The sequence below is a fragment of the Erithacus rubecula genome (assembly GCF_903797595.1).
Source record: "Erithacus rubecula genome assembly, chromosome: 1".
Taxonomy (NCBI): domain Eukaryota; kingdom Metazoa; phylum Chordata; class Aves; order Passeriformes; family Muscicapidae; genus Erithacus; species Erithacus rubecula.
In genome coordinates, this window is record NC_136658.1 from 10896235 (window position 1) to 10968323 (window position 72089).

The 72089-nt window shown below is 40.7% G+C and overlaps 1 protein-coding gene across 2 annotated transcripts; it reads left to right on the forward strand.

Moving 5' to 3' along the window:
• The first annotated feature begins 14745 nt into the window (after positions 1-14745).
• On the forward strand, positions 14746-46717 carry CXADR (CXADR cell adhesion molecule). Of its 2 annotated transcripts, XM_079304784.1 has the most exons (8): positions 14746-14908; positions 30210-30379; positions 31019-31223; positions 31582-31737; positions 32727-32849; positions 33119-33257; positions 33611-33797; positions 46133-46717. In XM_079304784.1, the coding sequence occupies exons 1-8, from the start codon at positions 14854-14856 to the stop codon at positions 46172-46174; spliced, it is 1077 nt and encodes a 358-aa protein (XP_079160910.1). In that variant the 5' UTR covers positions 14746-14853; the 3' UTR covers positions 46175-46717. The 2 variants fall into 2 exon arrangements, with proteins under 2 accessions (XP_079160910.1, XP_079160909.1); XM_079304783.1 differs by lacking the exon at positions 46133-46717 and having other exon boundaries at positions 33611-38028.
• The last annotated feature ends 25372 nt before the right edge of the window (positions 46718-72089 follow it).

Sequence of the window (72089 nt, forward strand, 5' to 3'; positions counted from 1 at the left end):
AGACTACTTCCTAATTTTTTTTTTTGACACAGAAATATGTTTCAGTGCAGCAGTTTTCCACTGAGAGATAAGGGTGCACGTAGGCAATGCACTAAATTTTTCTAGAGAAACACTTCATACAATAAATGATATGAAGTGCAAAATTTTTCATAATTTTAATTCTTTTTGGCACCTCGGCCTTTGTCTCTTACTTCTTTTGTTACTTGGTGTACGTTTTGATCGCCGACCTCTCTCTACTTTTTCACGTTTTGATTCTCTCTTCTCCTGATGTTCTGGGCAGTACCACTTGAAAGAAAACGAGGAGGGGAAAAAAAAAAAAAAAAAAAAAAGGGAGGGGCGTGAAAAGACCAAAAAAAACAACCCAACCCTGTCTCTGCTCCTGTTATCTGGTGCTAATGATGCTGTAAAGAGCGAATGCCTGGAGTTCCTGTTGTTGTGAACAGCCCAGCTGCGTGGGAAAGGCTGATAGGAGCAGCCCCTCTTGTGATGATGCTTATTTTAGCTGGATCGCGGGAGCGGGTACCTGAGTGGAAAAGCCAATGCCAATGACGGCGAGGGGCTCAGGGGTGTGTTACTAGAGACAAACCTTGAGCGACAGTCTGAAAGCACGGTGATCCCCGTTAATTCATGGAGAATTATGCGTTTTCCATGCGCTGCAGGTACTCGTGTGGTTTTTTTCCTCCACCGCAGACCGAGGCAGCATCTTTAACCCTCCCATCAGGGCGCTGACCTCCTTCTGCTCGGTGTCGGGAGGAGGGACAGAGCTGGAGGATGGTGATGAGGTGCTGGGTTACCCCAATGTCCTTATTCTGATCCATTTTACTGAGACACAGCATTCTTTACTGAGACACGCGGTGCGGGAACCGCCCCGTGCGTTTTTAGCAGATTATTTTTAGCTCACGTAGATTTATAAAAGCACAGCAGAGACGGTTCTTTGTGTCAGAGATTTTCGATCAGCTAGCTCGTTAATGAATCGCTGAGGTGGGAACATCATTGTTTACCCCGGTCGGAAATCAGAATTCCCAGAAAGGCTCACATCTCATTATCAGCCCCAGAGGCAAATAGCGGCATTGTTATTCCATGGATTGCACCTTTTCAAAGGCTGAGCTGCCAGCCCGAGGCTGTGTCTGGGTGTGCAGGGGCGGGGAAAGGGGCTGGGGGGAGGATTTGCCTCAAGCCCTCTGGTTTCAGGCTGTTCCATTTGTTTTCCTAGAGGATGACAGTGCTTTAGCAGCCTGGTGAAGTTTTTTTGTCTGGCCAGCTCTCTCTGCATATTGAGCCTCGTGTAGGCACTGCCCATTCAGCTCCCAACGAGCCGGTTTTGTTTATGTGGAAAAGGAAAAAAAAAAAAATAGACGAAAATAATGGAAAAATTAATTCAAATGTTCAACATGGATATTTTCTCTTCATTCTATTCTTCTTCTCCACCAAGCTGTTAGTTACCAACCCTCGTGGTGGGTTTTCTTTCTCTTTCTCTCTCTCTCTCTCTCTCTCTTTTTTTTTTTTTCTTTTTTTTTTTTTTCTTTTTTTGTCCCGTCCCGAACCCTGCACAATGAAATGTGATTCAGAGTTCGTTTTGCTAATCAGCCCTCCTTTGACCAAAAAGCTCTTTACGGAGGCTTCACCCAGCTTGGTGGTATCAGATTTCAGTGTGAAAGTGTTACATTCCTGACTGCCCTGCACTCTCTTTGTGCTTGATTCTGCCTGGTAAAATAAATGGAATATTTAGAAAGACTAATCCCATTCAGAAAAGAATAGAAACAAAAGAGGAAAAAAAAAAGAAAAAATAAATAAGAATTTCATTTTTTTTTTTTACCTTTTATTTACTTCAGGTTTGATTATACTTCCTGACTTCTGGTTTTAGCTGCAAAAAGCCCTTCTCTACGTCTCTGAAAAAAATCACAAAACCTTTTTATTTATTTTTCTTTTCAGTATATATAAAAACGTTACTCTGGAAGACATCTGTAACTTTCACCTTTCACTTCTTCCTGTAGTTCATGACAGGAGTAGCTCATGCTGAAAGCGCTGCTTGAATCATTTGAGAATCATAAAAGCACTCCGGATTTTCAGATGTATTTATTTATTTATCTATCTATCTTTCATGGTATATAGCTAAAGCCTGCATTTTTACATATATCTTTTATTTTAAATGATGGTTTTTCCCCCTGCCTTTAGTCTTGTCTATAATTGTCTTTTTTGAAGGCACTCGAGGGGGAGGAAGATCATTTGCATCACTGTAGCTTTTTGTCTGAATGCAGTTACACTGGCACAAGACAGTATAATTAGGGTGTCGCTATAAAGTGAGAAAAATGTTGACTAATTCTTAGAAGAAAAAGGTTTTTAAAACAGTATTTGCTGTGAACTCCTGACATACATTTGAAAATCTGAAGGAGTCTTTTTTGTAGACAGACAATTTTTAATGTAAAAAAAAACATACACATTTTTAACAAAAAAATAAAACAACCCTCTGCCCATGTCAGTGGTGACAATAACAACAAAAAAATCCCAAAATATTAGACCATCCTTCTGTTTTGAAAGTTACACTTTCAAAATAAGTAGAACTAGATTCTGATTCCTGTCTCAGAGAATCTGTCTATTTTGCATACAATATAACATTTGCGTTAGCTGTTGGTTTGTTTTGGGGTTTTTTTATTGGAAGAATGGGTTTCTTTCACATTTTTAAAGGCTGCATTTTTATTATCTTCTGTTTCTCTGCTTTTGCCTCTTAATTTTTCCTTAAACAGCCTCACTTGCTTTAGAGATCTTCAGAAAAATGAGCATTTTAAATGAATTATTCTGAATATTTTAATGTACATTAAAAAAAATGTTTGCATTTCTAAGCATCCTTCCTAGTCTTTCAAAACTGAAGCTGGCATCTGTGTTGGCTTGAATTTAAATGGTCCCTGCAGGCTCTTTAACTCAAAGGGTTATTTTATTCATTTGCTTGTTTCTTATTTCTTCCCGGAGGGTAACTACAAACCCAGCTCTCGTGTTTGTTTACTTGCATCACTTTGTTAAAAGATTATGTCTTCACCAGCTCTTACGAATTTATTAGTGCTTAAAATGCACTCAAATTGTCGAACAGTTTGCCTTTATCACCGTATTTTACCTGGAGCGTTTTGTGCAGTGATTGTTCCCCGTGTATCCCTAACAATAAGCTCTCGGAATGAGGAAATGCACCGAGTGAGCTGAGCAGAGGATGCAGGGAAGTGTCAAACATTATTTGTCTGCCTTTATTTGCTCCTATTAGTATAGCCTTGTTTGCACTGCCTGCGGTCAGCATTTCCAATTCCAAGGGATTCTAACCGGGTACCTGACCTCCACATCTACTAAAATATGTTAATGACACTGTTTGGTGGGGACAAACCCATCTCCCAGGCTGTGTTTCCTGCCCTGTTCTCCCTGGTTCTCCCCATGTCCTGTCCAATGTGCTCCTCCAGTGCAATGGGAGGACACACAACATTCCCCAGCCCCAGAACATCCTCTTTCCATCTGCCCCCTTCCCTCTGGTTCATTGCTGCTCTCAGTGCCCAGAACTGTCCCCATGGTGTGCCAGCAGGTTTTTGAGGGGCTGTGTGGGAACAGAATTCCCTGAGAAGTCCTGAACTAAAGAAGAGGGAGATGTGGTACAGAGTAAGACCAGGGGGGCCCTGAGTATTTGTTCAGCATCACTGAACTGCACCTTCTCCTGTCACCCCCAAAGATAACTCCCTCCAGACAGCAAAGTCAAGTCTGCCTCTTCTAAAATATCTTCCTGAATTCTACACCTGCAGTTACAGTGGCCAGAGAGGGAGAATGGCTGAGAAAACCATCACTGTGGATGTTGGAAATCCCAGGACGAGCTTTGCTCTGGTTCTTCAGTCTCTCTTCTCCCAGGGTTGTTCACAGCAGCCACAGGAGCAGCTTTCTCCATCCAGGAAGTTTCACAGGGTCACAGTGCATTTCTAAAGCATATAAAACACGTGTCATAATCTCCTAGTCTGTGTTTCCAGCCTGAGCAGCCTTTGATGTTTGTAAGCTGTGTTCTGCTCAGCGTTAAAGTATTTGATAGCCTCATGTTATGTTCTACTCAGCATTAATTATTTGATAGTTTTATAAGCATTAGCAAATAGAAGAGATAGCAAATATGAGAGACAAGCAGTGGAAACATAAGAGTCAGCATCTGGCTCAACCTTTACCCTATCTGGCAAGAAAGAAGAGCATGTCAGAGCTTTCTTTTGGTTTTTTTTTTTTTTTTTTTTTTTTTTTAGTATATGTGTATCTCACCTGTGATCTTAAAGAAACAAAACAAAAAAAAAAAAACAAAACCCAAAAAAAACCAACCAACCAAACAAAAAAAAGTGGATTATATTTGTGCCAGTGCAGGCATGTTTGAAGTATTTCTGGGATGAGTCTTGAACTAGTTACTGAGGAAAATTATCTTTCTTTTTCTTAAAGGCAACAACACTCCCTGTGGCAGCAACAGATTGTTACTGGGTCAGAGGAGGAACTGAAGGTTGGTGAGAGGAAATGCTGTGCTTGGGACATGCATAAATACTGTAATATTCAAAATAGGCCACCCAGTTCCCATCTGTATGAGAGCAAAGAGACAGTGGAACCTGATAGGTGCAGAGATACCTGAGCATGAATCGGTGAGGGGAAGATTTTGTGGTCTTCACTTTAAATCCATGATGCAAAACATAAGTCCGTCAAAACATCAGGATTGTTTTGACTATCTGAAGAGACACTAACCATTTCTAATTTGCTCTGAGAAACTTACATCTACAGAGAAAGGCAACTGCTTTTATTAGACTTATTATTGTATTTTTTATTTTATTTTAAATAATTGCTGTGGAACTTCATGGTAAGGTTTTTAATTGTGAAGTGTTTGCTTCTTATGTTACGGAAAAATCTTGGATATAAGCTACTTCCATCAGCAGATACAATTTTGTTCTCTAAATCCAAGTATTAAACATCTTACTTCCAGCTTCATCAGTTTGACCACAGCACATTTCCTTTTGTGTCTTTCCATTACTTCCTTTTCCCAGCATGTCATAAATACTGCTTGTTTTGGTTCTGTATTGGTCAAGACTTTATCTATACTTTCTTACATCTTTGCAGTTTGTTCACCTTCTTGATCTGTGCCTTTTCAGATGGCCCCATCTCTTATTGTGCATAACACCTTTCTACTTTCTCCTTCGACTAACAAAAGGACATTATTTGGTTATCAAAGTAGCATCAAAGGACACCTACCATTATCCCCTCCAAAAAAAAAGTAAGGCCACTAAGTTAATTTATTCTACAGCCTTGCTTAAAGGCTGTCTCTCCCAGGAAACATGTCAGTTTGCAAGTAAGTAGCAGTTATATGTTATTTTTAATATCATAATAATCTCCTTCTATCTGCTTCATACCCACCTTAGAAGAATCTACTGGACATTGTTTAATTCTTTGCATGCATTGTGTAAATGACAAATCTGTGCCATACCTTTGGCTGTTTTGGTTGGTTGTTTTTTCCCCAAAAAATGGTATTCCCTATTTGCAGGGAGAAGTAAAGTCTCTATATTTCTGGTCAAGATATATAAATGCTTTGGTTTAGTTCTAGTTTGTCTGTGCTGCTAAACAATAAATAATATAAACTTAGCTTCAGGCTAACTATAGCAAATTATAAATATTTGCTTACAAAAAAGGGGGTAGTTTATAGAGCACCCTGCTCTGCTCAGCCCACTGAGATACCCCTGCCCCAGCCTTCAGCTATGAAAAGTTACAACACACAGAAAAAGCAGGAATAAAAAGAAGGGCTGTTTTCTTTCCTTCCCTTTTTTGGTCATTTCTGCTCACCCGAAGCTGCTAAGATGAGAGCACTTTGATATTGCAGATTTCAAGGTGTAAATTAGACAAGCTGAACTGTGGGTACACTTCCTGCTTTGCTTTTTCTGTTGTTGTAGCAGTAACCTTCAACAGAGAGACAAGGAAGGTATTCAGAATAATACCATCTTAAATGACAGACCAAAAACATACCAGGAGGCTACACCCTTTAGAAGGGGCTATTATGAAATAAAGTCACACTTCAAATGAATTGTGTTTGACCTGCTATGAGGTTGCAATGCCAGGTCAATTATAATTGGAGTAATGCTACCTTTGTGGTAAAATGAAAATGCTGTATCTTCACCAAGATAATTTATCTTGAATAGTTAACTTTTATCTAGCTGGGTTCATGATGATAGATTAATTGCACACCTTTTAGAGTGCTAAAAGGAAACCCTTGCTTTGGAGAACAGAGGGGATTTTACTTAGGACATAGATCAATATGCACGTGTACTGGATGGAACAGAGCCATAACTGGAACCTTTTAGACTGCACTGTAGCACAAACAGACAATGGTATCCATAATTTTGACAGTCTTTTAGTAACAGGTTTAACTAAAATAATATAATTGTTGAGGAAAAGACCTCTAAGACCAAGTTCAGCTGCCAACCTAGTACCACCACCACCACTCAATCATCAAGGGTCATCAAGGGTCATAACCACATTTTTTGAATACTTTCAGGAGTGGTGACTCCACCACTTCCCTGGCCACCATGTTCCAATGCTTTGTGAAGAAATTTTTCCTAATGTCCGATCTAAACCACCCCTGGTGCAATATAAGGCCAGTTCCTCTTGTCCTGTCTCTTGTTTTACCTGGGAGAAGAGGCTGATCCCCACCTGGTGCACCCTCCTGTGAGAGAGTTGTAGAGAGTGATAGTATCTCCCCTGGGACTCCTTTTCTCCAGGCTGAGCACCCCCAGCTCCCTCAGCTGCTCCTCATCAGGATTGTGCTCCAGATCCTTCCCCTGCTCTGTTCCCTTCCCTGGACAAGTTCAGGACCTCAATGTCCTTCCTGCGATGAGGGGCCCAAAACTGAACACAGGATTTGAGGTGTGGCCTCACCAGTGCCCAGCACAGGCAGATGATGATGTTCACTTTACCTGAAATAATAATCACAACCACACTGCCTGCCTGGAGCTGTGTCACAGCTTCCTGAGCCACCACAAGTTGCTGTCTGGGGGATGTCAGGAAGCTAAACCTTGCAAGGGGACCCTCTGATCTATCTGAGCCCTGTGGGAGCTTAGCCCTTCATTCCAGAGGTGCCAGGACTTCTGCAGCCTGTGCTTAGGTGAAATATCAAGAGCTATCATCGAAACTGATGATATAAAATTTGCTCACATGCCTGAGAGGGGAAGATCCCAACCCTCATCTGTCCCAATGATTCTTTTTTTCTTGCTAAATTGTGGGATTTGCCCAATCCCATCTCCCCAGTGGTTGCAAGGCACTGAACACTGCCCAAGAACAAAGGAGTAGCAGGCAGCAGTGAGAGCACAGGGGAAGGGAAGGGCCAGGACTGCTGCTTTTCATGTCCCTGCAGACACAGCATCAGCCTTTGCTACCCTGCACTGTAAATAGATCTCTGAACTTCCAGGCAGATGTCATAAAATGCATTAAATTATCCTATGAAATGGACCTTACAAGCTCCTGTAACTTTTTTTCACTCCAAGGTTTCCTGTATGATGGGGGTAAAACAAAGAGTTTTGGCAACTACAAACCACTGATTTTAGTTTTTCATACTGTCCCTTTCAGACAAGCAAATGTTTAATCATACAATTATTCAGATGAAGCAAATTGAGAACACAGAGATGAATCAAATTTTACAGAGATTTCAACATCAGCAAAACTAAGACTCTGGCTGTCCTGCCTCTCCACTCTCCTCTCCATGTCAGGCTATTTAGCTTTGAACTCCTGAATACATTTTGCTCATCCTTCTGGAGCATTTCACTAATTGATGAAACATAAAAATATAATTCAGGATGACATTCATCACTGAAATCTGACTTAACGAGAGGCAATAAGCTGAAAGGATGGAAAAATAGGAAAAATGCTTTCAGAAAAAAAACCCCTAAAGTATATAATTTGAAAAGCAGTTTTATTTTTTGGTAGAGAACGACTCACAGAATGTCCCCAGATACACCAGAATTCTGCAGTAAGTGCCACACACAACAAGCAGTGACTCTGTTCTAGTTTGCCATTAGGTTAACAGTTCTAAACTTCCAGCTAGGTGCTTCTTCCCCTTGGGCAAACACTTTGCACAGGCTCTCTGGAGAGCCATGTTAAACAGGTTTCACTGTAAACAGTTACACAAGACTTCACAAAGGTTGTTAGCCATAAAAATGCGTATTCTGTACACCGTCAGCATTTTTTTTTTTTTCCTGGGCTAATGTAATTACAAAGCACTATTGAAACCAACCCAACCTGTTTATACAGTAGGAAGGGAAATTACATAACCCTACCTATAAAAACCGAAACAAACCACAAAAACCAACCAGCTAACTAAAAAAAAAAACAAGAAACCAAGTGAGATTTTCACAATGACGTGATGCTAAAAGATTCAGCAACTAAAAATTCATCCAAGACGACTTAAACACAAACTAGAACTCACTCTTATAACAGGACACTGTTTAAATGCACTGGACAGGGAAACAAAATCTCCACAGAGGACATTTGCATGTATAAGAGGGGAGAGCTTCTCTTTGAGCCAGTGAGCAACACCTACTGCTGTCTCAAGCAGCCACATCATGCACTCCCTTCCAAAAACTGGTGAATTCTGCACTGGAAGTTGTTCATTCCACCTTTACTTTTATCTCCATGGGGGAAGGCTCCTTCAGAACACACAACTCAAACAACCAGAAACATCACCCTGAAATAAATGTGTGGGTTCCCTGTGCCAAGGTCTCTGCCGTGCCCAGCGAGGTGTGGCTGCAAGGAGGGAAGCAATGAAGGGCAAAGGGTGGTTTCTGTCACAGTTTGTCAGTGCAGCAGTAAAGGGGACCTGTCTGTGGGTACATGTACCCAGGGTACAGGAAACGGTGGAGGAAGTGGCATTAACCTCAGAACGGACTAGGAAAATTATGTAGTACAGCCAACCAAAAACTTATGAGTAAAATCCTTCTCTACATACCCCCAAATACTTAGGCTGAATTAAAACAAGCAAAAAAATCTTTGTGAAACAAATGAAGTTAAGAATATTTTTATTTGGGTAATTTTTGTGATTTCTGCAGGTCCTCTTCACAGTCTATCAGTTGCAAACAGGTTCTGACATTTGTTTTTCATTTTTAATAAAAGATCTGCTTTTCATGACAGTAGAAGCTGATACTTTAGAAGATTGAGCAGCACAAAGCTTCAATCAAGTTCGAGAAAATTATCATTCTGCAACAACCTCATATGTAGTGACAACAGGTATTCAGTGGAAGTACTGTCAGAATCTCTGTAATCTGTGGTCCTCAACACACAGATTCTCCCTGTTATTCAACCATTTTGTTGGAAACAACAGCAGTTAACTCTGAGCTACATTTAAGAAGTTTGGCTGTAAGAACTATTGCATTTACCCTAAAACACCTATGCTCCTATGAGCAGTAGATTTTACAGCCCTGAGCTATTTCATATAGGCTTTCCCAGGAAAGGGGAGTGGCAGACACCTACACAAAAATCATGTCAGAAAGCAGCCAGCTGAGCACAGTGTGTCTCACAGTGGTCAAGAGTGAGAGGTGAAGTGTGAGACAGGGAGTGAAGGCAGCTCAGCTACTGACTCCAGAGGAGAGCTGTCAGACCTGAAATGGCACCTTCCTGCCTGTTCTTGATCTCCACACTTCAGGCTACAAGCTTCATGCTTTGCAAGAAGGGGTAGTTTCCACAGATTACAGAGAGTCTTGCCCCAGGGGTTCTGGGATGAAATCCCAGAAAGGGCTTTGAGTAGCTTGCTAGTGGCCAGGCAATGTCAGCAGTGCCAACCAGGAGAAACTCGGCTGCTTATCAGGATTATGGCAGCAGAGTAGCAGCTCAGGAAATGTCAACGGGAGTCTTAAGTGGTAGGTACAGACACCAAAGAGACTGGTGAGTGCTAAAGCACACCATTTATTAGTGCCTTGCATAAATAACCTGGAAGTTCATAATGCAGTCCAAGCCAACATCAGCTACTAGTTCTGCACGACTAAAACTGACCTGAGTAGGATTAAGTATGAAAGCCCATTGCCTCTGGCATACCTTCCAATTCAATTGTACTCCAAAGAGTTCATTCCAGTGTCTGAAGGGGCCTACAAGAAGATGGAGAGGGACTTTTCCTCAGAAAATATGACAGGACAGAGTAATGGGTTCAAACTGAAAATCTCCAGCTCAGCTGCTAATGATGCATTTCCTCATAATTTCTGCAAATCACATATGTTTTTCCTTTTAAGGAAAGTCTTCTTCAGTCATCACTGTGGTGAATATATGTTCAGCAAAAAGAGTTATCAAGAGTATGTGTCTGTATAGTCTATTGCATCAGTGTTTCAGAAAACAGACATTGCACTTTTACTGTCATCTGCACAGACAATGAAAATTTGAATACAAATAAATTTGAAATATATAACTAAGAAAAGACAGTACTCATATTTCTATAAAGATACTTGAGCTAGTCCTCTTCTAGACACCAAACAAAGCAAATCTATTTTATATTACATGGATTTTACTTCCTTTTCACAGCAAAAATAGAGTTAACCACCATTGGTAGGGGACTGCTCTTCCTTCTTTCTCTGTTTCAAAATGATGCAAACATCCATGTAATTGCTGAGAAAAAATTATTCAAGGCAAATCTTTTTCTGAGCTTTAATACTATATAGAGACAAATGTGTAAATTGCTGCCCTCTTAAAATGTCTTTGCTAAAAATTGTCTCTCTGAAAAGAGGAGCACAGCAAGGTGTGAATTTTACCCTGAGTGCAACTATCACTTAACTGAGGTGCTAAATGGGAAAGCTGTTATTTTAATCAGAAACGTGACTGGCTCTCAAAAACATTAACTGAAATTAAAGACAATTAAACCTCAGCTATCGTTGGATAATTTTTCTTCCCTCCTTATTTTCCCCAGTAATGGAATGTGTTTAGTTATTATAAGAAGGCCATAAGTGCATGAAAGCTTATTTGGAATTAGCCCAAGGTTGTTGAAGAAAAGGCAAACCCTGGTCACAGGTGCACTCCCTGGGGAAGCTGAGGATGGGTGATGGTCCCTCACTGGACCTGTCCCAGTGGGGAGGTTGAAAGCTGCTCTCAGGACACTGCTCTGGGCTTTGCTGGCTGGGACAGAACACGAGAGCTGCATTCTAAGCTTTTTGATCTAATACTCAGCTCTCTGCAACTTTGCCTTCCCAAATCCTTTGCTGTAACCATCCCGAGATGATGAGAACTTAATGTAGACTGTCTCTTGACTCTGGCAGCTATTTTTAGCATATCAGCCTGACTTGCCCCGAGCTGGTTTAACTAATGCTGATAAGGACAGTTAGTGCCAAAAAGCTTAGTAGGACAAGTGTCTGCTCCTCGCATCGGGCACAGACGACAGCATAAGCAATGACAAAATTTATTTTGGAAAATATGTCTGCACAAGTTAGACCTTCCTGTTCACACAGCTGTAGATATGGTGCCAATCTAAACTGATCCCACTTGACTCTCAGTCCCTCCCTTTCCCTGCCTGCCACCCAGCCACTCCCTATTATTTATTTTTATTTTTTTTTTATGCTAGCTGGCACGCAGGCAAATAACCAGGAAAACACTTCAGGAAGCTCAGCTGGCTGAAAACAAACTCAGCCTAGCTTCCCAAGCTATCTTATCCACTGGTGTCCTGAGCTCTAGTGCCAACACACATGGGAGTTTAGAGCTTGGGGGAGAGCAGAACTGTGGCACCTCCAATTTAAACCAACCTTCAGGTGGGTCCACACTCTACATCAACAGCCTGGAACAGAAATGGTCCCATCCTTCAACCTCAACTCCCCAGTCCTGGCCAAACACTCCCCCATGTTGACTCTGGCTTGGATTACAGAGTAAAGTGAAGGAGTTTGCTGATCCATCCCTTTTCCAGAACAATATGTCCCAGAAATAAATGACTCCCTCCTATAACTAGAAATCCAGACCCAAAGTCCAAAGGGTACTGTTTTCTCTTTTTCTTTAGTTTTCTTCCCTATTTTTTTTTTCCTCTTGCCCTTCTTGAGAGATTTTGCTATCCACTTTAGAAATAATATGGTCCTTTGGAGAATTTTGTCTCAGGTATTGCAATGGCTGATGACAGCATCTCCTCCTGTACAGGACAGAAACTGAAACAGAAAACAAGAATGTTTGCATGGCATGGACATGTCCTGTGTGACCTGTAACACAAGCATGGATGATTGCCATTTCTGCTTCTGTATGTTAACCCTGTAACTTCATTTGGTGCTCTTTCACCCATTCCCTCAAGAAACTAAACCTACAGTAATTTTGCTTCATAGAAGGTAAGGCTGATAAGGAATTATATAAGATTTAGAGAAGATTATATTGATTTTACATTTTATTTCAAGTTATCTATAAGCTCAGGCTGAGACTGATACAAGGGTAGTACTGAAGGGTTTTTTAACATTAAACACATGAGATGGATTTTTTTTATATTCAACATAAAACATAAGACTCTTGAGCATAGGACAGCATTCTCCGTAACAGACATGATAAATAATTTTCCATTTGTAAATTGTGTGTGGGTCTGGATTGCAGACCTCTGCTCTGGTGGATACATTTTCCTTTTTGACTGGATTCTGCCTTTATCCTGTAGCCTTTTTTGGGCTGGATCCAAAATGCTGGCACCAGTAAAAATCTGTTCAAAAAGTTTTGAACCTGACTTTTTCTTTTGTGAGTTGTCATTTTCACACTTATCTCTTTCTCCCATTGTGTTTAGTGTTCCAGGAAGTATAGGTCACTAAAAATCTACAGAATGTCACATCCTCTAGTAATCCTGCTAGTTTTATGTCTTTTCAGCTGGACCAGTGCTTGCAGTGGGGAAGTAGGGATTTTTTTTTCTTTTTAAAAATAATTATTGAATCTGTAGTGTTCATTTGCTGGAGTGTGAACAATTTTCAGGAGTGGGAACTTGACTGCATCAGTGTTGCTTTTGATTTAAATAAGACTAGGAATAGGTCTGTCTAGGCTAGCCAAAATGTGGAGCTCATGTTTTCTAGATGCAGTACAGTATTAATTTTAATTACTAGCTAGGATTTATTTCACAGGAGGGTGAGCATCTCCATTCTAATGACGAATCATTTTCTCTTTCTGTAATGACTGTGATTGCCTCATTATACTTTCCATGGTATATAATTTCTGTGTTGACACAAGTGGATGTACAGCAAAAAACCTCACTCATCCAGTCAGCCTGGGATACTCGACTCAGATTACCCTTTAAAGTCTGCAGCACTATAAAAAGCCAGAAGAGTGCAAAATCTTAATGCCCCTGCTTTGAGGTTCTGGTTCCTTTAGCTTCAGATTACATGAGTATTTTCTTTCCCTCACAGAAAGAAAGTTCTGTCATTAAATAAAATGCTTGAAACCTCCAGAAGTGAAATTCTATGCTTTACATATAGTATCCAGCATCTTATCAGGTAGATTTGTTTTTAAAAGGAGATCTAACAGACACTGTGAGTTGCCATGTCCTTATAAGATATAAGCACTGCTTATCTGAACCTTCATGGAAAATGACGATGGGTTTGTCCTACTTATCAAAAAACTAATTCTGAGCTGGCAGGTAAAAGCTGCTGCTTTACTCAGAGTAACCAACCATTTTGAAAGACATCAGTGTGTGTTCACATATTCATAATTCCAGCAAAAATGGAGATACTACTGATTTCAGCATTAGGAACCCTTTATTGAATGAAAGGTGCAGCACCTCCTTTTCAGCTAAGTGAATCTGAACCAAAACCTATATAATACCCTTTTGACAAGGGTAAAGAAAAATTTGTTTTTTAAACTCTCACCTTCATACATACAGAATGTAATAACATAAATATGTATTTGAACTTAATTTATTATGGGCATCACAGAAAAACAACGAACGGTAACACTTTCAATATTTGTTTGGAATGCAAATCTGGATTGCACAACTTTTATGTAAATATTTGGTTATGGGGGCATTTTCCCAATAGAGACAGAGCTGTGGACATAACAAAGGACACGGTACCGATACTACTTAATGTTATACAAGTGTCACAAGCACGTTTATGTCAGTTTCGCTATTGCAGTTGTAACAAACGCATGGCAATAAATTAATGGAAAAAAACCTCGTCAAGTGCACTTTGTCTTCTGATAAACATATCTGATGGTTTTGCTGTAGGTGAAGCATGAATCAGGTTTCTCTGGAACCGGTGAGGACTATTTTGGACACCATTTTACAGAACCAAAGCCTGATCTGCGCCCTTCCGCACAGGCTCTCGTCTCCCTTTTGTCTCCTGAGCCAGTTTTCCGCAATTCCAGATCTTTCACTGGCAGACGTGTGCTCTGCACAAGGAGCGCACAAGGCGCTGCAGCCGCGTTGCCATGGGGACCGAGACCAGTCCGCCGAGCGCTCGCAGTAATCGCAAGGGACGAGCGCTCCCGACGGGGCAGCGCACCCCGAGCATCCCTCCGGCTCCCGCGGGCCGGCGGCGGCGGGCGGTGCGCGGGGAGCCCCGGGCCGGCAGTCGGTGCGCGGGGAGCCCCGGCGGAGCGGCGGGTGCCCCTCACGGATACGCCCCGGGCCGGCAGTCGGTGCGCGGGGAGCCCCGGGCAGAGCGGCGGGCGCGCCTCTCGGGCCGCCCCGGCCGGCAGTCGGTGTGCGGGGAGCCCCGGGCGCGCCTCACGGGCCGCCTCACGGGCCGGCGGCGGCGGGCGCAGGTGGCGCGGGCGGGGCGGGCGCTGCGGAGCCGCGGCGGGGCGGGGAGCGGCCGGAAGTGACGGGGCCGGGCCGGGCTGATTCACCTGCTGGGCGGTGCGCGGGGCGCAGCCCGGGGGACGGAGCCGCCGCTGCCGCTGGGTGCCCGCCGCGCCATGGAGCTGCCGCCGCTGCTGCTCGAGGTGTCCCTCGTGCTGCTGTGCTTCGCAGGTAGAAGGGACGGGATGGGACGGGACCGACGCGGAGGGAAAGGAGAGGAAAGGAGGGAGAGAGGGGAGGGCGGGAGGCGGCGGCTCTGTGGGGAGGCGCGGCGGGGTGAGGGGGCTGCTGCCCGCCCGGTGTGCGCCCCGGGGCTGGGGTGCGCCGCACCTCCGAGTGCGTGTGTGGGGTCCCTGTGTGCGTGTGTGTGGGCGTGGGGCTTCTCCCCCTGTGGGTGTGTGCGGGTCTCGGCCGTGTGCGGGTCTCTATCGCCCGTGTGCTCCCCCGTCCCGCCAGCCCCCTGCCCTGCCCGCCCTCAGCCCGGGGCGCGGTGCCCGGGCGGGCGCTGCCGCTGGGGCCGCGGAGCCGACCTGGGCTTTGTTCGCCCTCAGCGTGGCTGCCGAGCTTTATCTGCCGCCTCCCCCGCCCCTTCCCCCGCCGCCCTCGGGGCCGCTGTGCCGCCCGGTGTCTCCGCAGTCAGGGAAAACCGACGTGGAAACAGCAAAAGGATAAAAAAGAAAAAAAAAAAAAAAATCCCGATCCTCAGCCCTGCGTGTGTAGCACCTCCAGCATCCAGGCTGGCTCTGCTTTGGAGGGGCCGGGAGGCTCCCGGAGAGCCCTCAAACCCGGTTTTCCAAACCCCATGGCCACTATTGAGCCCTGCGGAGGAAGCGTGGGAGGAGAGGAGTTTGGAGTGAATTGGGTGGACCTAAACGCATTTGCTTTTCGTGATGAAAGACAACAAAGGAGTAGATATCCTCAAACAAAAAAAGCAATCAGCCATACCCAGAACCCACACATACCAACTAAACGTGCCTGGGCTGCTAAAAAGTAGGCAGATGTTTTTCGTCTCAAATAGTAGATGTTATTAGGTTCCTGTAATGAACTTGGCTGTCATATCAATGTTTCCTAAACAGATCTCTAAAATAAAAGTAAGTTTTCGCTAAAGTTGACCCAAACTTATGTGAAACTCTAAAAGGTGACAAAACACCTATGGAGGTTCAGGTTCACAGTAAAGTATGTACCAGTGGTGTCAGGAGGTCAGGTTTTATTTCCTATTGAAATGTTAATGTTTGTGTTGATGTCACTGCTGTTTTGGGAAAATTACTCATGGGGTCAAAATTCTGTGTCTGTAATGGAATGGTGAACTCTGATCTCCTGAATGAAAGGGAATAGGTAGTTCTGCATCAAATGTGTTTCCTGAAGCAGAGTTTGAAACAAGGTAGATGCTGTGTAAGAACTGTGAGTTACTAGGATTTAGTTAAAAAGGCTGGTTATCAAGATTTATATTGAAACACAGTGTAATGAAAACTGTTACATGTGAAAAGAACTTGTGAGTAGAATTATATGTACTGCACTTGCACTGCTAGGTTATCAAAGTTTATTGTTATTAAAAATTAGGAATAATTAATATATGAAGAAATGTCAATTCACAACCAAATTTTACACTTCAGTTCTGCTGAAGGGTACAGGTGTCTTCAGACCTCAGTGTGAAATTGGATGACTTTCTAAATAAGGAAATATTCCTAATAAAAATACATGTATCTCTTTTGTGCAGTGTCTGTACTCTAAACCACGTGTATTTCACAGTCCTCTGAAGGAAATAATTGAATAACCTGTGTATCATAGCATAGGTGCTCTGAGCTAGCTTGTGTTTTTTCCCATCAGATTGGGTTACTGTTTCTAGGTCTGTGCTGCAGATAGACATAGTTCCTTCACTGAAGGAACAGATGTCAGTAAGTTGCTGTTCTCCATATGGACAAAATTTAGAGGAAGCTATTTTTTGTGCAGTTGAGTGAAGGCTGTTGTCAGTGAAGCATTGCTGAGGTGCTGAAACTACTTGAATTTATGGTGGTTGTGGTTTAATCCTAGTAAAAACCAAGGACCACCTACATGGTCACTTGTGCCCTTTGTGTTGAGATGAGGGAGAGAATTGGAAGGGTAAAAGTGAGAAAACTTGTGGGTGGAGATGAAGACAGTTTAATGGGAAAGCAGAATCCATGCATGCAAGCAAAGCAGAACAAGGAATTCATTCACCACTTCTCATGAGCAGGGAGATGTCCAGCTGTGCCCAGGAAAGCTGGGCTCTGTCACAGGTGAGGGTGGCTTGGCAAGAGAAACACTGTCACTGTGAACATCTCCACTTCCTTCTTCACCCAGCTGTGTTCCTGGATCATGACATCTTGCAATGTGACACCGTCTCCCTGGATATACAGTGTTGGGGAAGTAATCTCATTCCATTTGGTGCAAATCCAAATTTGTGTAGGATTTTAGGGGACTAAAAATAACTATGGGTGCTGAACTCGTGATCCCGATTTAACAAATATGCTAATAATTTGCAGCTTTTAAAACTTCTGAAAATGTGTAATGTCAGAACACAAATTTTCAATAGTTGAAATATTAACATAGCCACATGATACCTATACAAAGATAGATGCTAACAAAAGATACTACATGCATAGTGACTAATTTAACCTTTGGAAGAAGGTCTTACAAAACAGTAATGCTGTGCATATAAATGCCCCAGCTGAGGAAGCTTTTAAATAAAGTAAAAGTTCTGGTAAAACAGGAAAATGTGTGGTTATTGCCCTGTTGCTAAACTTGCAAAAGTAATTCCAATGTCCTGCAAGCAGGAGTAGATCCTAATGCAGGCATGGTAAGTCAGCTTTTGGTGGTTAATACACTTTGCCAAATAAGTATAATAAGGAACTTAAGCCTGTTCATGTTTTTATGCATGCAATAGGATCTGGCAAAAGCTTAAATTAGAAGTGTGACTACCACAGGAGTTTAATGATGACTCCCAGTCTTTTAATTGCTAAACCTGGTGCATTTCATCTGTTGAGCAGTAACTGTAACAAGATGCAGGGTTCAGGTTGTTCTAAAGTGTCCACTGATGTGAGAAGTTATCTGAAATTCGGGACTCATTTCCTGGATCTTAGAGTTTTAAGAAGTATGAAGGTCTTTAGCCAGAGATTACTTAATCAACTGTTAGTCAACTGCTGTGACATCGACCATGACATTTGAATTAGTGATTTTTGCCTTGGCTAATCTGTATTTCCCAGAAGGTATTTTATGTGTTGAGAATGCTGCTGCAGAGATTATTATAGCTCATCACTTTGGTCTCCTCTGACTGGCCCCCCTGTGTTCCATCAAACTTCAGCTGCCTCTCTGTCTTCACTTTCAGTTCTTGCCTCTTCCACAGCCAAGCCCACTTAACAGACAGATGAAATTAACCCTCCTGAATGTCTGGTTTAGCTTCTATTGCTGCTTTACAAAAAGTCCATGTGCTCATGTTTTTATATCAGCACATGTATGCTTTGCTACTGATTCCATTCACACTTCAGGAAAGTAATCTTGAATATCTTAAAATCTGCCTCAGTTTTGGAGCATATTAAAACATTTTTGCCACAGTGCCTACAGAGATTTGTACATACTAGGAAGCTTGTATTTGGGACCAGTATCATTTCAAAATACTTCCACAGTAATTTAATCAATTCTTGCTTGCATGCTTTCTAAAGCTTGCAATGACAGGGATTGTTTTGGTCTTGTTGCAACATCTGGTTGATTTCTTGAAACTTTTAGATACTGTGTGAAACATAAATTTGGAGATATTTTAACAACTGCGTGGCTCACCTGCATAGAAGAATATGTGTCCCCCCACCCCTTAACTACTCAGTTTAGATACACTTTAATTTTTTCTGTTTCCTTCTTTATCCTCCTTCTTTTTCGGGAATTAACTCTTTTACTACTTTGCACCTTTCAGGAGATGGTACAGAGAAAAGCCACTTCAGCCAGTTGCCACAGGAGTAAGTGGAGGGGAAGTCACAGTTCTGTGTAAACCTGTTTCAGTAGCAGCTGTGATATAAGCAGCCCCTGCAGCCTAGCTGATGTTTTCCTTTACTGCAGTTGTAAATGGGTCTCAGTTGCTGAAAACTTTAATTTTTTAACTGGTTAGATTGCATTATTGGAAACAAGGAGTATTTTGCCACCAATTTGTCCTAGTACAGGGCAGGAATGAGTGACAGGAAGGATGGCAGAAGAGCATTAGGTGGAAAACTTGTTCAGTTTTATCAGTATTTTCCCAAAGTAGGGAAATATCTGTAAAACTTTGGCCTGGAGAGAGCTTAGTAGAGGAACAAGACTACATGGCTAAATCAGGCAATCAGTCAAATGTCTAGATGCCATCTCAAAAATTATTTTTGCATCTCATTTGAAGTTGTACCTGGCATTCATCTGGCTCCATGGTGAGCTAGTTCAGGGAGTTTAAAAGTTAAAAAAGGAATAAAATTTTGTGAGGTCAGTTTTCTACCTGTTCCTTTTCCTGATTTGACTCCATGAGATCAAGTCTGAATTATAGCAAAGGGGTGTCAGCTGGAACCTCAAATCCACATGAGTGGATATATATTTTTGCTATTGTTTATTTATTAATCTAGTTAAATGTCACCTACTTAGTGGGTCTTATGTTCAAAACATGATATAGAGTCAAGATTTGGAGTTTTATTTGTTTTACACTGGAGCCATTCACTGGTGCTCTGATGTCCTTTAGCTGCTGTCAAGAAGCATCTGAGGTACTTGATGGTTGCAAGTTTTGCAGTTGCACTTGCTGCTACATTTTTTAACAGATTTGTTTTTCATGCCCTACAGCTAAAGCCTATATGCTTAGTACACTGAAAAATGATTAGTCAACAAGAACTGTTTGGTGTTGGAAGGAAGGATGAGGATTTGATACATTCTCAACTGTTTGAACTTGTGCAGAATTAGTTTGCATAAGGAAGTTTCCTGTATTCACTTATCCTGCATCTTCAGTTCTTCATTTTAGATGTATTAACAGTATAAGCTACAAAGGATATTTAATCTCAGTTCTTTTAAGACATGTAAAAATTAATCTATATGTATAAATATAAAAATATATATTTTTAAAAGTCTTTCTAAAATTTTTCATGATTAGTTAACTTTGTGCTAATTAGAGCAGATATTCTAATTCTTTGAGTTTGCTCCTTTCTGTCTGTTGTGTGGTGGGAATGGGGCAGGGAGAGAGACAAGAGTAGGCAGACAAGACATTTTTTTCCTGACATTGTGATCTTCCACCTTTATATTAAAAAACAAACAAACAAATCAACAAGAAAAGAGCCCAAAATCAATTTGTGCTACTGAATCAAATAGTTGTCTATGCTAATGCAAAACTTGCATGTACTGGGGAAAAAAGCATTGCCTGTTCAGTAGCTCGGAAGAGCCAAAGCCTCTTTACTCAAGTGAAATTAATATGGCTGCTCAGTTAAGTGTTGGATTGTAGTGAACTCCCTGATGCACTGACTGACAGATGTGCCCAATGCAGTCACACTGCCAGCGAGCTGCTTCATTCAGCTCCCTTTTAAATGCCATCAAATTGGCAGGAAAAAGATCGAATCATGTGGCTTGATTGCTTAGTGACTGTGTAAACCTCCAATATTTGCCTGCAATGGGAAAGTGGCTTACAGAGCTAAAGGCAAAACAACCTGTGCAGCTGGTGTAGACTTGGTAGAGGAGGGGCAGGATTTTGTGAGTAAATTGTCAGGATTTCAGCTCTGATCTTTTTCTGCATTCACTGAAAAAAGTCTTTGTAGTGGTTGACCTTAATTTCATTTTACACTTCTCAGTACTGTTTCTAGGTGGTTCCTTAAAGGCTCTGAAGTGTGAAGGTACAGTGTCACATTACACCCCCGTTCCAGATGTGATGTGGTTACATCTGGTGTGTCTGCTGTGTTTGCTGCCCCTTCCAGCAGTGGCATTGGATCCCTTCTCCCCTCCCTTGGGTCAGAGCAGCCTCGTGCAGCTGCTGCACCGAGAACTTGGAACTCATTGTCATCTTCTCTAGAAACTGGACTAAACACTACTCCTCTGCTTAAAACTAATCTTAATCGCAGTTTGTTACACTATCCCCTCCCTCTCCGAGCTGCCTCCCGAAAGCTTATCCTTCCCTTCAGTAAGGAGATCTGAATGGCCCCTCTCTCGCCCTGATAAGCGCGTCCCTCTCAGGAAGGTCATCAGCAGTTGCCGGGATACAGGCTGGTGGCTTCGGCTGCAGCAACCCCAAAGCTCCGAGAATGTGCCGAACAAGAATTTTTTTAGATTGGGAGGATGTGTAACTTGTAGTTTAATTGTGCTGTGCCTTTTAAACTGAGGCAGGGGTATGCTACACTGCATAATTTGGAGCTATTTATTAATTTACTGCTGTCTGAAGACATCCAGACTGAAACAGATTTTTTTTTTTTTTTTTTTGTCTTTGAAGAAGTGTGCATAATCAGTTTCCTGTCAATTTTTTTTTTTAAACTTGGAGGATTTATGGATGCAAGTAAATGTGCCTCAAAAAGTGGTATGTCTCCTCCACCCTCCTCAGAGGAAGTAAAATTTGGAAATATAACCCACTGTTTTGAGATCCTTCAGCAGAGTTGACTATCCATGTGATAGAAGTTTCTCAGGCTTATTCTTATATGTAGGGGGGTTTTTTTGGGTTTCATTTGTGCTTCATTTTATCTTGTTGTTTGATTCTTGTTTGGTTTTTTTGCTTGTTGTGTTTCAGTTTTTGTTTGTTGTTGTTTTGTTGCTTGGTTGGTTTTTTTAATAAGTGCCCTGCTGTTTCATCAGCCTTCATGTTGTAGCGCATGGCAAAACTTATTTCATGCATATAAGTCTTTTATCTGCACCATCTGTGGAAAAAGTGTTCTGAAAACTGGAAGTTTGGTCACTCAGCCTCTTCAAGCTGTTGGTGAGGTAGCTGCAATGAAACGTGCAAGAGAGGATTTAAAAATCTTGCATCTAACATTAAGTATATAAAACTCTAGCTCTTTTCTAAAAATCCTGTGTAGACTTAGTTTCCTGAACTGTTTTTATATTTAGTCTGGGACTAAATGAACTAGAAAGGAAGAGACACTGTGTGGACCCAAGTTTTTCCTGGGTGAGTGCTTTTATTCCTGGGCTGTCTTTACTTTCTCTGGCTCTATAAACTGTATATTTTCTGCACAGTCGGAGAGTTTCACTAAGATCTGTGACTCCAATTTAGAGAGCACTGACATGGTGGGTCTGAAATGCAGGTGTTAACATCTTTTGTCTTAGTTTTACTGTCTTTGAGGATTGACCAGTGTTCTGCCTAGTGGACTTAGGCTAGTGTAGAAATTAAAGTTTTTATCTTCTCTCTAACCTCTTTGCATTGGGACTTTTTGAAGTTTTAGTAGAAGAATATTTGGTACATTAGTGTCACTAGCCTTGGAAATGTTAGGATTAAGTAATATTGTTCCTTTTGCTGAAATGTTTTTTGGGTGTTTTTACCACTGCAGTGAAATGTGCTTATCTCTGAAATTTGTATCACTGCATTGTATGATAACAACGCTTAGGGTGTGAAGCATGGAAAAAATGTGGTCTGTGGAGCACATTAAACAGTAACTGTTTAACACTTGATATTAGCAGGACAGTACTTTCTTTGTTAGGAAAAGCTTTGTGATTTGCCTTTATCAGCATGGGATTATCCTAAAAACTGAATTCTTTGTGGAATTCTAAATTTAGAATGTACTAAAACCAAACCTCTTTAGATACATGGATTCAGATGCTTTAATGTTGTGTGAGTTTTTCTTTTGTTTTATTTATTTATTTATTTATTTTTATTTATTTATTTCATAGTTTTTTTTTTTTTTAGCTCCTGACCAATTGCTTGCTTGTTTCTGTCCTTTGTGTCTTGATTGTTTTACCTCTGTTTAGGTTACTGTGAAGCCTGAGTATTCCTTGGTACCTGGCTAAATTAATAGGATGTGTATTGAGCTGATACGTGTTTTGGAATCTGTCATGAAACATTTTTAAGTTTCATTCTCACACCAAAAAATCCCCAAGTCTATTGAATTTGCGTTCTAAAGGGAAGACTTATTTTTTTCTTATCCTTATAATTATCTTCTTTTTTATTTATATTGTTCCTTTAATGTTTATGAAGTTAAAGAACACTGTTTAGGGACTGTTCTTTGTGTTGCAGAGTTTGACATGTGAGGAGTTAGATTCAGCAAAGCTTTATAGTGTTTTGGGCCCAAGCTTCTGAAAGCTGGGTCCTTTTGCTCTTGGAGGTAAGATGTGGAAACTGAGAATCCAAATCTGAAGCTAAGCCTTTTTTTTTTAAGACTTTTTTTTTTTTTCCCATTTTTTGGGAGGGAGGGGTATCACTGATAAATTTAGTATGTGGTTTTGTTTTTCACTTGTGGTAAACTGTGGCAAACTGTGACTAAACAGCATAACTGCAGCTTTGTGGGCATCTCAACTGTGCTGATGTGACTCAGCTCCTGGATGCTGCAAAAACCACTAAAATAAGTAATGCTAAATATTTGTTTCCCTTTATTCCTTTGTGAAGGCAGCTTTTAATCCAGTTACTTGATCAGCAGGACTCTGCATTGCAAGTGTTCTCTTTGGCTGCTAAGGATGCTGATGTTTGGTATTGTGAGGAAGCAGTGGATGATTGTGGGATGGTGAGTGCTTGTGAGGATTTCAGCCTTGGAGACTTGTGTTTGTGTTAGATTGTGCCAATAAACACCAGGAAATCTCAGCCAGGCTCCTTCCTCCATTAATCCTCCCTGCTTGCTGAGGGTGTAAACTGGACTCACTCACTTTTACAGGCCTGAGTTCAGAAGTGCAGGTTTGAAATAAGATGATGTAGAACTTCTATCTGAGTGAAGGTGGGAAGGGGGAGAGACTTTTTCTGTAAAGTCATTACAACTAGCTGAGAAAAGTAGGAGGTGAACTCTTGAGGCATATTCAGAAGTTAAGTGGGGATGTTGGGGAGGTAGTTTCTGATACTGAAATCTGCCCAGTGAAAAGATTTGATCACAGGTACATATCTAATCAGCATTTGAAAGAAAAGTCTGAGCTGAAGTGTCTCTTAAGTGAATTTTATGGCTTGTTGCTCTCAAAGCACTAATGTGCATTTCTGGTTGTAATCATTACTTGCTACTTAAGGCCACATTCTGTGGGAAAAGTAATTTTTATGTTTAGAGCCTCTGCATGTTTGCAGTCAGTATTGGCAAGCTAGACTGGTTTTGGAAAGCCTGGTAGTAAAGTGCTCTGAACTTACAGTTGCAGGTGGATCACACTAAGTACAGCAGCATCTCTGAACTCAACCCTTACTCTGTGTAGAAACTGTCCTGTTCCCCATCTAGGCAGACATCTAACCTGTCTGCCACGTTACATAACTGTCCTGTGGCACAGCCTATCTGATGCCAGAAACATTCCTGCCAAATTTAATGCACACTTACATTTGTGTAAGCCAGCAATGCAAAATTTCAATGTTTTAATTTTTTATTTCGATTAAATAAGAAAATGCTAAATGCATAAGTAGTTAGAGTAATTTTCTTTCTATTATTTATTAGTATATATCACAGCTCTGCTTATGTCTGTGTTGGAATGAAGAAAGCTTTGCTCCATTTTAATTTTGTCTTCTTTCTATTTTGAAGATTCTTTCCATAAAATACTTCATTTTCCCTAGATTATTCTTAATAATACCTTAGTTTGCTAAACTGCTCTACTTGAGTGATACTTAAAGGTAAGTTCAGATATTCAGAAGGAAAGAGTTTTTCTAAAACTCTACTGGTTTGCACCCCTTCAGAAATCATGGGAAAAACTTGTTCAGTGATACAGATAAAGTTTTTCAATGCTCTTTAGGGTCAGTTTCCCAGAAAAAAAAAGACTATTTTATTCCACATTAAGAAACTTAAATCTGAATCCAAATTGTGTGTTGACCATTTCTTCTGTGTGTTGACGCTTTCTTCTAATACAAAGTTTTGCAAGGGATAATACTAACTATTTTTCATCAAGGGAAGGGTGCATGTCTCTTCTCAACCAGTCACAAACATTCATTCTTTTGTTTGCTACAGCTGAATATGGCACATGTTCTTGGAAAATACTTTGAAAACAATATGCAGTCATTTGGATCAGGTGCACTTCAAAGTTGACTTTCAGGGGTTTTCTTGAGAGCTTGTTGTATGCTTCCGAGTCTACACTTTGCTGCTGTTAGAAATTAGATATTTTAATGCTAAGCATATTTGAATAAGTGGGATAAATGACTTGAGTTACCTTTCTCTGTCTAAACCAGAAAATATGTCTGAAATGAAACCATAAAACTATGCTAACCAAAAGAAATACAAATCTTCATTCAGCTTGAAAAAATGTCTGCCTGTTGTGTACTAGGACCCTCTTATGTTCTGAGATGTATACTAGGGGAATAAAATAAATCGAATCTTGCTGATTTGAGTGGAAACTGAAGGGATAAAAATTGAGAAAAATGTTGTCTTGTCAGTGTGTGTTTGTTTCACATAGATCTTTAATCAGTTGCACAATTGTTTGTGTTGGATGTGACCTCAGTCACATCCAGCCTTCTACTCCAAACAGCATCAACACTAAGCACTTTGGTCTTCTCTGTATCAGCTATCACCTGTCCTGTTTTTCTCTCTGGTTCTTTACTGCTCATGTAATAGTAGAAGGTTTTCATGTGGCACTGGAGTCCCATGCTGCTTTCAGTTTTGGTTGTGTTTTGACTTCCCTGGCAGGGATGCTGCATGACTGGGTGATATTTGTGTATTCTTCCCTTGGTAGACTGTTCTTGCTTTTTCCTCCTTAGGCCAAGCCACTGATTGATCTGTTGATTTTGCTGGATTTTGGAATGTACTCCTTGTATGGTTAGCAATTGTCCTTAAATACCCCTCAGTTTTCTTGGGCTGTTTTGCTTTTTAGAGCTGGATCCCACAGAACTCCAGCTACTGGGTCAGTCTGTCTGCCTATATGAAGTGCAGGCTCTTGCTGGATTTGCTTTCCTCCTCTCAGGATTTGAAACTTCGCTATTTCATGGTCATGGTCAAGGCTGCTGTTGATCTCATCCCTGGCAAGTTCTTAGGTTTTTTTCCTTGAAAGCAGTTTCAAGAAAGTATCAAGAGGGGAATGATTCATTTGGTGCTTTTTTCCCTGAAGTCTTTCAGAAGCCTCTTAGATTTTGTCTCCTGCTGTGTTGCCCTTCTAGTAGATGTCACAGAGGTAAAATAGTAACCAGTCTCTGTCATTTTCAGAAACTTTCTGGAACTGCTGAAGTAGCCTTCATCAGCTTTCTCACCCTGAACAGGTGATTTGTAACCAACTTTGGCTGTGATGTCCTTGTGGTCCTTTCCTTTAATCCACAAGCTCTTAGCCAGCCTGTTGTCTGTCCTGTAGAACAGCTTTGTGTGTTCCAGCTGCTCCTGCAGGTAGAGGGCAGGTCACCTGCTGTTCTTCCCTTTCTGGCTTTAGCAAGCTTGTGTCCATTCATGACAAAGCGCCAGTCATGCAGGCTGTCCCATGTGCCTCACTCTGGTGTCAGTTCTGTGTACAGGTGCTGTAGGTGGCTTCCCTTTTAACATGCTTTGTCCTCACTAGTGTCTCGCTTCCTTGTACCAGCCTGGCCCAGGTACTTCCCATAGCTCAGTCTCTCTTCCCTCCCTGACTGCAAAGTTCAATTTCCATTCCCTGGTAGATCTCTCATTTACAGTGCTTGTCACCAGCTCTGATGAGGTTGTTCATAACCCACTTCCCTGAGTGGATCCCATCCCTAACTTGGCAGCTCTTGTTTCTCAGGGGTACTTGTGGCTGTAAAAGTTAAAGTGCTTCCTTGCAGTGGAGTCAGTTCTTAACTTGAAGGATGTGTCTGTACAAGCCTTTTCTCCCTCACAGGAAAAGAGCAAGGAGAGTAAGCATTGCCTGAGATCCCACGTCCTCCTTTGCCCCTGGAGTTCTGATTTGCTCCAGGTCTCTGTTAATGGTAATAATTAAGTGGAGAAGAACAAAAAAGAAAAGGCACTAAGGGTTGGAGGACCCTTGACAATCTGACGTGTTGAATCCGGCCAAGCCTCCTCCTTCAGTGTATTTGACAGCAGATTGTGTCTTCCCTGAAAAAGGGAATCTCCAGCTAGTATTACCTGCCCCTCCCTTGTGTTGCTAATGCTCAGTCCAAGCCCAGCTAGCTCTGACATGTACCTTAATTAAGGTGCTTGCTGCTTCTGCATGCTGATGTTGACCCAAAAAAAAAAAAAAGTGGAAAAAAGCTTTGTGTTTGCAGCCTTACTATAAGAAAAAGATTGTGGAACTCTGGTGTGGAATACTGGTATAATGCAAAGGAGGTGTTGGGAGAGGTGCAGTAAGAAAGGAATTGAGATTTATGGAAGAGGTCTTATAATTAGAAGACTCAGACTAATGTCCTCTCTTAGCATCTAGTGTGTGCTGGAAGCTTCAAGTGCAGAAATGATTATTGGGTGTTATCCTGAGGATTGTGTTCTTTAGCTTTCATTGACATGTTTGAATGCAGTCAGTGTGCATGAAAATACTTCCTGGACTTCAAAATTATGAAAAATCAAAACTTTATAAAGATTTTTATGACAATCTTCTATTTTGGGCAAGGCTCTTCAGGCTGTTGGGTTTTGCTACCTTTTTTTTTTTTTTTTGGCACATGGTTACTATTTGGGTGTTTGGATCAAAGAAAAGAGTGCTGTAGTAGAAACTGAAACATTTGCTGCTTCTGGCTTTTAAAGCACTTGGACCAAGCTGCCAGGCAGTAATAGGTGGGACTACTGTAGTCTATTATCCTGGCAGTGTGTCTCTGAAATGTAGTATTTCTAACTTTTTCTTCCCAGTTGCCACTTTCTCAGTGTTCTGCCATGAAACTGTGTCATGTCCACTTTGAAATTATACTCACATGAGTTGTCTGGCAATGAAGAGGCAAGAGATAGTTGAAGAATCTAAGACATTAGCTATATCAGTACAATTGAGTACTTGGGGGACTTTTGGTTGTACTGAATTGTTCTTTCTGCTTTTATATTTGTTTGAAATTGTCAAAGGGATGAATAAGTAACAGCTGAAGAGGGGGAAAAATAAAATGTTGTTTGTACAAGTCCCATTTTTTTAGAATAGTAGTAAAAAAAAAGTCAACATATGGGTACTCATCTGTCCAGTTTGTTTTGGCCATGTTGTGTTTCAGCAAGTATCAACTGAAAATCAGATTTTACATTTTAGTAGTAGGGATGTGTCATATCTTCCTCAGAGTACGAATTATATTACCCCCTGTCTGCTGTGAAAAAGCAGTATGTTGCTCTTACATGAATTATTGTCCTGTTTGTGAAATTCTGAGCAGGTTGTCTTGTGGGGAGGGGGAAGCAAATGTGTATGCTGTGGTCTTTTGTTGTGGAATTTCAGATGGCAAAGTGACTGTGACTGGAGATGCTGCTACAGAGCAGCTCTGTTTCAGTGATTTGCTTCAGAATGAAAGCCTCTAATTTCCCAGGTTACAGATTTGAGGCTTTTAAGGAAGTTAGCAGCATCATGATGTATTTCATTATCAGTCACTTAAACTGTGCATGAGTTTGCATCCCTTTTCTTTAATATAGTAACATTGAAGATGCAGAAATGCAATTTGGAGATGAACTTGAGACTATTGTATTACAGTTCCCTAATCAGGCCATGGGGAAGGGGAAACAGAAGAATATCAAAGTGTCGCTGAAAAAACAGTTCAGGAATTTACATCAGTAATGTCAAAGCTACTATGTGCCATGGAAACATGAATGTACTTTAAATCTACCCATAAACAGAGGTTTTGCTTATTCAGAGGTTTAGAATGGCTAGTTGTAAATCTGAAAAGATCCTTTAAGAGGGGATAGGACTATGACAAGTCAACCAGTATTCATGGAGGTCACTATTATTTATGGAACAGTATTAATTCAGCCTAGTAGCAGAGAATTAACTGTTCAGATCTGTTTATTGTGGTCAAAAAAACGGTGGTACAAACCTATTAGATTTGTCTTTGTAAAGGTGGAGGTTGTTGGTAAGAGGCATCTTTCCTACCTCAAGTTGATGTGGGTTTTTTTGGTTAGTGTTTGTTTTTTTCCTTTCCCCTTCTCGCAGACTGAAGGTAATGTCATGGAAAGTAATACCATGAATGGTAGGAAACATAATAACCCTACTTAGTTTGTTAGTAATCAACTATTGTGAAGGCCTTTGCTTGGAAGCTGTAATCTGGAATTTAGTATATGTAATGATTTCTCTTTCTAAAGGATTTTTTTGGAAATAGTTGTTAAAGATCCTATTGTTTTGTCATCAGAAAGAGAATGCCAAGACTTGATAGAGGGCAACATTTTAATAAAGCAGAAGGATATCTATTGGGTCCCTTCCAACTCACCATATTCAATGATCCACTGTAGGAAGCTCCTCTACTGCACTGGCCCTCCTCTACTATATGGAGAAGTGCAGGTTGGAACATAAAAGCACCATGCAAAATGATTTTAAATTTTTGGCTGAGACTGTTACTTTATATCTATAAAAGGAACCAAAGCCATCTATCCTCCTCACACCTCCACTCTCCTGGTAGCCTTGCAGCTCTCATGCTGTGGTTGCATCTGGTTTTATGTCTACAACTTGCACACATAAAATGACTGAAAATTTGACCTTGCTTTCCAGCAAGGTGGACAGTGGATGTAACAGTGCCAAACCTGTTTCCATCGTGAGCAAAGGGTGTGCTTTCCACGACCTGGCTGTGATGTGTAAGCCTGTACACTTGATATAAAGAAAGCCAGTGTTTGTGGTGCAATAGGGAGAATCTTGCTTCAGGCCTTTTGAGTAGCTCTTTTTATGTCACTATATGAATTCTTTTTCAGGGTTGAATTGAGGAAAATTTGTTGTTTGGAAGCTTGTTTGCCTAGAGGCATGCAGATAAGGATTCCACAGCCTTTTTAGAGGAGTAAGACAAGCAGAAAAAACAAACAAATGCAAAAAACTCATTGAGATTTTTGGAAAATATTTTGTCCTCTATCTCATTGTAGATAGAGGAGCCCTTATAACTCAAGGCAAAGTAACTTATTTCCAACCCAGGACTTCTCAGGAATTCTGTCTGTCTTGGCAGACTTCATTGCTGTTCTATACTTTCATTTTACATTGAGGGAGTAATGGTAAGGTGATTATATAGTGGCTTGAAAACCTGCTACTGAAAATATTTAGCTTGTGGTTGTGTGGGATGTGAATTGTGGAGAAGGAAAAAACAAAAAACAAACAAAATAAAACCTAAACCAATCCCCCCCAAAAAAGGGCTTGAAAGATATAGCTGCCTGTTGGATGTAATTCCAAATAGCAGCACGGGACTTTGCACTGTGTTGTGTGACAGGGTCTGCACAGGCTCTCTTCAGCAGTGGCAGGTCTGACTGATGGCATGATTTCTATACAGAAAAAGTATGTCATAGAGCACTTACAGTGAACAACTGAGTGTGATTTGTTTTTAAAACATAAAAAAATATTTTTATAGGTCTGACGAGAAGCCTGACTATAACTTCAGTTGACCAGTCAACGTTTGAAAAAGCACAAGGAGAGAAAGTTACATTGCCGTGTACTTTTGAACTGTCAGAAGAAGATGAAGGCCCACTAGATATTGAGTGGGTTTTGATACCAGCAGATAATCAAAAGAGGGAACAAATAGTAAGTAGAGACTCCTTATTGGACAGTGCTAATTCAGTTGTTTGAGTAGGTAAATATATGAATTTTGTTACTGACTTTCTAAACTTCCACCTTTTCAGGTTGGGATGCTTGTGATCTTAAATTGATTTGAAGCACCAGTCACATAAAATCTAGTGGAAGTTTTGAAATACCAGATTATGGATGAAATGTCAAGACATTTTTTACTTATAATCTTTCATTCTAATAAAGAACTCCCAAATTAGAAATACTTCAGTTCCAAAACGCGGACTTAATTTTAAATATATTAACTGTTTTACTTATTAATGCTTTCCTGTCTTTGAAAGCCTTATAAGTAAGATGATTCATATTAGTAGGCAGGTTTTGCAGAATTAAAGTGGAGCAATTCTAAACAGTTTTCTTTCAGTCAGAAGTCAATGCTGACATATTGGTACTTGGTCAGGGATTGATTTGGTTGGAGTATTGACTATAATGCTGTGTGGTGATATTTTGAAGATGGAGATATTTGACTCTGTTTTATTCCTGGGGTTAAAACTATAGAAAGAAGCTTGAGAATTCAAAGAGATGAAATTATTTTACATGTTTGCACACTAAGTGAATTTCTGTTTTATTGTTTGTTTTTGTTGTTTTTTTTTTTTTTAGATAATTATGTATTCTGTAGACAGGGTTTATAATCATTATTATGCTGGTTTGACTGGGCGAATGCAGTTTACTAATCTTGATCCCAGATCTGGTGATGGTTCATTGGATATCCTGAATTTAAAAGCAGCAGACACTGGCACATACCAGTGCAAAGTGAAGAAGGCTCCTGGAGTTCAAAGCAGAAAAATACAGTTGACTGTATTTGGTAAGATAATTTATTTTCTTAAATTTTCAGCAATGTTTTTTATATGCTTATTCCACCCTATTTTAATGCATGTAATGACAGCTTCAGTTGGACAGTGTACTGAATCTGTGGTGATTATAGTTGTTATTGAGGCTTGGGAAGGATAAGCATAATTCTGTTCTGGGAAAGGAAGGGAATGATATTTAGAATAACAAGCATTTTTAGAAGTTTTGACTCATTTCATAGAAAAATCTTTCTGTGCTTAGAAATAGTTTGTGGCACAAACTTTATCTTTCACAAAATGAACTCGCTACTAGAACACAACTAGTAAACATTTTGATTGTGACTGTTATTAATTCAGTGATGTTTTGTTTATTAGTAAAGCCAGCACGGACTAAATGTTCCATTGAAGGATCACAGGAGATCGGAAAAGACGTTACCTTGAAATGTGTGTCACAAGAAGGATCCCCACTTTTGTCTTATGACTGGAGGAGAGTCTCTGGCACACAGAATCTTCCTGCCACTTCCGTGCTGAGTACTGTCAAACTTCATTTGTTACTCTGAAATACTTAAAAATATTGCAGTAGTATTTTTGGCTTATCCTGATTTGTAAGCATTTCTGGGTTAATATTACTATAGAGTAGTCAAGATTAAATACTACTTCTGCCCTCTAACAAAACTGACTGAAACAAGGCTGCAGTTGATTCTGGTTTTTAATTCATGCTTGGAAATGTTTCAAGCTTTTAAGTTCAGATTCTTACCATTAGGCTGCAGTATCATGCTCACCTGTGCCTAGATGTTGTGAGTTCTGCTTGCTGATGGTTTTCCTTTTGTGCTTAAGTGGATATTGGGGAATTCAGATGTGGCTTCAATTTGATTTAAAGCAAGCAAAAAATCTCCAGTGTTTTTGTAAGCTTCTACACTCTGACATTATGTGATATCTTAAAACACAGATCTCTAAAAATCAACTACAAAGGATGAACCTATACTATTCTTAATTTTGAATTTGACTACTGGTGTCCTGTTTGATGTTGTTTTGACAGTGAATCATTAATGTCCTTCTCTGTAATGCTCAAGACTTTAGCAGGCTGCTGTTGTTATGCTCCTTCTTTCATCACATCTCAAATTTGCCTTGTAACAAAAAGAGCAATTGGCAATATAAGTGCTGGACAAGAATGAATGGGAAATCATGCAAGAGTGGCTTTTAACTGACTAAAACCATGTTAGTTTTGGTCTTGTGAATGCAGTTTTGTGGATACTCTTGAGTGTGTTCTAAAGAATCTAGACACTTCCTGACTTGTTCAGTAGACAGAGCAAGTCAAATGCTGTGGAATACATTTCTAGTGGGGTAAGACTTTTACAAACAAAAGCATTTTACAGCATGATAGAACTGTTTTAAACTGGATGTTTTTTGTATAGCATTTTTAAATTAAGATTTCATGTATATGCTGATTTAAGAATTCTTTGATGATACATATGGAACTATATTTAGGAAAATAAAACTCTGCCTTCTGTTGTTTGTAGATAAAAATACAGGGGAACTTCTTCTGAAAAATGCCTCTCGAGAGTTTTCTGGCACATACCACTGTGTGGCCTCAAACAGAGTTGGCACGGATGAATGTTCTGTTGAGCTGAATGTCACCCCTCGTAAGTGTTTGCTGTGTAATAGTCACACAATGTTCTTGTATTAAAACTGAACAATCTTTTTCTCTAAACTCCTAAAAGGTTAAAAACTCTAATGCTGTTATGTAGCTTGTGGGTGCCACTTCAAGTCTTTCTGTTTTAAATGCATGTGATTGAACACTCCTTCTGTGATTCAGTGATTCTGCCTTGTGAAACATACTGGGCTTAATGTTAAAAGAAAGGTCTTCTAACTTTGACATTTAACAAACAGTATTGTATTTTGTCTGTTCTAGCCATAAATACAGCTGGTATAATTATTGGAGCTATTATAGGAACTGTGCTGGGTCTCTCTGTACTGGGTTCTATCGTCTTCTGTTTATGTAAGAAGCACAAAGAGAAGAAATACGAGAAAGAAGTACATCATGATATCAGGTAACGTGTCTCTGGTTTCTGAGCAGTATTACTGGAAGATTAACTTTTAAATGTGTATTTCTGCAAATAAGTTACTTAGTTGAGATTTCTGTCTTAATCTGGAAAGCTTATTATAGCACACTAATGGTTTGTCAGAGAACTTTTGTGATTTGTCTAATTTCAATGAACATTTTAGAGACTATGAATATTGAGGATTTGGGGGGTCTTTGTTACCTTAAAGGAAGATATAAGGATATTTTTGACTACTACATTAGAATAGAAAAAGCAAATTCAATATTTGTTTTAAAGTAATGGTGATTGAACTCTTGTTGTGCAACTGATTTTTATTATTTTTTGTTTTTTGTTGATTCCAGAGAAGATGTTCCACCTCCAAAAAGTCGCAGTTCTACAGCTCGCAGCTACATCGGCAGCAATCGTTCTTCCCTGGGCTCAATGTCTCCCTCCAACATGGAAGGATATACCAAAACTCCATATAGCCAAGTCCCAAGTGAAGACTTTGAACGTGCTCCTGCTCAAACCCCAGCCTTTGCACCTTCAAAGGTAGCTGCACCTAATTTAAGTAGAATGGGAGCTGTTCCTGTGATGATTCCAGCACAAAGCAAAGATGGGTCGATAGTATAAAATATTATTAATTTAAAAGCTGTTTTTTAAAGTGTTCATTGTAAGTATTAGAGGAAACTACTGCGTTCCATCCCTCATTTAAACACTGGCATGAAATTTTCCTTGAAGAAAATATACAAATTAGTTTGGAAAGCCACCAATTCTCTTATTTAAGTTAAAACTTATAAGTTCATGAATAAATATCAGACACTGAAGGTATTTGGACCTCTGGTAGGTTGCTGAGGAGGCTCTGACATTGTCAGCTGACGTACAGTTCTGAATGTGTAACAGTGAGACACAGGTGAGAAATAACAAAAGCATTTCATGTGTAGACCATGAAGTTTCTCAGAGTACTTGAGACTTTATTCTCAGGTGTGGAATAACAAATACTTTAGCTTGGCCACTGTCTGGTATAGTTGCAGGGGGCTGAAATACCAAGGATGACTTTGAATTCTGTTCAAATTGAGTATTTATGTGGTTCTTTAACCTGGTGATGTTTGTTTGGAGTAGTTGAGCTCTTATTTCAAGGGCAGACAGTTATTTGATTGGTTCAATTAATTTAATTAATCTGTTCTGAATTTAAAATGGCAGTGAGTGGGAAGTGTGGCAGGAAACCTTGTAAATTCTTTGAAACACAAATTCTTCTGCAATAACTAGTTCAGGTTGTGTCAGATAACTTAATACTCACGTTATCTGGTGCAAGAGGTCCTATCAGGTTGTCAGCAGAGGTATCTAAGCTCTAAAATATACAGACCAACTCTTACTGTCACAGTAAGAATGAATTAATATATCTTTATACAGGTCTTAAAGTTAATTGTACCTTGCATTTTCCAATGCCTGATTAGATACTAAGGCAGTGCTCTTAGGTTTATTTCCAAAACAATTTTCTAGAAACTCCATGGTGATTTCATGAAACCTGTTAAGTAACTGGTATTTGATGTCTGTCCTCTTACTCTAACCACTGTGGAAACAACTTTTGTCATATGCACCTAAGCAGTAGTCAGTCCTTGGTCAAGATGCTAACATGTGGCTGTATGAATTTGTAAGGAGTTCAAAGCTCATTTTTTCTTGCCTGTTTAACAGCCCTAAATATTCTGAACCTATGTTCAGACTGTGGAGAGCAAGAGTTTCATGTAGCTGAGAATTTTGATACAAATCCCTTGCAACAAGATTGAAAATGCTTCTTTCCAATTTTGCAAACTTAAAGCAATACAGGACAAGCACAGCAATTCCTTGTCTTACTTTCACATGCATATAAAGACTTCTGGTAGCTTCTAATGACTGTTACTATATACCTGCAAAAGCTCCATTTAAAACTCAGTACAGTGTGAATCTGAATTCTTTCTTCCTTCTTATTTTCTGCCTTCGTTGTCTTGTGTTGGTGTGAAGGTGAGGGAGAGTTCTTTTAGCTTACTCTAGCTAGAGATGTTGAACTGAAAAGTATTTTGGAAAACTGCAACTGCATTATTGTATATGCAGTGATGCTGATGAAGGAAATACCTGAGTGGCCTGTTGAAAAATGTTAGGATTTTTTGTGTGTAGCAACAGTGAGAGAAAACAACATTACCCCAGACTTCTAGGTTTAGTATCTGCTTAGCTGTAACTGCCTATAGATTTCTGATTAGCTCTTTGGCTAAATGTTTGTCCTGTCTGTAAATAGGTGCACGATTTTTGGCTGGCACTATTAATGTAAAGAAATTCCCCTGCCCATGGCAGTGGTTGGTACAAGGTCATCTTTAAGCTCCTTACAACCCAAACAATTTCATGATTTTAACATACCCTTCATACTGAATTTAGAAACTTGAATGGCTACTAAGTAATATGGAGTTAGTTTTACACATTTGGGAGTTTTTTGGATTGTAAACTGATACTGTTAGAGATCAGATTTTTTTATCTTTCATGTGTGCCTTGTCAATAAACTTTGCCTGATTGTAACTTCAGTTTTTATGAAATTTCTGGTGCCTAAACATACTGTATGAACAGGTGCTTAGATGATGGTACAGTTCTTAAAACATGACACTGTGATCTGATTTCTTGATTCTTATGTACTATTTATACCTCTTCATGCCTATTTTTGGATGTGAGCTTCAGTGTCTCTCTGTATTGTTCTGTATTTCAAAATGTCACTTAACTCCTTCAATTGAAAATTGCAATTTGAGTGTTTGTGTTCCTGAAAGCTCTTCAACTGTTGTACCAATGAGAGGGATGATTGACTTTTATTTTTGTGATAAAACAATAGGTTTAGTAAATGTGCCAAACACAGCTTCTGAAACTATAGATGAAGAGACATCTTCTTGCATCCAATTATTGTGATAGAAGAGATTTCTAAGATGTTAATCATACACTGATTGTTTACCTTGAAACTAAGGCCTTTCTTAAGGAAAAGGGTATATTTACTACAAATACAAGTTGAGTGGGAGACTAAACTGAATCACACACTGAGAGAGCTATAAAACTAAGGAACCAGGTAGCAAACCTACTGAATTGGGTTCTAAGCAGTCTGTGGTCCTATGTGGTTTTTTTGGTGGTTTAAAGTTTTTTTTTAATTAATTTTTTTTTTGTTTTGATTTGGTCTGAGACCCTGTAACTTACAGTCAGGTAAGCCCTAGGACACTCAAACTCAAACCTGTCTCAGTAAAGCACACGGAGCAGAGTTTGCACATGCTTGATGCTCTGTCAGCTTGTGCAGAATAATAAATGGGCAGAAGGACAGCCTGATGTGCCCTCAGAGCCTGGCTGTTAGGCTTAGCAGCCTTGACAGTGTCTGTCTATTTATGTAATTGCATGGAAAAATGAAAGAAATGGAATCTGACACAGTCCTTATCTGAAATATAGAACCTCTGACTTGGGGTAAACTCTGCCTCAAGTTGCTATCATCATGCCTTTTTGGGTGGATGCAACACTACTATGAAAACATAATATTGCTACTATAAATTATTTCTTTTGTCACTAGATTATTCACTTACACTGGATTATGATTCTCAAGAGCAGCTACTGTATTTTAACTATAATTTCTAGCTGTGTGGGAGATGAACTGGTTAAACACGTGAGGTGTCTGATGTGACAGAGAGCTCTGCTGACAGAACACTTTTAGAAAGTAATGGCAGCTGATATACCAGTTAGGAGGTGGCATTTTTAAAGTCTCATTTTGTTTAAAAAGGGGGGGAGGGAAGGGGAAGGAGGGTGATACATTTGTGTAAATATTCTAAGTGAGCTCAAGAAACCTCTAGTTAATGTCAATGACTGTAAACTTGCCTGTTGAGGACTACTATATATAGAGAGAGAAACCCATCAATTTTAGCATGGTGTGAATAAAGTGTTAGACTTGTAATACTGTAGAGGTTATGTAACACTTGTCCATACATTACAAGAGTTTTCATCAACTTTCTGCAGTGGGTATTTAAAGATACTTGTGTGAAACTTCCTTCCCTAAAAACAAATATTTCTTCCAAAACTGTGTGGTGCACAGAAATGCCTTGTTGGAGGGGTAAAATATGACTTTTGAGAGAAATATACAATGCATACGTCTTTCTCAGCTCTTGATAGTCTCATTCATTAGATGTATGCTTCCTGTTTAATAGTGCAAGTATGACTTCTGAATTGCAAGTTTTTCTGTAATGCTGAATATTGTATATTACTGGTTTCCATTACAAGCTTTTAGTTTTGTTCTGAGCAGTGTATATATTCTGGATCACTCTAGGTCTTTGTTCCAGTCTAAAGATATTATGCTATTTGTGTCACTTAAACCTTGTTTTATACACTGGATAGGTGCTTTTTGGGGCCCTTTGTTGATAGTCCCCTAGCACTGAGGCATAACTCAGCTGAAATTGAAGCAATAACAACTTCTGGGATCCAAAATGTTACGATGTTACGTTACACTTCTCATGCACAAAGCATGATCTTTGAACATTGCTATGAATTTCAGTATGAGGTTTTATATTCACACTTTTGGGGGAATGGTATTTTAAAATACAGGTATTGTGATTGAATTTGTAAAAAAAGTCCAAAATTTTAAAATGCTGTAGTTCCATGACAGACTTGTGTACTTTTTGAAATAAAACTGTTGGAGAAAACAGTAGTCTGTCTTCATTTTAAAGCAGCACTTGTATATGGCTTCAGCTTTTTCTTTATGTAATTGGAAGTGAACTAATAAATATGGCTGTGTATACCATGCTGGCATGAATAATTTTATTTATTGCTTCCCCACTCCCCCACCTCCAAGGCAAGTAAAACTTTAGGTATTTTAAAATGTGCACTTTTATGTGGGGTTTTTAATTGTAGATATAGTTACTCTGAAACATAAGGTTGGAAAGGAACTTTACATTAAATTTCATCCTTCTTTATTTTAGGTAGACCCAAAAGTTCCTGAAACTCATTAATCTTTGTGTTCTAAAATTCAAACAAGCAGTTTGACAGCACTCAAAGTATCTTGACAAAATGATTGGGGATTTTGTTGTTAATGTATTATTTTGCATCTCTTACAATTTCAGTGAAGCTGACTTGGGATACTCTGCACCCCTTGGCCTTGCAAACCAACTGATTATTATCCTTGTAATTTTACCTGAGACTAATGTGATTTCTCTGGTGTCACCTCGGGTGGAGATCCAAAATCTGGCATGGGCTCTGTCTACGTTAATGGCATGTATTAAGTTCATATCACTGGAGACATAATTAGCTCACGTTTGCTCATAATGTATGCATGTTCATATGTTATAATGCATGCCTATCTTCATATACTAATGTGTTCTGGGCCAGGCCAGATGTTCCATTCACTTCTTTGTATATATTAAAAACCCAATACATGTGTGCACAAGCAGGTCAAGTTAAATGGAGCACTGGTGGATAAACCTCTAGGATATTTTTCTTGAAATTTCGAATTAAGACTCATGCTTAAATACCAGAGGAAACCTAATAAAAATGGAAGTTCAAATTTGTCTCTTCTAAGAAACCTTTCTTGTGCTCCTTTTAGCATTCATGTCAAGACTTGGGAAAGGACAGAAGTGTTGAACTTAGGGTGGCAGTTTTGTCACAGATGGCTCTTGCATGCCTCAGCTGCTCCTCAGGTCTTTTATTTGGAGGATAGGTGACCCTGAACCAGAAGTTGAGTACTGCCTCCAGCTTGCTTTGGAATTCCAGCAAAACAGCTAGAAATGTCCTGAGTGTCCTGACAGAACAGAGGGCACTCAGCACCTGGTAGCTCTACAAAATCCCTGTGGTTCTTTATATGTGTATTAGGCAGTCCCTTGGATAGTGTCATAAAAGGTCTGGCTGTTTGTTTCTCTGAACATCTTGGCTGTGTCTTTTGAGCTTACTGTCTCAAATTGTTTCCCTGATGGATTAGCTTGACTTCTTTCAAAGCTCTGTGATAACACTGATAGGCAATTGATTGCTGGGCTCTTTTAAAAAGCAGATAATGACAGCAACTTAGCCTTATTTCCTATCTGTAAAATACATGAAGTGGAATAGTTTGTAAAGCAAATAGCTGATTTCATAGCAGAAGTGAGAATAGGATGAAACAAAGCTGTGAGTGTTGCCTACCTTTCCAAATCTCAGCTTAGTCTAAAACTACTTTTGGCTTGTGGCTATATGAATATAGGTGATTTCTCAAAACATTAGGATGTGCATCTTAATATAAAAATAATGTGTGTACTTGAGTTATGATGATTCTGTTGCTCTTAATTTGCTTTAGGCTTTTTTGCAGAATGGTGTAGGCACAGCTACCAGGAGAAGAGTATGAACCTTTAATTTTATAAAATAACCACTCTAGCAGGAAACTGGCCTGGAGGATTGTGTTGTCTCTGCTTCTGACTTCCATTCAAAGTCAAGTTTCTGGAAATAGGGAGCCTTTAAGTATTTTTTGATTTTTGTATTGTTGGAAATCAAAGTCAGTGTCACCCTAGTAAGTTGTTATTTTGTAGACTTCAGCTTTCAGCTGTTGAAGCACTGGTCAGGTTGCTTTGGATATACAAAGTCTGTAGTATTTAGTGGCAGCAGCTGCTATTTGGGTCTTCATTTTTAGTGAAGTTTCTTTTGGTCAATGCTGTCTAGAGAAACAGATGAATGACAATTGTATTGTATTATTTGGGAAACAAAGCATTGCAATTCATACAGGAAATCCTGCACGATGCCAGGGTTGATGGAGGGAGAGGAGCAGCTTTGTAAGGAGGTTGAGCTTGTTGGTTACACAACTTGATTATGTAAGTTTTAAAAAGTGGCAATATTAGAAGAGACATTACCAAAGATAAAATGATGTGCTTTCAGATGCTAATCTAATTTTTTCTTGGGGGAAAAACCTCTGGAGGCAGTGTGTCCGCTGGGAAGCGCAGGGAGCTGCCTGATGCCTTGACAGTTGTCCCACTTCCAGGGCTGGATGCTGTGGCTCTGGGGAGCTGCAGGCAGGGCAGAAGCTGAGTGCTGTACCTGAAGGCTATTGAGCTCTCTTTCCCAGAGAATTGTTCCTAATTGCAAAATAGGGAGGGAAAGCAGTGAGTCTGATAAGTTTCTGTGGAATTTTGTACCAGGGATGAGCATTCTGGAAGCAAGAATGAAATTTGCAACTTCTTGAAGCTTTTCCCTATTCTGGTTTGTAGTAACATCTGGATTAGGGGGTCTTCAGAGTCTGCAAAACATTTTTGCATTCAGAGTTGCTTATGTAGCCAACATACCTTCAGTGCTTAAATTGCAGAGCCTTGTACTCTGCCTGCCATCCATAATTTCTGCAGATGATGACTCTGGTTATATTATTACTAACAGTAGTGCACAAAGAAGCAGAAGAAAATAGATTTTCCTGAACACTCCAGACAGGGCAAATGGTGACAGCTCAGCTTTTTGGTGTTCTGGGAACAAACATCTTCCAGGGGTGTGGTGGTCACTTGGGTTAGAATTTGCTATGAAGGAGTACTGAATCAGATGGTAAAGAGCTATAAGAGTAATTTAGTGCCATTAGTAAATAGCTTCCAATTATGTCAAGTTCTGTGTGAGTAGGAAAGCAACTTGAGCTTTTGTTTCTTGTGGCCAGTTACTGCTGTACAAGTGAAGTAACACCTCTTTACAGCTTGTGACTTGTCCTGCTTGGTGATTTGTAATTGAAACTATTTATCCCATCCAGAGACCTGAATCTCCCTATTTTGTGTCACTTGGTAATATTTTACCTGTGAAACAGTGGTTGGGATTAGTCAGATTTCAAGGAAGTTAAAGTGTGCAGCAGAGCATTTGTTCCCAATGTTTAAGGGCTCTGATTGCAGTCCCAGCCACTCACAGATGACTCCTCAGGCAGCTGAGTGGGTGGTGTTTCAAAGAAACTATTTGCTGAAGTCAAAACACTTATGCTATTCCTTACTTAGCTGTAGGAGATCAGGATAAAATTAATTTAAGATTTCTGTTTCCCAGTACAATAGCTCAGGTGGGAGGGAAGCCAATACCTTAGACTAGGAATAAAGTCAACTAGTGGGAATACATAAAACTACTGGATTGTTTTGACTGCTGAAGAAGATGCCAATTCTGGAGCACAGCTGGTGGTTTGTGAAACATGTCAAAAAGCTTATGTTGTGGCTGCCAGCATTGCACTTCTTCTCCAGATAAATAAAATGCCCTTCCATGTCACTTCCAATCCTGTAACTGTCAAGACCAGAAGCCATTCATCTCATCTGTAAAAAACAAAATAAAGCTTGCAATTAGTTCATTTTCACACAATCTTCTCTCTTTCTTATTAGTACATGAGAGAAATTCAGGCTTACTAAAAAGACACAGCTTGAAATGAACTGTTTGGTCTTGCTCTGGTTTTGTCCTTGTACTCTGTAATTCAAAATGAAGTTGCTTAGGCATTGCAATATCTTTTGCTTCAGACTTGAATTGTGGTTTGGGTGACCTCTTTGGGTAACCTATTTACTTTAATGATCTTGCAGTGTTGTTTAAGATGGGAAAACTCACTGTGTTTAAAACACAGAACTTCAAAAAACAAACAAAAAAATGCTGTGGATTCCCATACTGTCTCCAGCCCACCTGAAAAAAAAAAAAAAAAAAAGACTAAATATGAGTGCTTTGTATGGAAACAGAGTAATGAATGTGTTTGGGAATTATGAGTATCCCCCACAGTTGATGCTTTGGCAGCTTCTGTCCCCATCTCTCTGTGCCTAAATGTGACTGACTGTTTGGTGTTCTGCAGTGACTTTCTAAGAGTGTTTTTCAACAGAAAGTTGAGGAAACTTTTAAGGGGCCAGGTAGTTATTTTCTTATTGTTTATTCAGGAAAATAATTGAGGTGAGAAATCTACATCCGTTGAAACTTTTCTTTTAATAAATTCTATTAAAAAGCTCTAGAAATTTACAGTTGAGTTATAAATGTAATTTTTGATAGGTTTGAACAGTTGTGATAAGAAACATTATAACATCTATATACACACTGTTGCTAGGATTGAAGTACATACTTATACATCCCTTTTATTTACCAAAAAGCCAAGTGTAAATATTGCCCAATTACCTGGTATGAAGCAGACCTGAAAATGTCAATATTTTTCAGACTGAAGTTTAGGGGATACCAAGATGGTTCTTCATTTGCAGCTCATTTAAGGGAAAAAAAGTCCTCAGCTCGATCATCAATGTGTCTGTTGGTTTTCATTTAGCAGCAAAACAATGAAAATTGTGATTTTTGTCCAGATAACCTACAGCTGTGATCTTGCTAGATTTTACATACTTGAAAGGCATCCAAGTTCTAGACAGCAGTTCTATGTTTTTAACATCAAGGTTATGTTGTTACTTGAAGTATTTTAGGTGTATTATTTCAAGTATGATCTTTGCACATCTAAGCTGGGTGGGCAGGCAGGAATCTCAGCCAACTCACTAAAATCCTTTATTCCTGGATGAAAGGGCTGGAAGGAGGGTTACAGCCTTTATGCTCAATAGTCCCTTTTGTTGCCTATTAGAAATTAGCATAATTTCCCTGCCCCTGGTGTTACCTGAGCAAGCTGGGATTTCAACTGACAGTGAAAATTGGGTTGTTACATTCTACATGTGAATTTAATTCTGTCAACATCTCATGTCTGTGCCAACCATATGAGCTAGTTCATTTGCTGCTCACTTTATGGTTTGTGCATGTGGGGAAATTGCTGAATATGCAAGGAGGCTGAGGACATCCTTAATGCCTGGCATAGCTGACAGAAGCTCACTCACCAGCAATAAAAACAATAACAAAAGAATCCCAAGGCAGAGGACTGATTAACAAGATGGCAAATTAGGGTTGATGTCCTGGCTCTGTCATTACTTAGCTGAGTGGTGGTTTTATTTTTGATTTTCTATTGGCATTGACGTTTCCTCTTTGTTCATCATCTCATAGCTGTTAGCATGGAGTGTTCTGTTGGTTCTTTGGGCTTTTGGAACTTGGGTTTCCCATTGCACTGTCATTTGTTTTTAAAGATATCCTTGGCAAGTCTTTTCAGTCTTCACCAGATGCCCTTTTTTCCATTTCTTTCATAATCTTAGGAAATTTTGAAATAGATGTATTTAAAGATAGTTATCTTGATGAGACCATATATAGTTGTCTCTGTCCCCTACTGCTTCCTGATTTTTAATTCTGTCCTGTCAGCAGTCACTCTTCCAGTACTTCTGGTGCTCCTTGAGTATTTCAGGTTGTAGGAAAAATAATAGTTGAGCAGATCCCATTATGGGGCTTCCTGAGGGTGAAAGATCCCCCAAAGCTCATTGCCAATGTGAGGGGAAGTGTCCTCATCCCTCCACTGGGTCACCTGATGCTCCCAAACCACCTTTCCCTGCTGTTCTCTGCAGGTGTCTCGGGAGGTATTCTCAGGGTGAGGTAATGGAAATAGAGGCTCCAGATGTGTTGAGTATTTTCCTTCACTGTTACTGATGTTGGAGGTGTTTAACCCTGTGTGTAAGAGGCTGAGATACAACCAGAGAGGTGGAAAGCTCCTTGGCATCACTGGCCCTGGTGTTTGGTGTTTTATATGCTTTGCCTAAAACCTCCCACTTACTTTGATGCCTCGCCTTGTTTTTCCTATCACGTTGCTGTCATTTTTTTCCTGATGTGGTATGGATTTTACTGGAGCAGGACAGAGTTTTAGGCAGGTTTTACTCTTTTTCTGAGTGTGATATGTTGCTTTTGATCATGCTTTTGGGGAGAGCTTTTTACTGTCACTTTCTATCACATTTTCTGTTCCTAACCAGTTTTTCTTGCCTCTGGTTTAGGCATTAGACACTTTAAAGTACATTTATTACAGTATATTTCAAACGGGCCCTTGGTTTTCCAGCTTAAAATTAGTGGGGTTATGATTGCAAGTACCTGGGCAGACAGTAGTTTCTTATTAACTGATAGTTTTCCATGCACAATCCAAATGACTTAACTCATCTAGTTTATAAGTTACAACACTGGGGGTGGATGATTTAAATTTTTTTATTATTATTTATTTATTCTTTATCACAGCTGCATGAACAGCCTCTAGCTACATGCTAAGGTTCACTTGCCAGACTGCATTTTTCTTTATTTTGTTTTATTTTATTTATTTTTTTTTTTTTATTGCTAGAAATTTGCTTGGATGAGAAGGAAAGGAAAAGAAAATCAAGACTGAAAGTATCAGGGCAGTGCAGCAAGGGAGAACAGATTATATTTGCCTTTCTAGCTCATTTAAGCATCAAATTTAAAAAAAAACACTCGTTTTTCCAACTACTAGGGTATCAAGAACTATTCCCCCATCCCAACTCCTCTCTGTGTGCCACATAACAGAATTTTCTCCATAAGCAGGGTATGCTAATTGTCTCTTGACTCTTTCATGAAATGGAGCAAAGAGAAGCTTGATGGAGAGACATCATTACATGAACCCCTGCTTGCACACCTGCCCTAACCCTGAGAAAAGTTGGATTTATAAATGTTTTGGACTGTAAGAGCACTTTTTCTTCAGGCTCTTCCAGTAGAATGGGACAGAATGAACTGGAGCAGCTATACTTTACTTAGAAGGCATATGCTTGCTAATTATTAATCTGAGAACTATAAATGCAAGAGATGGGAAATAATCATGGTGCAAAGACAGGAATACAGAAAGGACACTTCTGGTCTCAGTATTCAATTTGAATTAAGGTGCCTCCTAATATTCCCTACAATAATAATTAAGTGAATAAAAGCCAGAATGAAGTTCAGAGAACAGCAGGTTCTCTTGCCAAGTAATAGCTTGAAATAGAAAGAAGCCAAAGGTTGTGATTTCCTGCCAAGCAGAGCTTGGTGCTGCTTTGAGTTACTGTTCCAAGCAAAGTTTTGGGAAGGCACTCAGTTCCTTTGGCTGTCACGTGCAACTGGAAGATTCCATTTGATGTAATTCTAATTGCAGTGTGACAGTGTGCAAGGAAGAAAGTGAGATGTTGCAGAAATTACCTGAGTCAGTTAATTACTGCTCTGTGGAGAAACTATTGTGGCATTGAGGCACGTCTTAAAAATCTGTGAGGATGGATATAATTATGCAAAGGCCTATAATAAGCTGAAATTCAGCAAGAAAATGAGATGCTTCCAGTAAACACAATACCTCCATATACATTTGGGGATTATTAGTTAGGAAGAGTTGCTTTCTGGTGCATTATCATGTTTGCAGAATTAATGCTGGTGACTGTCAACAGCATTTAGGTAAAGGCAGTATGTAGAAATGTATTTTGTAGCATGGAGACATGGCAAAAATGCTGAGTTACCATTTTTCGTACAATATTAGTCTTAGAATATGAACTCAAAGAATACAGAGCTCATAAAGAACTGTAACTGGAACAAAGAGTTATTTTTTATTATCTTTGTACAAAAGATTATCCCCAGAAAAGTCAATAACCATAGTCAAGGGACTAGAACTGATTTCTGAAGAAATGGTGAAATGAGCAAGTGTGCAGGTTGGGATGAGGCATTTTGAGAAAACTGAGTGTTCATGGCAGTAAACAACAGAACTATGTGGTTCTTTGACAATGCAAGTTACTGGTATGAAACTTGGGAAAGAGACATTTAGTGGATTTTGGCAGGTACTTTATAAGTTCAATGCAGTAGGTATGCACTGGGAAATCCATGAGAAACTGAAAATTTCCTGCCAAGTTAAACTTGCAGTTATTTATAGCCCACTGATAAATGAAGTTTCAATTTGTGGTACCACTGCATCTTTTTGCTATCAGACACTGGTATAAACCCTAATCTGAATGACCAGGAGTTGGGTGATGATCTAAATAGTGCATTTAATTACTGTATGTTACAGCATCTAGCCTCTTGTTGACATAGATTAATGATATTCTTTCTTTTTGTAGTATGACATCGCACACAAGACTGGTGACATAACAGTGGTATAAGCATGAAGAAACAGGCATCAGTTTTTGCATGACTTTCCAGTATGGTGAAACTGAAGTACATTATGAAATGAAGTGCTGGGTTTTTTTACTTGATCTCACTTTAGATTCAAGATTTTTAAATAGGCTGTATTCAGTTTTGTAAGTACCAATTTTTTTCTTTTTCATTTTTTTAATGCAAAGTTTACAAAGTCACTCCTGACGTTTTTCTTACTATTTTCATGTTTTGAAAAGAGTGCACCATCCCTCCTCTCTGCTTCCTTTACCCCATTCCTGGAGATGCAAAAAATTATGAAGTTAAAATCAACTCAGGTAGCAGAAATATAGCCTTAAGCAGCAGGGTGTTAAAGAGATTTTAGTCTGAAATAGAGTAGTTTTGGGTTTTCCTAGGTTTCTGGTCTGCTGATTTCATAAGGAAGTGTGACATCTCTTGAATGCTGTAGTGATACCCATGAAGACTTACCAACTGTGTGCAAAATGGGCTGTGTTTTAAGATTGTATATATTTTATAACACTGAATAAAATTTACTTGAATGTTACAGTTAACACATGCTTCAGCATAATCTGTTAATGCAGGTGGTGTGGTAATTTCCTTATTCCTCTTGCTCTCCAATTTCCCATGCAGAAGTCCAGAGGGAAGAAGAGTATGCTCTTAAACCAGGCTGATTATGGGGTCCCCATTGCCTCCTGCACTGTGGAGACTTTGGTATTGATTTCATACTGAAAATATTGATTTACTTAACCATGTAAGGATGAGACCACTGTAATCTGGTCTAATAGACTGGAATTTGCCAAATGAATTTTTGGAGCCCACTGGTACTTGGGCATTTTTGGTAACCTGTCACAATCCACTTAAGTCAGAATTTAGGCAGTAGCAGTGAGCATGTGCAGACTCAAACCTGCCTTTAACCACATCTGTCTGTGTTCTTGAGAAAGACTGGAACTGGTTTGTAACTATTGCAAATGCGTAGTTATTAATTTAAATGTTAATCTAGGGGCATGTGCTACACTGTGATCTGAAGGCAACTACATAATCCATTGTGAAACTGGTGGTTAGAATGCTGAAAAGTTATTAAATCATTTTTGCTTCTGTTTTTGAGAAGAACACAGCTAATTCTAGAATAAACTCAGATGTTGTCAAACAGAAGATCCATTTAATGAGTTTTGTCACTGCACATGGAGAGTCAAGTAAAACCTTCTAAGGAAACAGGAATAACTTCTGGAGTAAAATGGAAGCATGTAGGATTTCTAAATATCACAGGTTTAAGTAACCAATTAAAAAAATGTTCCAAATCCAAGTTCAACATTGTAATTACAGAAAAGATACTTTGCCTTTAAGAAGCACTTGTTTTTGTGCCAAAATATTTCATTCCTCATTCTCTCATTTGACTCCATGCTGCCTAAACTTGTCTCTGAGTGAATCTGGCAAGTAATTAATCAGGGTAAAATTCCATTTGAATCGGTATGAAAGTTGCCTTGTCAAGAAGCAGCAACTGCCTGTTCTGTTTAGTGTATGTTCTGTAATGTAATGATTTATAGACAGAATTTACCTTTTTTGCTATGGTCTGCTCCATATAAGATTAGAAAGTGTCTTTTCCTGCCCTTAATGATCACCATCAAGTGCTTAATTGCTGGTGTTTGAGAAAGTAGGAGAAAGGTAGGAATAACTATGCAAGCTCGTAGTTTTGTTTAAAAAGTGAATTTTGTAGAACTATTTTTCTGCAGAAAAATTTGCAAAGCTTGATGCACTAAAGTATGTTCTTAAAGGAATAAGTGATTTTTTTTTATACTTCAATTCCTATCTAAATTAATAGATATGTATTGTAAGTAAAATATACATATATATATAATTTTTGTCATTGAAGGTAAATGTGTGTCAATTTTGCAAAGAAATTTGTATTATTTTTTCCCAAGAAAGTAGGAACAGTAAAACCTCTGTGTCATCTCTCTGAGGAGTTTCTTGGTTAATCCCCATATTCTTACCAGATGTCCATATACTGAGTTTTTTGGAAGGTGCTTTGTGTTGGGCAGTTAGTCCAGAAGTCAGCCCTGCCTGAGGTCACCAAGTTCAGGCTGTTAACTTTATGTTGCTGTGGCAGAAGCTGGACATGAGTTTCAAAGCTTGTCTGGTGCCACACAGAAAGTCTGAAGATTTATTCTCACTCTTGGTCTGTTCTCTGCCAGAACAGTCTGTTCTCTTCCTCAGGCTTGAAAAATACAATGGTTAAGCCTGGGGGTTGTGCCTCTATAGATTATTGTGGCTGTTTAGGAGTGGCTGGAGATATCAGGGGAAAAATTTACTTGATACAGGTTATTTTTTTCAGCCATTTATCCTTTGTAATACATAGAACAACTTGGTCACACATGGTCAGCAGGTAGAAAACTCCCTGACTCTTGTGCCAATACTGTTAAATGAGGAGAAGTACTATGTTCCATGTACTTTACTTCTTGCCAGGGCTTGCTTGTTACAGGAGAGCTTAAGCATGTGTTTGTTTGGTAGCTGTGCTCCTGTTCACACCCAAAAGAATCTCATGTGATGTTTTGCATGCTGGCCTGGGCCTGGAGAGTCACAAAGCCTGAATGTCACCAATAGCAGCTGTATCTTTGCTGCAAGGAGATTAACTAGAAGTGCTTTCCCTCTATCCTTGCATATGACATTGTTCTACCAAATGGGAGTTGTGAGGTGAAGCTGCTCCTTCTCTCTGTTTAGTTCAGACCACTTCTGGAACAGTTCTGTTTCTCCCAAAGCCATTATAATTGTATTACAAATAATGTCTGAGGAGCAGTTCTGTGCTCAGCCATTCTCATGCTTCCCGGGATCTTCTGCATTGTGGCCAGACTTGCAGGCATGTGGAACTTTGGAAAAAATGTGTTGTTAGCTGCATCCATGTCTGGAATGGTATCCTTGTAAGCATTTGCATAAAATTAAGAAGCCTCAAATCGTGACTCTGGTGTGTGCATTTTGAATGGCAGCATTTGGCACGCTTCAGAAGGATTTGGCCCAGCCTGTCTTGACTCTTCTTTCCTGGCCCTGGGCTCCCTCCTGTCTTGTCAGCATAAGCCCTGGTGCAGCTGCTGTGAGCCACATCAGAGACACAATATGGTTTAAAGCTGCTTGCACACGGTGGAGTGTAGTTTGAACTCGGGTACATTCATCATTCAGTTCAGTAGGCAGCTGCACTGGAATTTGTGCTGACAACAGGGAAGGGAGGCAAGTGTGAAAGTGGAAAGAAAGATCAAAGTACAAGAAAAAGGCAGGCAACAAATGACTTTGAAAAGTGAGGCTAAAAGGGCCCAAGGCACTCAAGTGCCCTGCTCTGCACAGGGACTTGGCCCAGGCAAACTCCAGAGGAGCTTTCCAGCTTCAGTGCTCTGTAATCCTGTAAAAAATGCATGTAGCCAAATTCCCTCTGCATTCAAAAAAGGGTGGTCCTCAGCTGTGCTGCTCAAAGCTACAGACTCCAGCTTTTGGCACTAGTGTTTCCAGGCACCTCTACCCTCCTACCACGTGCAGAAACCCTTTATCCTGAGTAGGATGAACAGCCTGCGTTGTACTGCATGTGCATCCCATTGCCTGCTGCATGGATGAGCCTTCCTGAGTGTTCATAGGTATGCACAGCCTGTTCCAGGGCACCCTGCTCCAGTCCCTGCCAGGACAGAGCACACTGGCAGCAGCTGCCATTTTCCTTTTAAGACTTAAAGGACAGGGTAGTTGATAATGCTGATGTTATCAACTATGAGCTTGCAAAAAATGCATGCAGTTATTTCATGTGACTCTGAGTCTCTCCCTAAGGCATCTTGTGGAAGATCCACGTGGGCAAACCACCTTTGGCTTCAGCAGCCATGCAGGTGTGTGACTGGCACTGTGGTTCCCTCAGCAGGCTCCAGCTCTCCTGTTATTGACAAAATATAGGTGGGTCAAACACAAACAAGGGGAAAGAACTTACTTCAATCTCGACTTCAGTAGCATGTGAAAGGTAAAGTGGGAAATCATTACTTAAAAGGAAGCTCCAGAATCTTTCACTATAATTCAATGCCACATTCAAAGATTGCTTGCTGAAATCTGCATGCTGGAGATCCAGCTTACTGGGTGTTAACACTGTTAACATAGCATAGCTACAACTTTAGCATCATGCATTCCAGTTCATTTCTATTCCTCACATAACTTTCATTGTTTACAGGAAAATGGGATATATTAAGAATCTCAAGTAATTTATTCTGAATGGCTTGCTTTTGCAATACAGTTCAGGCTGCATTAATGTTTAGGAGGCACCTAGACATGGAGTTGACACTGAATATGCAAAAATATTTACAATGAGCTGTATGTACCATGAGTACATACTTTATGAGTAATTTTCCTGTTAAAAAGTAAATTACATTAATTACAATTATCATAACATAAGCCATGAAAGTTTGGGGTGGCAAAAATATAATAATGGGATTACTGCTGTTTTCTTTAACACTGGGTCACTTCTGAATTTTACCATTTCTGAGTCTCTAACTTGACAATGTCTTCTCTCAGTACCCATGACTGAGTCATTATTAATGCAATAAGAATTTGCTGTCCTTACAGAGAAAATGTGTTCCCTTCACATATGTTTTTCCGACCTTTTTCCTCTTACCAGAAATCAAACTTTTCCATAAATTCCAATAGTCCTACTTCTGAGGTGAACAGAAAAGAAAGGTGGAAATTCTAATAAATCTTATGTCATACACTAACATGGAGATGAGGTGCATGGAAGCCTTGCAGGACTCTTCAAAGGAGTGAGTTGCTGAAACTGGGAAAGAGAGCACTAACACACCAAATCCTGACCTGTGACAGACAAAAAAGTTTCACAATTTCAAATCCTTAGTTCTGTAATTTGTATACATGTTTTTATAATTTAAATCAGGAACTAGGCATTTCTATGAAGGGGTGTGTTTAGAAGTAGCTAGGCTAGTTTCAAACCTTAGAGCAAAATTTTAGATTACTGTCTTTGACAGTGAGCATTGCCTGTCATACTCCCTCCCATGCAAAGCATTGGTCTGTACCAGTTGTGCTCTGGATTAGCTTCAAGCACTCCATCCCAAACCGTGGACACCATGCCCTGTAGTGCTGGGTGCTTCTAGTCCCAAGGGGGAACTTCTGTTTTCTGCCTCCCCCAGATCAAAATCTTGGCCTTTGTGAGAAGTTTGAATTGCCACACAGTTCCAAGCTCTTGGTCTCTCTCCCTGGACCATGTGCTGCAGGAGGCTGGGGAGGTGGGGTGGTCACTTTCCTAGGACATAACAGATATCCTACATTTTGCTCAAGTCTTTTGGGGGTTGAATTTTGTTTTTCTTAAAGAGGAATCCTTTTTCACCTCTCAGTGCTGTATTTCAGTGACCAATGTTAATGTGTGATGGCTGTTTGTCATTCTAGGGCCCCTGCTTTGGTTTATAAGTGCAATAAGCTAAAGGGAATGGATTAAATGAGCTTGGGTAGGCTTTTGCTGGGGTTAATTTAATGTGTATGTACAGTTTCTACTATGCCAGCAGGATGATCTGTCAGCAGAAAGGTGAGTAGGTAATACCTTCAGCTGTTCCATCTGAATACAGAAGAGAAGGAGATGCTGGAAGCACCAGGGAAGATGTTGGGAAGCACCTGGGTAGAACAAAGGTGTGGTAAGCAACGGGTCTGTCTTGATGCCACAAGTCACATTCCAATGCCTGTTGTGCAGATCTCTGCAGGAGCTGCTCTTGCCCTAGTTTGTATGGTAATGAGAAATGGGAATGCTAACAAAAATCTGTGTTTCTAGTATGAAGTATTTGTAGTGATGAAAATCATCACACATTACTTTTCTACACTGCTTATAAGAAGAGAAAATGGTGATAGTTTAGTCATTCTTTAAAAGAATTGGAGACATGTAAGAAAGAAAATACACCTGATGAGACAACAGGTAGGTGCACTGGGCTCCTCTTCCCCCCACATGCAGGAGGCAGTGATTCTATGGGCCAGAAAGGGATACTGGAGGGTTTTGAATGCCTTGTGATATCAGAGTTTTCAGGGAGGGTTTTCACCTTCCCCAGACTCCCTGACTACTGCTGTAAATGGATGAAAAACTCATGTTTTGCTTTTTTCCACCTTCAATAGCAAGATAATGGCTGACACAGCATGGAGCTCCAGGGAACCAAGGGGAAAATGAGATTCAGAACCACTTTCCCTGCCTCCTAGGGAGTCAGGATCCACTCAGGATCAACTCCACTGTTGCTTTTAAGTAACCCTGACTGTTCCTTGACCTAAGACAATGCTATTACTATTCACACACGGCATTGTACACAAGTAAATTGTTGTCCTATTATATTACACTGAAAAGCCATATTTTGGCAAGTCAGTGAGTTGCCTGGAGGAAGGAAATGTGTGGAAGAAGATGAAGGAAGTGTTGTACACTGAGAGTGGTGTCAGGCTCTCGTCCATCGTGTCCCCCAAATGTTCTGGCTCAACACTGTGCTTCCATGTGGAAGAATAAGGATTAGGTTTGTCCTGCTGTGAGATGATTCATGTGTGGGGAATGTGCATGCTCAGAAACAGAGAGATTTCAAGAGTGCATCACTGAAGAGAGGCTTGTAATAAGAATCAGCAATAAAACAATAGCTGAGCTGGGAAAAATGCATTTAATGAAAGGAATTTACAGTTGAAATCTTGAGCAGTTAGGATTGCTTGTCTGACCATTTCTGCTAAAGTTGCTGGTCTTCATTATATTTTTAAAATGCCTGTAGATACACTGTTTTTTCTTGGATTATAGATGTCATATACATATTTATGCATATTGATATTGCACATTTTATGTATTTTTAAATTATACACTCTCTGAGGTGTTTTTCCAATTTTACTACATGATTTTTCTTTAATATCATGTTAACATTTGCATAATACTGAAATAGGTCTGGATACTTAATGTAACAGCAACTAGATGTCAAACTGTTATTTCCTTTATCTAAAATGTGAAGGATGTGAGCTAATATTTAACAAAATAAAAGTGTTTCCCAACTTTGATATTATTCATGCTTTCCCAGAGATGTTAACATAACCCTGTAATTGGCATGAATTCTATCCAGCAATGAACTCTGCAGGAAATGCACTTTATGTTTCTTACTTGTTTTTAAGGCACAGTAGAAATTCATAGAATATAACAAGCTGTGCATTTGAGTGTGGCTGATTTTCTCCCTGTGCAATTAATTTATTCTGATGGGAAAACTAATATCAAGCTTAACTTATTTTTCAGTAAAGAGCTCTCTCTGAAAGATCTTCATTGGGGCACAAGTGCATAATTTCCAAACAGCATTATATTAAACAGACACTTTCAGAAAATCTGCATTTGAACTCTCCCTGCCAGAAAAGGAAAAAATAAAAAGAAACAGTTCTTTTGCTCAGATTGCAGTTCTTGTCTTCACAGTGAACAACCAAGGCATGACAACATGATTCTGGTATACAAGCCCTGAAAAATAAGATTTGTAAAGCAAAACCCCAGCTCAGTCTGGGGTTGTCTTTAGCTTGTCAGTTTGACTTCTGTCTGAGCAGAGGAAAGGTTCATACCACTGGAGAACTGCTTTGAAACCCTGTGTGAGACTTGTTCATGCCACTGACTCCAGTCCCCCTGGGCAGGTAACCTCAGCCTGCTCTGCAGACCAGATGTGATGCTGGGCTGGTGGGAGCTGGTGTGTTGTGCTGCTGGGACAGTGTGGCAAAAAGGCCTCATCATCCTCTGACACTGCCTTCCTGCTGCCCACTTCCCCCTCTTTATCTTTCTCTTTTTGTCTTTCTCTCTCTTTATTTTTTTTTTTTTATTCACCATTTTTCCCTGTCAGACAACTTCATTGCTAGAGCCAACATATTCCATAACTTACAGATGCTGCTGCTGAAGCTCTGTGCCTCTAAATTTGTGCAGCAAGAACCCTTTTGTTTCTTTTTTGTTTCTGTTGGGGCACAATTAGCCTAGGCAGGGAATCTATGGGAGATGGGGCCAGAAAAACACAGCACTTTTTGCTGAGTTCCATGCTGCTGGTTTTTTTGGGTTGTTGTTTTTTTTTTTTTCTTTGCCAATTTAATTTGACAAGAATTGAGAAACAAAGAAAGCCAACTCCAAACCATTGTTGCTCAGGCAACAAGATGTAGCTAAGAATGAAAACTGCAGCTTCATTAAAAACAATAGAAAGGATGTGGTGTGGTTGTCTGTGGAAATTTCTGTCAATCAAACCTGGGTGCATTATGATAACATCAATTTCTGTCAGATTCACTGCATAAGCTAATTGAGAAACAAAGAAAGCCAACTCCAAACCATTGTTGCTCAGGCAACAAGATGTAGCTAAGAATGAAAACTGCAGCTTCATTAAAAACAATAGAAAGGATGTGGTGTGGTTGTCTGTGGAAATTTCTGTCAATCAAACCTGGGTGCATTATGATAACATCAATTTCTGTCAGATTCACTGCATAAGCTCAACCTGCCAAGACAAGCTTGCATTTGTTTATATTCATTGGAACTGTTGCTATTTGGAAGTTAAAGCATTTTTGGCAAGCACCAAAGAGAGAAATGTGGTTAATTGCTTCTTGCCAATTATCAGTTCTGCTGGATATATCACACAGCTACCTAAGAAATCTGACAGGCTTCATAAAATCAGCCTCCAGCTAATTAGTAATGCCAATGCTTTTCAAATGACTGTTGATATTATTGCTGTACCTCATCCAGGGACCATCACCCTGTGTATTCATGAGCTATGGCAAAGTGTCATAGCCATGAATCCAAAATTTTCTGAAATATTAATGTATTGCTGTCCCTTTACCTCCTGTGCACTCCTCTATTCCCAGTTTGTGATCCCAATTTATGTTATGGATTTAGTTAATGTTAACCCATGTAACTGAAGAGAAAAAAAAAAAAAAAACACATGGAAAAACTTCCTACATTAATGACTTGATATTATGCATTCATAATAATGAAGTGGCACATACAGCTATGAAGAAAGTGCTAGATTTTGCAGTCTTACTGTATCTCATGATACTTGATTTCGTTTTGTTTCTCTTTAGTCTTGAACTACTGGAATTAATTAATGAAAGGGCAATTTTTGGGGGTAAAATATTTGATTAAGAATACGGAATAATCATAACAAGTAAAACAATCCCACGAAACCCAAAAAACCCTACAGTGTTTTATATATATATAATCCACCACACACACATATTAGTATGTGCATTGTTTTAACCTTTATAGTAGAGTTAGGAAATAGGAAAGTAGTAAGGCAGAAATCTAATAATGTTCTTCTTTCAGGTGTTAATTTTGTTAAAGTATTAAACACAGTTACTCTTATCACTAGCAAATAATATTGCTATTTTTGTGATAGGCCAATGTTCTGACCCAGACTGGCCTCACTGTGTCACACCACAGAAAATAGTAAGAAACCTGTCCTACCACATAGATCCTGTGATGTAAATAATAAATACAACCAAATGCAAGAGGTGAAGGAGTGGGCAGATGCTTGCTTTTATTTACAGAGGGGGAACCAAGTCAGCAATTAATTCAGTGAGATACCACAGATTGAAGAGGGGCTCTGCAACAGAAATATAATCCCAAATCAGGCTTCCTGTGTCAAAGTCCAGAGCATTCACCAGGTCAAAATTCTTCCAGCAACAAGAGCTGTGGGAGCAAAAGAAGAGAAAGTATACCTAGGCATTATTTGGAGAGGTTGACAGAATTGTGAGTTGTTAGGTAGAAAGAAGAAATGGGAAGCTGGAGGATAGGATTATGGAAAAGCTAAAAGCAAAGCTTTTAATCTGTGAACCTTCCCTTCACAGATAGTTGAGGTATGACTGCCTTAATACAATGTTTAATTTAGGTTTATTCCCAGTAGGAGATTTATAAAAATGTGTGGATCATATTTTTTTCAGTTTTATTTCATCAGCTGTTGGAAAGTCTGTCTCTTAGTTTCTGGACATCAAAGTGTAGGCAGTGAAAAATAATCTAATCTGCTACTTTGGAATAATTTGCCACAGCAGGCATTCCCAGTGCAAATCAGAGTACAAATCAGATGGTGAATCAGTGATCTCAAAAGAGGATTACTTTGGATTAGCTGTCCAGTGAAGCAGGCACTTTGTGCAATGCAGCAGACAGCTCCAATATGTGCCAATTCATTGCTTGGTGGGTTTTTTTTGTTTTTTTGGTTTTTTTTTTAAAGGAACATTAGTTTACCAACAGATCCTCATACACTAGTTAACAGTATTTTGACAGAGTTTGTGTGTAGAAGACATATTATGTGACAATACCACTACTCAAACTTAATGGCCAGACTTACAGGAGAGGGAGGAGGTTTGGTAGGAAGTAGCCCAAGCTGTATTTTGGTTTACAGCAAGTGCAGGTTTAAATACTGGTTTGAAGGTTCTTGAATGTCCATTTCAGCTTGGAGCTTGATTTCTGAGACAGGGAGGAGACAATTCTGTCTATGGTTTAGTTCTGCTGCTTCTCTAGTCTAAGGATGTAGTGGTTTAGTGATGCTTGAATTACAGAATCATCCAACCACTGGCCTGGGTTGGAAGGGGCCTTAAAGATCATCTGGTTCCAACCCCCTGCCATGGGCAGGGACACCTTCCACTGGACCAGGGTGTGCAGAGCCCCATCTAACCTGACCATGAACACTTCCAGGGATGGGGCAGCCACAGCTTCTCTGGGCAGCCTGTGCCAGGGTCTCACCACCCTCACAGTAAAGAATTTCATCCTAATCTCATCTAAACCTACTCTGTCTCAGTTAGAAGCCGTTCACCCTTGTCCTGTCACTCCAGACCTGTGTAAATAATCTATTTCCATCTTTCCTGTTGGTTCCCTTCAGGTGCTGGAAGGCCACAGTACATAGCGCACCCCAGCCCCTTCTCTGTTCCAGGCTGAGCAATCCCAGCTCTCCCAGCCTTTCCTCCCAGCAGAGCTGCTCCATCCCTCTGCTCCCCTCGGTGCCTCCTCTGGGCTGGCTCCAGCAGCTCCCTGTCCTTGCTGTGCTGAGCCCAGAGCTGGATGCAGCCCTGCAGGTGGGGTCTCAGCAGAGGGGCAGAGGGGCACAATCCCCTCCCTGCCCTGCTGCCCACGGGGCTCTGGCTCAGCCCAGCACACGGGGGGCTCTGGGCTCCCAGCACATGGCCAGGGCACGTCCAGCCCCTCACCCACAGCACCCCCAACTCCTTCTCCAGGGCTGCTTTTTTGAAGAAAAGCTTTAATACCATTTTACCATTAGTGTACATTGCTATATTTTCCAGTTTCACAGGACTGGTATGAGTAACAAGTTTATTACAAACAGCACTTATCCATTTAGGAGCACAGTACCCCATTTCTTCAGATTAATATTTAACTCCATCATACTGGGGCAGTGAGGTCATTATTGTACACAATCAATTGTTTTGCCACCTTCCTGGTTTACCTGGGTTCTGGTCATTTATTAATAAAGATAAAGCCATTCTTGGTTGCATTTGCCATGTGAAAAAGTTGGCTTGTTGGCTTAAGAAGCACCATCTATTCAGAACCAGTCTCTGGGGTGGCTGTGAAGGGATTGGAAGAGAAGTGAAGGACAAGGAAGCACTTGGACATCATGCCCTAAAAAGAGGAAAATTGTGCATGTTCTGTGCATGAAATTATATCTGTTTCAGCACACAGGTGTAAGAGACAGTGTGAAGTTTCCCTCATTTGCCTCATGACTCGCAAGAACAGAGACTGAGACGCCAGGACCCCCCTCACTTTGGGCAGGAGTTCTGGCCTGGCCCAGGTGGGTGCTTGCCAAGGGACAGTGTGCAGTGTGCTGGACTGCCACGGTACACTGCATTTGAGCAGCTACAGCCTGGGAGCACTGGGTCCTACACCTGCTTCTCCTCACAATAGCCCATAAACCTTCCCACCTCTTGGCCAGAGGCCACTCACTTTGGAAAAAGACTGTAAAAAAGTGACTTTCTGAGGAGACTTTTAAGATCTCCCCATAGAAGGGAGACACATCTATGGGCAGGACCATGAGGATGTAGTCCTCTCTGTTGGTAGCTCTTCCCCACCCTTTCTCTCTCTTTACTTTGTTTTTCTTTATCTCTCCCCTCTATCGCATAACTGTGTTGTTGGCACTTAATAAAAGTGTACTGCTGTGCTGTGAGCAAACAGGATCCCTGTTGTGTGTCTTTTGCACCATGAGATCAAACAAACCATCACGACTCCTGCTTGTGTGAGCAGATCATGACAGCATGGAGAGCAGTCTGATGGAAAGCTCAAGCTTCCTGGTCAATAGAAAACCCTGTGGAAGAGGAGCAGAAGTTGCTAACTCTTACTGTGATGGCAATAAAAAACACATGCTAAAGCTTGAGATCCAGGCAGCTTTACATTAAGGTAGGCCCAAACCCAGCAGCACTATTTTCTCCTGTGTTTAGGCAGTAACAGCTCCAGATCATAGTCCCAGCTCTGCCCCTACCCCTTGTCACACTGGGGAGAACTGCAAGCAAGCTAAAATTTCAGGAGTCAGTGGTGAACAGTGACTTTGCACCATTGTTTCTGTGTTCAGAGCAAGTCTAAACAAGTGCTGGGAATCTTGGTGTCTGCTCCAGATAAAGGTCAGCACATTGCTTCTGATTTGGTGCCAGACTGGTTGTTCTGCCAGAGGTTTCCTCCCCTGTATCATCACCCCCCTCTCTCCTCTGAACTCTGCAGCAGGCCAGGAGTAAACCAGAAGAAAATATCACAATTGCTCTTGAACCCTCTTTTGAAATGGATGAAAATGTTGTTTCCCTGGTGCCCACTGTCCTAGGTGAGACACCAGTTTCAGCAATGAACAAAGTACTATGGAAAGTGACAGGGAGACTTGCACCTCTAAACTGCTGGGATGGAATGAGGTCAAGTTTGGCACAGTGCATTACATCAGCTAGAGGAATCCTCCTTTAAAAAACAGCCCTTGCCAGCCATGCCAGACACATGTTCTACCCTGCCTGTGCAAAACCACCACTGAAATCCTCTTTGTCACACCAGGGCTGTGACAAAGGTGTTCAGGTATGCTTCTGCAAGAAGCAGTGTAAATGCCTACTGTCTTTTATGTACATTTGTAACACAGCTCTGTGTGCTCTCAGTAATTTACAGCATGCTGCTCCTGGAGCACACCAGTGACCTCTGCCATAAAGCAATCAGAACCTGTCTTTTAAATAAAGAAATATCTCTTCAAACATATGGAAATTCAGGCTTGCAAGAATTGTTAGGTTGCTTTAGGGGTGTTATAAGTCTACCTGTGCTTAGAGTGCATTGTTATTTAACAGGAATGGCAAACTTCAGAAGGATAACAAGACTGAGTGTGTTTTCCTCATGTGGCAGACTGGAAACCTGTCCATGTGTCCATGACACAGACAGAATCAACACCAGATTCTTACCAAATATATTTGTTTGTCTTCAAATTTTCCCGAAACATGACAAAGTGCTAAAGGCACTTTAATCTTGGCATGTGCAATTATTTCTTATGAGATAAAAAATTTGCTTATGAAATCTTTTTGTCCCTGCACATCATTCCAAGTCGCCTAGGTACCAGTATAAACCTAACTCTGACCTTAAATTTAATCAAGCACCTAAGCAAACATTTCATTTGTACCTATGAATAGTTCTACTGAAGACACAGGTCTGAAATTCTGCATTTTCCCAGTCATTTTCCCAGTCATGTGTTAGCTCATTATAGCAAAATATAAGCAAAAATCCAATCCACATACACAGATCACATGTACATATTATATGTACATATATATATATATACATACATATGTATCTACCTGTACAAAAGACAATGATGTATATAGCAGCCTACTAGCAATGATTTTTTGAGCATTACCCAGATGTTCTTGACTCCAGGCTCTCCTGGCTTCCTTAGAGATGAGCACCAAGAGGTGCAAATAGGTCATTGGAATGAGAAGGCAATTCACTGAAATCCATCGTTCACACAGTATGCTGAATGACAAACCTGTGCTAAATACACTTAAATGCCTGATAAGGAGACAGCCATAATATGACTCTCTGTGTGACATCCGATTTTTTTCTGGTGTTTGAAGGTAAGTGGGCTGTACTTCATGTGAGTATTGTATGCAAAGAAACAACACAGTCTGTGCCTTAGCTTTTGATTTGGAGACTGAAGGGTTCCTTGGCATCATGCATTTTTGATCTTGTAGAAGTTGTTGGTTTGTTTTGTTTTAATTTAGGACACATTGCCCTCAGAAGGGTGCCTAATGACATTATGTGAAAGGACAGGAAGGCATATTGCCTTATAATTTATTGCTAGCTGCACTGACACTATCCATACTAAACATAAATCTACTGCTGTGAACTGTACTTGGAGAAATCAGCAGTAAATTATACAAGCTATGGCTATTGTGCCTCCTTTCATTCCCAGGGCAATCACTTACTTGTTATGACTCCACCTTGGAAGAGGCAAGTGAATTTAGAGTGATAGCTGCTCAGCAGTCAGTGCTATGCACAGAAATTGGATTTGAACATTAACATATCTGCTGCTCCAAGCTCTCTCCTGGGGCTAAAGAGGCAGACAGATTATATTTTGCTGTGATAAGAAATTGCACCTGTAAGAATAAGAATATCATCATTAAAACCTGAGGTAGAATCTGTTTCCTGAACTCCTGGATGTGCTTGGGCTTAATGATATGTATGAAACACTCATAAATGCCAATACATGGAAATTTTCTGACCTCACCTCTTTAGATATAGTATCCAGCTCACCATCTATACTGTCTTGTATATTCCAGGTGTGTTCAGCTCTGTTCAAGCAGGACAATGTCCTACTTGCTGTTTGCTGTCACTAGTCCTGGTACAGCTTGGGGTGTGTTCATCAGGAAAGGGAGGGACAGCACCGAGCAGCTTGGAATGGGAGGGAAAGGAAACTGCAACGACTGAAAAATACCACCAGAGAGAGCTTGTGTCTCACTGACTTTATCAGGGACACTGCACATGGCTGTACTGCAGCTCTCAGCTTGCAATGGAAGGTTTTGTAAATGTTGAATGGAGTGGAGAGAAACAATCGAAACAATCGAAATTCACAGCACTATTTTAACTGCACACTTGATCCTTTGAAGCCATCAGGACAGCTGGAAGGACTGATGTAACCTAGGGGAAAGCTGCTATGAGATGAATGTCTCCTATCTATCTACAAGGTCCTGGTCTGACACTGGTTCCTCTGATTTTGGGGCACTCCGAGTGTGATGGGACTGCCCTTGGAACTGAGTGGGGACCTGTGCTGCACATCTCTCCTTTGCCATGAATTCATAGATTCACTGCATTACAGAATTTTGGAAAAGACCTCCAAGAGCATTAAATCCAACATTTGACCAACCAAGCTCAGGCATACTCTTGCTCTGGGAATATCAATTTTGGTTTCCACAACTGACACGTTACACAATTGCCAAATATTTGTCAAATGTATGCAATCATACCTTAACTGAGCTCTCAAATACTCTTTTTGGTTGCTTTGGATTTCTTAAGTGGAGAAAAACAGCCTCCATGAAATGGATACTACTTCACAGAAAGTTTTGTTTCACTCTTCATTTGTCTGTGTGGTAGAGCTTGGAATGCATTCTATCTGGTATTGTTTGTGGCAAAATACCAGTGCTGGCTCAGAAAGAGAATCAGGCAGGTTAGAGCTCTGGAGCTGTTTCTGGTAAGTGTCCAGACATGTTTGCAGGTTTCCTGGGCATTCAGTGTTGAAAAGAGGACACCAGACAAAATGGATGATCTAGCACCTCCACCAGCCCTGTGTTTTGGGATGAAGCATCCCCCTCTCTGCCCTCCCCACCTCCAATATCCCTTCTCCACTGTTACTATGGAAGTGTGTTTGCAGTTTTAAAGGTGATCAATAGCAGTGTGTGAGCCTCCTGAGACCTGTGTGAAAGTGGATGGAAACCTTCACTGAGGCAGCAAAGTCCTTTGTTCTCACAGGAAGACAATTGTTATCGTTCAGATCTTTCACTAACCTGGGCCACACCAGTGCTTCCCACACCAAAACTTCAGGGGTTGCTGGGGAATAGGCGTGTTCAGGCATGAACATCTTCTGTAAAGGAGCAGTTCTCACTGCAGATAGAATAATTGCAGCTGCCTCTGTTCTCTCCCAGAAACTGTCTAGTCCTAGGAATGCCTCACCTAGGAATTTCTTAGTGGCTTAAATGCTCCTCGTTTCAGTGTACTCAATTTTTACTTTTTACTTTTTTTTTTTTTTGAAAGAGATCAAACAGCATATTAAATAGCCATCAAAGCAACACATATTCTCTGAGTGAGCCAGACACATGACCAAACTCCACACAATCTAATTGTGTGTAGACTTGAACATCCAGAAGCCCTGGAGAAAAAGCCCATACCACAGATCACATGGATTATTCTGGCATGTTATGTCAAGCCAACTTAATTATAGATTGTCATTAAGGGTGCATTCCAGGCTTTAATTTTGTGTGTGTATGTGTAACTAAAGAAATAACAACACTGACAGCCTGAAACTTTTGTGAAGCCCAAAAAGAAATAACTATTCATGTTAGTTTGGGATTCATATAGATAAGGTTACAATCTTCAGTAGCTCTGGCTAGGAATGGGTGACTGTGCTCAAATATCCTGGTACAGAAGCAGGCTTTAGTTTATTTGTGTGCTCAAAAAAACCACAAGGAGGCAGTAGATGAATTCCAATGTAGCTTTCAAAAATTTATTTTAACAAAAATGGACCTCTTAAATTTATTCCATCCTAGTTTTCACTCCAAAGTAAGCTCTTTATTTGTGATCATTGCACTAGCTGCTTGCTGAGAATCCTGTGGTGTTCCAGGCCTTGACATCAGTGAGGACAGACACATTGCTGCACTACTTGATTGACCAGGTGTGCAGTCAGAGCTGATCTTACTAAAAATTCATCAGCTCCAAGTGAGGTTTTAGAATTGCTACAGTTTGAGACTGTGCTTGAAAGGAAAGGTGAAAAGTTATCATAAACAATACAGGATTTGATCCTGCAAGACATTGTGCCCCTTTGGTAATATGTGAAACTCTCCTCCCAGCCACCTCCACCATTCAGAGTTAATGATTCCTGCACACAAAGGGCAAGGTGTGATACTGGAGCAGGGCATTGCCTGGGGCAGGGGCACTCCCTCTGCCCAGCAATTCCCAGGATCAGCCCTGCCATGGCCTGAGAAGCTGCAACAACTCAACCACTTCTCAGACCACGCTGTGAATCAGCTCAGGGAACTGCTCTGGGTGAAAATAACACAGCAAAACACAGTGCACAGGGACCTGCCCACCTGCAAAAGCAGAGGAGGCTGCATAAAAGAAAGGGATGTGGGGAAATTTGGGAAGGCACAAAGCCAGCAAGAGCACTCCAACCCTCTGTTGACAGTGTGCCTCAGTGTGAATGAGGTTATGGCTCTTTCTGTTTTCCATGGAGGGTGGGCAAGGCTGTGAGCTGGCAGCACAAACCTCCTCAGCCTTCCTCATGCCACCAGCTGCACCAGCACCCCCTCATCACTGCCCTGCCCAAAATTCCTCCCTGCCCAGCCCCAGCTGCTCCTCGTGGGCCAGTGAGAGCCAGCAAGGGCTGCAGCTGGTTGGTGCCTCTTTAAGAGCAGCTCCCAGAAGGGTCTGGATAAAGCCAGGGCTGGCTCAGGGGTGGCAGTGGAGAGACAGAGCACTCTGGTGCTGAGGGAGGGGACATGGGGATGCCTTTGCTTGGCTCAGCTGGCTGGGAAAGCTCTGCACCAGCACAGGGCAGCCCACTACAAAAGCTGCAGCACCTGGGGCTCCTGGTTTGCCCAGAGAGCAGGTACCAGTGGAGTTCCATCACTGCTGACTGAAGGCCTCTGGACTTGGACAAGAACAGTAGAATGGCCTGTATTGGAAGGGATCTTAAAAATCATCTTCCTCCAACCCCTGATGTGGGCAGCAACACCTTCCACTAGCCCAGATTGCTCAGAGGTCTCCCCAACATTGAACATTTCCAAGGATGGGGTGTCCACAGCTTCTCTGACAAACCTGTGCCAGTGTCTCATCACCCCCACAGTAAATAATTTTTTCCTAATATCTAAAACATACTCTCTGTCAGCTTGAATCCATCCCACTTGTCTTGCCACTCCAGGCCCCTGTAAAAAGTCCTTCTCTCACTTTCCTCTAGGCTTCCTTCAGATACTGGAAGGCCACAATTAGGTCACCCTAGAGTCTTCCCTATTTTATGCTGATCAATTCTAATTCTCCCAGCCTTTCCTTACAGGAAAGGTGCTTCTTCCTTCATGGACTCACTCCAATGGGTCCATATCTTTCTTGACTCAGGTGGGTCAAGCATCTTCCATTTGATGGAGTGTTCACTCCAGTGTTCAGGATGTCTTTTCCACTGCACTGTCTTCCCCCACTGTGCCTGATCTGTCTTGATAGATCTTAACACTTCTTTTCCCTGCAAATGACTCCTTTGTCCTTTCCAAGTGTACCTTTTCAAAGTTTATAAAGAGAAAGCAACAAAACAAGTTGCTCTGCACTGCTTTCATAATGCCAGTTCTAGGCTGGGAGTTTATACTGGATTTTTGAAGCAGGGGACTGCAAATATTATCTTTCTTCCTCTCTTACCAATGCCTTAGCCCAAGGCTTCTAATTTCAGCATATTGCTTAGCACAGGACATACCACGAGGTAAAAACTGTCTCCAAAGCACAGCAGTTTGAAATGGAAGTGGCACACAGCCTTGTGATATGGAACAGCTGACTCAAATCAGAGGAAAAATAAAGGAATATTTACAACCAATTTCATGCAGCTGTTATGGAGGGAGAGGGGAGTTATCATTGTCCACAGGGGCAACACAAGCAGATAAACCAGGCAGCAAAAAAGCCACCCTATTACAGGTGAGCTGACACCACAGTTGCTCTCTAATGACTTGTCCAGCAAGATTGCTTTAAGCCATGGGCAATGGAAGTAGTTCCCAGTGGCTCTCAGGAGATTTTGAGTTTACTAGAGCAAGCACTGTACTGCACAAAACACCTGGTTGTATTTTGTGTTCTATGATTTTAATAAGTCTGAAAGAACTTGCAGTCTATTTGAGAGAACATTTGGAAGGCTTAATGCTCCCAAAAAGCAGAGAAACAGTGACTAGAGGCACTAGTGGCACTGCATTGCATGTAGCTCTGCTTTTTTTCTGTCATTTTCTTCTGCAATGGTGTTTATCTTCTGGCAGAAAAGACTCATAGAAGAGGTGGAGTATCGAACCTTTGAGATACTGAAAACCCATCTGGACACAGTCCTGAGCAACCTGCTCTGGCTTGAGCTGTTTTGAGCAGGGCCTGGGCCAGGTGGTCTCCCAAGGTGGATTCCTGCCTCAGCTGATCCCTGGTAGTGAGTGACTGTGGCTGTGAAAGCAACAGTGAGTGCAGGAACTGCAGTCAGTGCATCCTACTCATCCCCAGATTATTATTTAGCCCCTGTTTGCTGGGAGAAACTCAAGCCTGGCTTGGGAATGAGAGCTCTGCCAGAGCACCATGAATTCACCTTTCCCACAAGTGTAAGAAAAGGTATCAACATGATACTTTAATATCATGTTAATACAAGATCTGATCTTGTGTCTGAATACGACACAAGAAGGAAATATCTTTAGTTTTTCCTGTTTTAGTTCAAAATGGTGAAAGGTGTCTTGAAACCAGCAATAAGGTAGAAAATGCAGCATGTGGAGCTGAGTTTGCCAAATGAAGTGTTCTGGTTTGGCACACTGCAGTTAAAGTTAGCAGAGCAGTGAGGTTTGTCCTTTGTGGTTAGTCATGATGAGACAGTCTGTGTCAGACCATCACATATGGTTTTTCTCTGTGCTTTCCTCCTCCTCCCCCTCATTCCCACAATAGATGGAACTCACTGAGTGAGCAACCAGAGACACTCTTTGAACCTGCTCAGTGTCTGACCAGTCTGCCTTTACCAGAGCAGGAAGCAGCTCCTGGTCCCAGCCCATATCCAGCACCACGAGGCCCCTGCAGCCTCCTCAGCTCTGTAGGGCAAGAGCTGGACTCTGACTCATTTTCTTTCAACTTGAGCCAGGTTAGTTTTGACTTTATTTACACCATGAATTACGGTGGTGGTTGTTTCTGTTGTGAGACAGCTATGAAAGGGATGGGAACAGAATCCCTCACCTGCCCCCTTGCTGGCCAAAAGGAGCCTTTGCCTCACCAGACCAGCACTGAGCTGCAGCTCATGGCCAGCTAAACCCCACAGCACAGCTGCACTGAGGAGCCAGCCTGGCACAGACAGCCCAGCCTGGGGTCACAAGGGACCATCACAGCACAAGGGATGTCCAGAGGTGTGTAGTCAGTCAGCTTTGGACACAGGGGCAGGAGCAGGCATCTCTCAGGTAGGGTTCCATGGCCTTATGCCAGGTGTAGACACCCAGGAGCTCATCAGAGCCACAGCTACAGCAGTGAGGAAGGAAGCAGACACCTTGTCTTGAGGAGTGTGCACCAGCAGTGCCACACCAGCAGCTGAGGGATCATGTTGTGATCAGAGGAGTCTGCAGTCTGCATTGCTGGACAATGCTGTTTCCCTGTTTGTATCAGCTGTGTAAAATGTGCAATTTTTTCTCAAGTGATAATACGCAGCTACAAGCAAGTTTTCAGAAAAGATTAGTCTTGCCTCAGTCACACCTTTAAAAAGGCCTATGATCAGCAAATGAAACTGAAATGTTCTCAGAGCCCTATAGAAAGTAGCACTCTGCTGAAGAATTGATGCATTGAAGTAGAAGGTTAATATAAATAATATAAATGATGACTAAGCCATGTGCTTTCAGCAGGGTGAAAAGCTGCCTTTCACAGCTAGCTACACAGTGTCTAGGATCTGCCTCTCTGATAACAACATGAAGAATATCAAAGCTAAATTGGCAAAGCCTTGAGCTGACCTTCACCATGAAGTAATTTCCCCCTGATGACTTCTTTTGGCAGGGGCTGCTCAGGTGACAAACCATGGGGACAAACCTTTTAGCTGTGCTTGTTGTGACAGGACAAGGAGTAATGGCTTTAAACTAAACCAGCCTCTAGTTAGATTGGACATCAGAAAGAAATCTTTTACCATGAGAGTGATGAGGCACTGGAATAGATTGCCCAGGCAGAGAAAAGGTTCACCATCCCTGGAAACATTCAAGACCAGGCTGGATGGGGCCCTGAGCACCCTGGTCAAGCCAAGGTGTCCCTGCCCGTGGCAGGAGGCTGGAATGAGATGAGCTTCAGAGCCCCTCTAACCCACACCATTCTGTGATTCCCTGACACTGAACCAGGTGTCTCACTGTCACTGCTGGATCTTATAAAGCTCTTTGGCCTGATAGAATAATCAATATACATGTGGTTGAGATTTGCAGACAAACAGGTGCTGTATTTACAAATACATGCTAACTATTACTGTGTGCAAAATATCTGCTTTCAGAAGAACATTTTTGTCATCTGACTTTTCCTCTGTGGAAACCCCAGTTGCTAAACAATGTGCAGTACAAAACCAGAACTAGCAATGAGATCACACTGACCATGATGAGGCAACAAGCACTAAAACGTTGAATTTAAACATTAAGCACTTAATTTTGATCAATACAGTTAATTAACAGATTTGTTGTGATTGTTGAATAGGATGGCACAGAAATAAGGGAATGGATGAAAGCATCTGGCTACCAGTTTTATATTTGTGGCACTGAAAGACATGATTACATTACTGGGAGCAATAACTGCTCTGCTTTTCCTGTAGGATCAATGTCTTTCTGTGACCCCCACACCAAAGCTGGAAGGCTGTGTTATTTCAACACATACAAAAACAAGCACAAGCCAACGACCTTGGCCATTGTCACACTGAAGGAAAACAATGGCAATTGTTCACAAGCAACAGGCTGGGCTTGTTTCTGGCTGAGCCCAGGGCCTTGTGGCAGCTCTGCTGCGGGTCAGTGTCAGCCAGCAGGAAAACATGTCCTTGGGACAGGCTGTTCTTCACCACAGCCCCTCCCTGCAAGCCCAAGGCCAGCTGGTGGCAGGCAGCACAAGGACCAGCTCAGCCCTGCTCCTCTGGGAGCACACACAGCTCTTGGGGTCTGCAGTGTGCTCCCACTCAGCCTGGCCCCCACATCTCGGGTGAGTGTCAGCAGAGTCAGCTGCAGAAGGAGCTGAGAGCCTCCTGTGGATGCTGGCTGCCTCCTCCAAGGGCAGGATCCTGTTAGTTACTGCTGTGAGAAATCAAATTATCCTTTTTTAAAAAGCTAAAAGAAGGGGGAAAAGGCCATGCCTTTTCCTTCCTGTTCCTTTGCCTCTAAGTATAAAGCATCAGCACCTTTCCTTGAAAAACTAACCTCCTTTCCTTCTTAAGAGCTGATTATGAAGAGAAAATACAATTTTGGAGAACGGGCTGTTGGGATGAAACTGCTGTAAGGCAAACCTTTATGAGTACACACAGTAATAAAAAAATAAGTGCTCATTTGCTGCTGGGAAAAACATTTACAAGAGGATTTCAGGCTAATGAAGATGAGTTTGCCCTGCCTGCTGGTTAGTGATGTAGGTGAGTGCATCTTTCCCATGACTGTATTAAGCACTTTTTAAAGGCTTTGCCTTGCTTTGCTTTCCTTACCCTTCAGGCACTGGAAGGCCACAGTTCAGTCACCCCAGAGCCTTCCTTTTTCCTGAGCAATCCCAGCTCTCCCAGCCTTTCCTCCCAGCAGAGCTGCTCCATCCCTCTGCTCCCCTCGGTGCCTCCTCTGGGCTGGCTCCAGCAGGTCCCTGTCCTTGCTGTGCTGAGCCCAGAGCTGGATGCAGCCCTGCAGGTGGGGTCTCAGCAGAGGGGCAGAGGGGCAGAATCCCCTCCCTGCCCTGCTGCCCACGGGGCTCTGGGGGCAGTTTTGGAGGGTGAAGCCTGTACTGTGCTGAGGATGGAGAAATATGGCATGTTCCAAAGTTATTTGCAGATTGGCGCTGTATTATTCCTTCAGAACCAGCTATCCTTAAATACAATCAACTGTACAAAGGCCTCGTTAATTTTTAATTACACAAAGAACTTAAAGTAATGGCACTTCAAACAAACCTCTAGTCAGAAAGGAGCACAAGTGATTTTCAAAAGTGCACCCTTCATAAACATCTATTCAGGATCTCCTTTTAAAGCCATCTGGGAAGAGAAGACCATAATTGTTTATTTCAATTCACAGCTCTAAACAGAATAATTTGCAGTCTATGATCTTTTCACTTTGAAGGCTGGCTGCCTTGGATTTTGAATTCTAATTACTTTACCTACTGGAAGCCACAAAACCACTACTTCTCCTGCCCCAATCCCCTTAAACTGACTTCCAAGAGTTTGGGTTTTTTTTTTAGCAGATTAGCAAAAATCATTGAAAAGGTGAAAATCCTGAAACTATTTTTTTATAATTTCATCTTGCTTTAGAGGAATTAAAGAAGTCCTATAATTTAAAGCTGGTATTTGGTTTCACAGAATACTTATTTTTTCTGCTTTATCGGGAAGAAAAAATATTTTAAAAATGAACTACTAGACATAATGTGATGAGGACCTTGGACCAAACTGATGTTATTAAATAAAAAGTAAGGTTCCCCTTGGTTAATAACTCATGTCTTTAGCCATGTTTCTTCACTTATGTGATATAGCAATCCATGCTACAATGACAGTAACATACACTCTTACATGTGCATATGCTATATACAGAGATATTTTTTATAATTAACAGAAGTCAATGAAGCCTGCTATGTGCCTGAATGACCACAGAACCAACACACTGTCTTGAAAGTATTCAAAATACACAGAAAGGTACAATAAATTTTCAAATAAGAGGCAGGAAAAATTCCTACCCATGTTTTCACTACAGATGGATGTGAATGTATCTCATCAATTTTGTGAGTATGGTCACACAGACATCCCATGTGACTTAGACTGCAAAGGCCACTTCTATCCCATAGCTCATTTCTGCTTCATCTCAGCATTGCACACTTCTGAAATAAGGATGAATGTGATGATGAAGATCCTAAAGTTGTTGTAATAGAGGTCCACAAATGAGTTGCTCCAGCACCAGATCCTGTAGCCTTTTGTTACTGCAGAGGGTTTTGCTCAGAGGCATCTTGATGTGGAGTCAATACAGCATCTCAGTGAATGAGGTACTTGCATTCACTGCTTTGTTGTTGTGAGTAAAACTAAATGCTACAATGAGGTTTTTTTTAATGCTAGCCTAATGCCAAGATTACATCTTAAAGAACTGAGTTACTGAGGTAGATGGAGAGGATAGGACAGAACTGCATAAGCCTTCCTTTGTTAGCTATTAGGTGATTATTAATAATCATGCACTTTTCATCATTGCTAGCTCATATCTTCCTAAAAATAACATATTTTGAACATTTCCTTAGTATGCAGGTAGGGACTTTTTCAGCCAGCTCTGGGCTTGACACCCAACTTCTTCCCAATTTTCTACCTTTTCATGTCCATGCTTTACTCTTGAATCCTTGAGCTACCAATAAACTGCTCTGTGAACAGTTTATTCAGCCTGCAATTCTGCCTCCCAGCACCTTCTCTGACACCTGAGCTGGGGTCAAACATCTGTGCCTGGCACCAGGGAAGGTGAGGGGGTGAGTGAGGGAGGAACTGGGGGGTCACCAAGGGTGTTGGAGGGGAAGAGAGTAAATTCTCCAGTGTGACCAGTACTGAGAAGAGACCTTGATTTTGCTGTTGTTCATGCCAACAGAAGAACAATGACATTTGTCAGGCTTTTCATGGTGACTCAGGACTGCAGAGGACAGCAAACAGAGAAGAATGCTCCTGCAGGCACAGACTGGGAGGTGTCTGATGTGGCTACCTTAGAAAAGGATTTAGAGAAGAATTAACTACATAAATACAACCAGCAAATTAATTTGTTCTCTGTAACTGAGAAAAAAAAAGTTCTTAAATAAACATTTAAGCAGATGGTAGATAAACAAGGGATTGAAAGACATTACTGCACATTTAAGGACTTTATGACAATGGGAACCCTATGGGATACAAATTACATGGAGGTGAAAAACCCAGTAAAGGTCTGTCTTTCATTTCACCACAGGACCTGCCATTGACTTGTGATATTACTGCACTAGCAAACATTAGTAATTTAGCAGCATCTTTGCTTTTTTTCCACTCTACTGCAGAATTTAATCTACTTTGGGAGCTATGGCCACTGGCATTCCTACTCCCCTTTATTCCAACACACTGTCTTAACATACCATCCTTATGAAATAATTTTTTTAGAACTTGAAGCTAAGCAATGCTAACATATTTAATATTGCAAAACAAAAGTGAACAGAAGGCTGTTTCATACAACACAATAAAAAAGGACTTTTTAAAAAACTAAGACTCCTTGCAGACTTTATGAATTTAAACCCTGGCTTTCTTTAGCCAGAAGCACTATGATTTTGAGATGTTTTAGAACCAGCTATTGTGTGGAAGTCTCCTTAAGATAAAACCCAACCAGCTTTAATAGCCTCAGTGCTATATCTACAGATACAGCTTCCCTAGTGTAGTTGCAGTCACACTTCATCAATTTTATATGCAGTAAAAACCAGAAACAACATTTTATTCTTTCTTAGAACCAAAAAACCTGGGGGAAAAATAAAATAAGCAATCTGCTAATCTGAAAAAAGAAAGTACTTTTAGATTACTTTTTCCTCAAAATTAACTCCAGTATTTAAATGTGTATATCTAGATCTCATAGCTGCAAAACAAATGTAAATGCCCTGCAATCCATTACATGTCTGGCACATGGAATTAGCACTTTCCATTTGACAGGAAGAGTTGCTTTACCTAGACAGTGTTATCACAGAATCCTAGAAAGATTTGGGTTGGAAGGGACCTCAAAATCATCTTGCTCCAAACCCCTGCCATGGATGGGAACAACTTCCACTATTCCAGGGTGCTTCAAGCCCTATCCAGCCTGGCCTTGAACACT

Bases quoted from the DNA above. Each gene is read 5' to 3' on its own strand.
- CXADR (XM_079304783.1), top strand. From the start codon at position 14,854: ATGGAGCTGCCGCCGCTGCTGCTCGAGGTGTCCCTCGTGCTGCTGTGC. The intron at 31,224-31,581 runs GTAAGATAATTT...TTTGTTTATTAG, and splicing joins AATACAGTTGACTGTATTTG to TAAAGCCAGCACGGACTAAA. The intron at 31,738-32,726 runs GTACTGTCAAAC...TGTTGTTTGTAG, and splicing joins TCCTGCCACTTCCGTGCTGA to ATAAAAATACAGGGGAACTT.